This window comes from Equus caballus, chromosome 26 (assembly GCF_041296265.1).
Source record: "Equus caballus isolate H_3958 breed thoroughbred chromosome 26, TB-T2T, whole genome shotgun sequence".
In the NCBI taxonomy this organism is placed as follows: Eukaryota; Metazoa; Chordata; class Mammalia; order Perissodactyla; family Equidae; genus Equus; species Equus caballus.
This window is the reverse complement of record NC_091709.1, coordinates 6,008,575-6,076,343: the sequence shown is the minus strand read 5'-3', so window position 1 is coordinate 6,076,343 and position 67,769 is coordinate 6,008,575.

Sequence of the window (67,769 nt, the reverse complement as noted above, 5' to 3'; positions counted from 1 at the left end):
TCCGGCATGTGGTTGTGGCACCTCTGAGAGGTGGTTCCAGCATGCCCGGCAGCTGATTCCGGAGTGTCCGACAAGTGGTTGTGGCGTAGCCGGCTGGTGATTCTGGCGTGTCCGGCAGGTGGTTCTGGCAAGTCAAGCAGGTGGTCCCGGCGTGTCCGGCAGCTGGTTCCGGTCTGTCCTGGAGGTGGTTCCGGAGTGTCAGCCGAGTGTTTCTGGCGTAGCCGGCAGGTGATTTTGGCGTGTCCAGCAGGTGGTTCTGGGGAGTGGAGCAGGTGGTTCCGGCATACTCGGCAGGTGGTTCCGGCGTGTCCGGCACATGGTTCTGGCACGTCTGAGAGGTGTTTCTGGCATGCCCGGCAGCTGATCCCGGAGAGTCCTGCAAGTGGTTCTGGCGTACCCCGCAGGTGTTTCTGGTGTGTCCGGCAGGTGGCTCTGGTGAGTCGAGCAGGTGGTTCCGGCGTGCTCGGCAGGTGGTTCCGGCAGGTCCGGCAGGTGTTTGCCGTCTGTCCATGACGTGGTTCCGGCATGCCCGCAAGGTGATTCTGGAGTGTCCACCCAGTGGTTTTGGCGTAGCCGGCATATGATTTTGGCCTGTGAGGCAGGTGGTTCCGGCATGTCCAGCAGGTGGTTCCGGAGAGCTCGGCAGGTGCTTCCGGTCTCTCGGGCACGTGGTTGTGGCACGTCTGAGAGAAGGTTCCGGCATGCCCGGCAGGTGATTCCAGAGTCTCCGGCATGTGGTTCTGGCACCTTTGAGAGGTGGTTCCGGCATGCCCGGCAGGTGATTCCGGAGTCTCCGGCATGTGGTTCTGGCACCTCTGAGAGGTGGTTCCGGAATGCCTGGCATGTGATTCCGGAGTGTCTGCCGTGTGGTTCTGGCACAGCCGGCAGTTGATTTTGGCGTGTCCAGTAGGTGGTTCTGGGGAGTGGATCAGCTGGTTCCGGCATACTCGGCAGGTGGTACCGGCGTGTCCAGAACATGGTTCTGGCAAGTCTGAGAGGTGGTTCCGGCATGCCCGGCAGGTGATTCCGGAGTCTCCGGCATGTGGTTCTGGCACCTCTGAGAGGTGGTTCCGGCATGACCGGCAGGTGATTCCGGAGTGTCTGCCGAGTGGTTCTGGCGTAGCCGGCAGGTGATTTTGGCGTGTCCAGCAGGTGGTTTTGGCGAGTCGAACAGGTGGTTCTGGCGTGCTCGGCAGGTGCTTCCGGTGTCATTGGCATGTGGTTCCGGCATGTCTGAGAGGTGGTTCCGCCATTCACGGCATGTGGTTCCGGAGTGTTCGCCAAGTGGTTCTGGCGTAGCCGGCAGGTGATTTTGCATGTCCAGCGGTGGTTCCGGCGAGTCGAGCCGGTGGTTCCGGCGTGTCCGGAAGGTGGTTCCGGTTTGTCCAGCAGGTGGTTCTGGGGTGTCCGGCCCGAGGCTCTGGCACGTCTGAGAGGTTGTGTCGGCAAGCACTTCACGTGATTCCGGCCTGTCCGACAAGTGGTTCTGGTGTAGCGGGCAGGTGATTTTGGCGTGTCCGGCAGGTGGTTCCGGTCTGACCTGTAGGTGGTTCCGGAGTGTCTGCCGAGTTGTTCTGGCGTAGCCGACAGCTGATTTTGGCGTGTCCAGCAGGTGGCTCAGGGGAGTGAAGCAGGTGGTTCCGGCATACTTGGCAGGTGGTTCCGGCGTGTCCGGCACATGGTTCTGGCACGTCTGAGAGGTGGTTCCGGCATGCCCTGCAGGTGATCCCGGAGAGTCCTCCAAGTGGTTGTGGCGTGCCCCGCAGGTGTTTCTGGTGAGTCGAGCAGGTGGTTCCGGCGTGCTCGTCAGGTGGTTCCGTCAGGTCCGGCAGTTGTTTGCCGTCTATCCATGACGTGGTTCCGGCATGCCCGCAAGGTGATTCTGGAGTGTCCACCAAGTGGTTTTGGCGTAGCCGGCATATGATTTTGGCCTGTGAGGCAAGTGGTTCCGGCATGTCCAGCAGGTGGTTCCGGCGAGCTCGGAAGGTGCTTCCGGTCTCTCCGGCACGTGGTTGTGGCACGTCTGAGAGATGGTTCCGGCATGCCCGGCAGGTGATTCCGGAGTCTCCGGCTTGTGGTTCTGGCACCTCTGACAGGGGGTTCCGGCATGCCCGGCAGGTGATTCCGGTGTCTCCGGCATGTGGTTCTGGCACCTCTGAGAGGTGGTTCCGGAATGCCCGACAGGTGTTTCCAGAGTGTCCGCCTAGTGGTTCTGGCGTAGCTGGCAGGTGCTGTTGGCGTGACCGGCAGGTGGTTCCTGAAAGCCCAGCAGGTGATTCCGGAGTGTCTGCCGAGTGGTTCTGGCGTAGCCGGCAGGTGATTTTGGCGTGACCGGCAGGTGGTTCCAGCAAGCCCGGCAGGTGGTTCCGGAGTGTCTGCCGAGTGGTTCTGGCGTAGCCGGCAGTTGATTTTGGTGTCTCTGGCAGGTGTTTCTTGCAAGTCGAGCATGTGGCTCAGGCATGCTCAGCTGGTGCTTCCGGCGTGTCCGGCATGTGGTTCTGGTGTGTCTGAGAGCTGGTTCTGGCATGTCCGGCAGATGATTCCGGAGTGTCCCACAAGTGGTTCTGGCATACCTGGCAGGTGATTTTGGAGTGTCAGGAAGGTGGTTACGGCTACTTGAGCAGGCGGATCAGGAGTGCTCGCCAGGGGGTTCAGGCGGGTCTGGCAGGTTGTTTCGGTCTGTTCGGGGTGTGGTTCCGGCATCTCAGGCCCATGGTTCTGGCACGTCTGAGAGGTGGTTCCGGCCGGCCCGACTGGTGCTTCCTGAGTGTCCGCCAAGTGGTTCTGGCGTAGCTGGCAGGTGATGTTGGCGTGACCGGCAGGTGGTTCCAGCCAGCCCGGCAGGTGATTCTGAAGTGTTCACCAAATGGTTGTGGCGTAGCCAGCAGGTGATTTTGGCTTGTCCAGCAGGTGGTTTTGGCGAGTCGAGCAGGTGGTTCTGGCGTGCTCGGCAGGTGCTTCTGGTGTCATTGGCATGTGGTTCCGGCATGTCTGAGACGTGGTTCCGCCATGCCCGGTACGTGATTCCGGAGTGTTCGCCAAGTGGTTCTGTCGTAGCCGGCACTTGATTTTGCATGTCCAGCAATGGTTCCGGCGAGTCGAGCCGGTGGTTCCGGCGTGTCCGGCAGGTGATCCCGGAGAGTCCTCCACGTGGTTCTGGCATACCCCGCAGGTGTTTCTGGTGTGTCCGTCTGGTGGCTCTGGTGAGTCGAGCAGGTGGTTCCGGCGTGCTCGGCAGGTGGTTCAGGCAGGTCCGGCAGGTGTTTGCCGTCTGTCCATGACGTGGTTCCGGCATGCCCGCAAGGTGATTCTGGAGTGTCCACCCAGTGGTTTTGGCGTAGCCGGCATATGATTTTGGCCTGTCAGGCGGGTGGTTCTGGCGAGTCGAGCAGGTGGATCCGGCGTGCTCGGCAGGTGCTTCCGGTGTCATTGGCATGTGGTTTTGGCATGTCTGAGAGGTTTTTCCGGATGCCCGGCAGGTGATTCCGGTGTGTTCACCAAGTGTTTCTGGCGTAGCCGGCAGGTGATTCTGCATGTCCGCCGGTGGTTCCGGCGAGTCGAGGCTGTTGTCCCGGCGTTTCCGTCAGGTGGTTCCGGTCTGTCCAGCAGGTGGTTCTGGGGTGTCCGGCACGACGTTCAGGCACGTATGAGAGGTTGTGTCGGCATGCCCTTCACGTGATTTCGAATTCTTCGCCAAGTAATTCTGGTGTAGAGGGCAGGGTATTTTGGCGTGTCCGACAGGTCGGACCGTGAGTCAAGCAGGTGGTTCCGCCGAGTGTTTCCTGTGGTTGTGGTCTGTCTGGGAGATGGTTCCGTCCTGTCCGACACGTGCTTCTGCCACTTCTGATAGGTTGTGCTGACATGCCCGGCAGGTGATTCTGGAGTGTCCGCCAAGTGGTTCTGGCATAGCCGGCAGGTGATTTTGGTGTGTCCAGCAGGTGGTTCTGTGGAGTGGATCAGGAACTTACGGCATTGTCGGCAGGTGCTTCCGCCGTCTCCGGCATGTGGTTGTGGCACCTCTGAGAGGTGGTTCCAACATGCCCGGCAGGTGATTCCGGAGTGTCTGCCGAGTGGTTCTGGCGTAGCCGGCGGATGATTTTGGTGTGTCCGGCAGGTGGTTCTGGGGAGTGGATCCGGTGCTTCCGGCATACTCGGCAGGTGGTACCGGCGTGTCCAGAACATGGTCCTGGCAAGTCTGAGAGGTGGTTCCGGCATGCCCGACAGGTGATTCTGGAGTGTCCGGCAAGTGGTTCTGGCGTACCCGGCAGGAGATTTTGGCACGTCCGGGTGGTGGCTCTGGCGAGTCAAGCAGGTGGTCCCGGTGTGTTTGTCGGTGGTTCCGGTCTGTCCTGGAGGTGGTTCCGGAGTGTCTGCTGAGTGGTTCTGGCACAGCCGGCAGGTTATTTTGGCGTGTCCAGCATGTGGTTCTAGGGAGTGGATCAGGTGCTTCCAGCATATTCGGCAAGTGGTTCCGGCGTGTCCGGCACATGGTTCCGGCAAGTCTGAGAAGTGTTTCCGGCATTCCCGACAGGTGATTCCGAAGTGTCCGCCAAGTGGTTCTGGCGTAGCCGGCCGGTGATTTTGGCATGACCGGCAGGTGTTTCTTGTGAGTCGAGCATGTGGCTCAGCCATGCTCAGCAGGTGCTTCCAGCGTCTGCGGCACGTGGTTCTGGTGTGTTTGAAAGCTGGTTCTGGCATGTCTGGCAGATGATTCCGGAGTGTCCAAAAGTGGTTCTGGCATAACCGGCAGCTGATTCTGGCGTGTCTGGCAGGGGTTTCTTGCGAGTCAAGCAGGTGGTTCTGGAGTGCTCGGCAGGTGGTTCTGGCGAGTCAAGCAGGTGGTCCCGGCGTGTCCGGCAGGTGATTCCGGTCTGTCCTGTGGGTGGTTCCGGAGTGTCTGCCGAGTGGATCTGGCGTAGCCGGCAGGTGATTTTGGCGTGTCCGGCAGGTGGTTCTGGCAAGTCGAGCAGTTGGTTCCGGCGTGCTCGGCAGGTGCTTCCGGTGTCATTGGCATGTGGTTCTGGCATGTCTGAGAGGTGGTTCCGGCATGCCCAGCAGGTGATTCCGGAGTGTTCGCCAAGTGTTTCTGGCGTAGCCGGCAGGTGATTCAGCATGTCCAGCGGTGGTTCCGGCGAGTCGAGCTGGTGGTTCCGGCGTGTCCGTCAGGTGGTTCCGGTCTGTCCGGCAGGTGGTTCTGGGGTGTCCGGCACGAGGTTCTGGCACGTATGAGAGGTTGTTTCGGCATGCACTTCCCGTGATTCCGACTTCTTCGCCTAGTAATTCTGGTGTAGTTGGCAGGTGATTTTGGCGTGTCCGACAGGTCGCACCGGTGAGTCAAGCAGGTGGTTCCGGCGAGTGTTTCCTGTGGTTCCGGTCTGTCCGGGAGATGGTTCCCGCCTGTCCGGCACATGCTTCTGGCACTTCTGAGATGTTGTGTTGGCATGCCCGGCAGGTGATTCTGGAGTGTCCGCCAAGTGGTTCTGGCGTAGCCGGCAGGTGATTTTGGCGTGTCCATCAGGTGGTTCTTTGGAGTGGATCAGGAACTTACGGCATTCTCGGCAGGTGCTTCCGGAGTGTCCGCAAAGTGGTTCTGGTGTAGTTGGCAGGTGATTTTGGCATGACCGGCAGGTGGTTCCAGCAAGCCCGGCAGGTGATTCCTGAGTGTTCGCCAAGTGGTTCTGGCATAGCCGGCAGGTGATTTTGCATGTTCGGCAGTCGTTCCGGCGGGTCTAGCCGGTAGTTCTGGCGTGTCCGGCACGTGCTTCTGACACGTCTGCCACGTGGTTCCGGCAGCACGGCAGCTGATTCCGGAGTGTCCGCCAAGTGGTTCTGGCATACCAGGCAGGTGATTTTGGCGTGTCAGGGAGGTGGTTCTGGTGAGTCGAGCAGGTGGTTCCGGCGTGCTTGGCAGGTGGTTCAGGCAGGTCTGGCAGGTGGTATCCGTCTGTTTGGGTTGTGGCTCCGGCATCTCATGCACATGGTTGTGGCACGTCTGAGATCTGGTTCCGGCCGACCCGACAGGTGTTTGCGCAGTGTCCGCCAAGCGGTTCTGGCGTGGTTGGCAGGTGATTTTGGCATGACCGGCAGGTGGTTTCAGCAAGCCCGGCCCGTGATTCCGAAGTGTTCACCAACTGGTTGTTGCGCAGCCGGCACGTGATTTTTGCGTGTCCGGCAGGTGGTTCTGGCGAGTCGAGCAGGTGGTTCCGGCGTGCTCGGCAGGTGCTTCCGGGGTCATAGGCACGTGGTTCTGGCATGTCTGAAATGTGGTTCCAGCATGCCCGGCCAGTGATTCCGGAGTGTTCGCCAAGTGGTTCTGGCGCACCCAGCACGTGATTTTGGCTTGACCGGCAGCTGTTTTTGGCATGTCGAGCATGTGGGTCCGGCATGCTTGGCAGGTGCTTCCGTTGTCTCCGGCACGTGGTTGTGGTGTGTCTGAGAGCTGGTTCCGGCATGTCCGGCAGATGATTCCTGAGTGTCCGCCAAGTGGTTCTGGCATACCCGGCAGGAGATTTTGACGTGTCTGGTAGGTGGTTCTGGCGAGTCGAGCAGGTGTTTCCGGCATGCTCGGCAGGTGCTTCAGGCGGGTCTGGCAGGTGGTTTCCTTCTGTTTGGGGTGTGGTTCCGGCATCTCATGCACATGGTTCTGACACGTCTGAGATGTGGTTCCGGCCGGCCCGACTGGTGTTTCCGCAGTGTCCGCGAAGTGGTTCTGGCGTAGTTGGCAGGTGATTTTGGCATGACCGGAAGGTGGTTCCGGCATCCCCGGCAGGTGATTCCGGAGTGTTCGGCAAGTGGTTCTGGCGTAGCCGGCAGTTGATTTTGCATGTCCGGCGGTGGTTCCGGCGGGTCGAGCCGGTGCTTCCGGCGTGTACAGCAGGTGGTTGCGGTCTGTCCGGCAGGTGGTTCTGGGGTGTCCGGCACGTGGTTCCGTCACGTCTGAGAGGTGGTCCTATCATGCCCGGCAGGTGATTCCAGAGAGTCCACCAAGTGGTTTTGGCGTAGCCGGCAGGTGATTTTGGCGTGTCCGGCTGCTGGGACCGGTGAGTCAAGCAGGTGGTTCCGGCGAGTGTTTCCTGTGTTTCCGGTCTGTCCGGGAGATGGTTCCGGCCTGTCCGTCACGTGCTTCTGGCACTTCTGAGAGGTTGTGCTGGCATGCCCAGCAGGTGATTCTGGAGTGTCCGCCAAGTTGTTCTGGCGTAGCCGGCAGGTGATTTTGGAGTGTCCGGCAGGTGGTTTTGGCGAGTCGAGCAGGTGGTTCTGGCGTGCTCGGCAGGTGCTTCCGGTGTCATTGGCATGTGGTTCCGGCATGTCTGAGAGGTGGTTCCGCCATGCCCGGCAGGTGATTCCGGAGTGTTCGCCAAGTGGTTCTGGCGTAGCCGGCTGGTGATTTTGCATGTCCGGCAATGGTTCCGGCGAGTCGAGCCGGTGGTTCTGGCCTGTCCGGCAGGTGGTTCCGGTCTGTCCAGCAGGTGGTTCTGGGGTGTCCGGCACGAGGTTCTGGCACGTCTGAGAGGTTGTGTCGGCATGCCCTTCACGTGATTCCGGCTTGTCCACCAAGTGGTTCTGGTGTAGCGGGCAGGTGATTTTGGCGTGTCCGGCTGGTGGGACCGGTGAGTCAAGCAGGTGGTTCCGGCGAGTGTTTCCTGTGTTTCCGGTCTGTCCGGGAGATGGTTCCGGCCTGTCCGGCACGTGCTTCTGGCACTTCTGAGAGGTTGTGCTGGCATGCCCGGCAGGTGATTCTGGAGTGTCCGCCAAGTGGTTCTGTCGTAGCCGGCAGGTGATTTTGGCGTGTCCGGCAGGTGGTTCTGGGCAGTGGATCAGGAACTTCCGGCATTCTCGGCAGGTGCTTCCGCCGTCTCCGGCATGTGGTTGTGGCACCTCTGAGAGGTGGTTCCAGCATGCCCGGCAGCTGATTCCGGAGTGTCCGACAAGTGGTTGTGGCGTAGCCGGCTGGTGATTCTGGCGTGTCCGGCAGGTGGTTCTGGCAAGTCAAGCAGGTGGTCCCGGCGTGTCCGGCAGCTGGTTCCGGTCTGTCCTGGAGGTGGTTCCGGAGTGTCTGCCGAGTGTTTCTGGCGTAGCCGGCAGGTGATTTTGGCGTGTCCAGCAGGTGGTTCTGGGGAGTGGAGCAGGTGGTTCCGGCATACTCGGCAGGTTGTTCCGGCGTGTCCGGCACATGGTTCTGGCACGTCTGAGAGGTGTTTCTGGCATGCCCGGCAGCTGATCCCGGAGAGTCCTGCAAGTGGTTCTGGCGTACCCCGCAGGTGTTTCTGGTGTGTCCGGCAGGTGGCTCTGGTGAGTCGAGCAGGTGGTTCCGGCGTGCTCGGCAGGCGGTTCCGGCAGGTCCGGCAGGTGTTTGCCGTCTGTCCATGACGTGGTTCCGGCATGCCCGCAAGGTGATTCTGGAGTGTCCACCCAGTGGTTTTGGCGTAGCCGGCATATGATTTTGGCCTGTGAGGCAGGTGGTTCCGGCATGTCCAGCAGGTGGTTCCGGAGAGCTCGGCAGGTGCTTCCGGTCTTTTGGGCACGTGGTTGTGGCACGTCTGAGAGAAGGTTCCGGCATGCCCGGCAGGTGATTCCAGAGTCTCCGGCATGTGGTTCTGGCACCTTTGATAGGTGGTTCCGGCATGCCCGGCAGGTGATTCCGGAGTCTCCGGCATGTGGTTCTGGCACCTCTGAGAGGTGGTTCCGGAATGCCTGGCATGTGATTCCGGAGTGTCTGCCGTGTGGTTCTGGCACAGCCGGCAGTTGATTTTGGCATGTCCAGTAGGTGGTTCTGGGGTGTGGATCAGCTGGTTCTGGCATACTCGGCAGGTGGTACCGGCGTGTCCAGAACATGGTTCTGGCAAGTCTGAGAGGTGGTTCCGGCATGCCCGACAGGTGATTCCGGAGTGTCCGCCAAGTGTTTCTGGCGTACCCGGCAGGTGATTTTGGCATGTCCGACAGGTGTTTCTTGGGAGTCTTGCAGGTGGCTCAGGCATGCTCAGCTGGTGCTTCCGGCGTCTCTGGCACGTGGTTCTGGTGTGTCTGAGAGCTGGTTCTTGCATGTCCGGCAGATGATTCCAGAGTGTCCACCAAGTGGTTCTGGTATACCTGGCAGGTGATTTTGGCGTGTCAGGAAGGTGGTTCCGGCTAGTTGAACAGGTGGATCAGGCGTGCTCGCCAGGGGGTTCAGGCGGGTCTGGCAGGTGGTTTCGGTCTGTTTGGGCTGTGGTTCCGGCATCTCAGGCACATGGTTCTGGCACGTCTGAGAGGTGGTTCCGGCCTGCCCGACAGGTGTTTCCGGAGTGTCCGCCAAGTGGTTCTGGCGTAGCTGGCAGGTGATGTTGGCGGGACCGGCAGGTGTTTCCAGCAAGCCCGCCAGGTGATTCTGGAGTGTCCGCCAAGTGGTTCTGGCGTAGCCGTCAGGTGATTTTGGCGTGTCCAGCAGGTGGTTCCGGCGAGCTCGGCAGGTGGTACCAGCGTGTCCGGAACATGGTTCTGGCAAGCCTGATAGGTGGTTCCGGCATGCCCGGCAGCTGATTCGGGAGTGTTCACCAAGTGGTTCTGGCGTAGCCGGCAGGTGATTTTGCATGTCCGGCGGTGGTTCCGGCGAGTCGAGCTGGTGGTTCCGGCGTGTCCGGCAGGTGGTTCCGGTCTGTCCGGCAGGTGGTTCTGGCGTGTCTGGCACGAGGTTCTGGCACGTCTGAGAGGTGGTTCCGGCATGCCCGACATGTGATTCCGGAGTGTCCGCCACGTGGTTCTGGCGTACCCGGCAGGTGATTTTGGTGTGTCAGGTAGGTGGTTCCGCCGAGTCGAGTAGGTGTTTCCGGCGTGCTCGGCAGGTGGTTCAGGCGGGTCTGGCAGGTGGTTTCGGTCTGTTTGGGGTGTGGTTCCGGCATCTCAGGCACATGGTTCTGGCACGTCTGAGAGGTGGTTCCAGCCGGCCCGACAGGTGTTTCCATGGTGTCCGACAAGTGGTTCTGGCATAGCTGGCAGGTGATGATGGCGTGACCGGCAGCTGGTTCCAGCCAGCCCGGCAGGTGATTCCGAAGTGTTCACCAAATTGTTGTGGCGTAGCCGGCAGGTGATTTTGGCCTGTCCAGCAGGTGGTTTTGGCGAGTCGAGCAGGTGGTTCTGGCGTGCTCGGCAGGTGCTTCCGGTGTCATTGGCATGTGGTTCCGGCATGTCTGAGAGGTGGTTCCGCCATGCCCGGCAGGTGATTCCGGAGTGTTCGCCAAGTGGTTCTGGCGTAGCTGGCTGGTGATTTTGCATGTCCGGCAATGGTTCCGGCGAGTCGAGCCGGTGGTTCTGGCGTGTCCGGCAGGTGGTTCCGGTCTGTCCAGCAGGTGGTTCTGGGGTGTCCGGCACGAGGTTCTGGCACGTCTGAGAGGTTGTGTCGGCATGCCCTTCACGTGATTCCGGCTTGTCCACCAAGTGGTTCTGGTGTAGCGGGCAGGTGATTTTGGCGTGTCCGGCTGGTGGGACCGGTGAGTCAAGCAGGTGGTTCCGGCGAGTGTTTCCTGTGTTTCCGGTCTGTCCGGGAGATGGTTCCGGCCTGTCCGGCACGTGCTTCTGGCACTTCTGAGAGGTTGTGCAGGCATGCCCGGCAGGTGATTCTGGAGTGTCCGCCAAGTGGTTCTGTCGTAGCCGGCAGGTGATTTTGGCGTGTCCGGCAGGTGGTTCTGGGCAGTGGATCAGGAACTTCCGGCATTCTCGGCAGGTGCTTCCGCCGTCTCCGGCATGTGGTTGTGGCACCTCTGAGAGGTGGTTCCAGCATGCCCGGCAGCTGATTCCGGAGTGTCCGACTAGTGGTTGTGGCGTAGCCGGCTGGTGATTCTGGCGTGTCCAGCAGGTGGTTCTGGCAAGTCAAGTAGGTGGTCCCGGCGTGTCCGGCAGCTGGTTCCGGTCTGTCCTGGAGGTGGTTCCGGAGTGTCTGCCGAGTGGTTCTGGCGTAGCCGGCAGGTGATTTTGGCGTGTCCAGCAGGTGGTTCTGGGGAGTGGAGCAGGTGGTTCCGGCATACTCGGCAGGTGGTTCCGGCGTGTCCGGCACATGGTTCTGGCACGTCTGAGAGGTGTTTCTGGCATGCCCGGCAGCTGATCCCGGAGAGTCCTGCAAGTGGTTCTGGCGTACCCCGCAGGTGTTTCTGGTGTGTCCGGCAGGTGGCTCTGGTGAGTCGAGCAGGTGGTTCCGGCGTGCTCGGCAGGTGGTTCCGGCAGGTCCGGCAGGTGTTTGCCGTCTGTCCATGACGTGGTTCCGGCATGCCCGCAAGGTGATTCTGGAGTGTCCACCCAGTGGTTTTGGCGTAGCCGGCATATGATTTTGGCCTGTGAGGCAGGTGGTTCCGGCATGTCCAGCAGGTGGTTCCGGAGAGCTCGGCAGGTGCTTCCGGTCTTTCGGGCACGTGGTTGTGGCACGTCTGAGAGAAGGTTCCGGCATGCCCGGCAGGTGATTCCAGAGTCTCCGGCATGTGGTTCTGGCACCTTTGATAGGTGGTTCCGGCATGCCCGGCAGGTGATTCCGGAGTCTCCGGCATGTGGTTCTGGCACCGCTGAGAGGTGGTTCCGGAATGCCTGGCATGTGATTCCGGAGTGTCTGCCGTGTGGTTCTGGCACAGCCGGCAGTTGATTTTGGCATGTCCAGTAGGTGGTTCTGGGGTGTGGATCAGCTGGTTCTGGCATACTCGGCAGGTGGTACCGGCGTGTCCAGAACATGGTTCTGGCAAGTCTGAGAGGTGGTTCCGGCATGCCCGACAGGTGATTCCGGAGTGTCCGCCAAGTGTTTCTGGCGTACCCGGCAGGTGATTTTGGCATGTCCGACAGGTGTTTCTTGCGAGTCTTGCAGGTGGCTCAGGCATGCTCAGCTGGTGCTTCCGGCGTCTCTGGCACGTGGTTCTGGTGTGTCTGAGAGCTGGTTCTTGCATGTCCGGCAGATGATTCCAGAGTGTCCACCAAGTGGTTCTGGTATACCTGGCAGGTGATTTTGGCGTGTCAGGAAGGTGGTTCCGGCTAGTTGAACAGGTGGATCAGGCGTGCTCGCCAGGGGGTTCAGGCGGGTCTGGCAGGTGGTTTCGGTCTGTTTGGGCTGTGGTTCCGGCATCTCAGGCACATGGTTCTGGCACGTCTGAGAGGTGGTTCCGGCCGGCCCGACAGGTGTTTCCGGAGTGTCCGCCAAGTGGTTCTGGCGTAGCTGGCAGGTGATGTTGGCGTGACCGGCAGGTGTTTCCAGCAAGCCCGCCAGGTGATTCTGGAGTGTCCGCCAAGTGGTTCTGGCGTAGCCGTCAGGTGATTTTGGCGTGTCCAGCAGGTGGTTCCGGGGAGCTCGGCAGGTGGTACCGGCGTGTCCGGAACATGGTTCTGGCAAGCCTGATAGGTGGTTCCGGCATGCCCGGCAGCTGATTCGGGAGTGTCCACCAAGTGGTTCTGGAGTAGCCGGCAGGTGATTTTGCATGTCCGGCGGTGGTTCCGGCGAGTCGAGCTGGTGGTTCCGGCGTGTCCGGCAGGTGGTTCCGGTCTGTCCGGCAGGTGGTTCTGGCGTGTCTGGCACGAGGTTCTGGCACGTCTGAGAGGTGGTTCCGGCATGCCCGACATGTGATTCCGGAGTGTCCGCCACGTGGTTCTGGCGTACCCGGCAGGTGATTTTGGTGTGTCAGGTAGGTGGTTCCGGCGAGTCGAGTAGGTGTTTCCGGCGTGCTCGGCAGGTGGTTCAGGCGGGTCTGGCAGGTGGTTTCGGTCTGTTTGGGGTGTGGTTCCGGCATCTCAGGCACATGGTTCTGGCACGTCTGAGAGGTGGTTCCAGCCGGCCCGACAGGTGTTTCCATGGTGTCCGACAAGTGGTTCTGGCATAGCTGGCAGGTGATGTTGGCGTGACCTGCAGGTGGTTCCAGCAAGCCCGGGAGGTGATTCCGAAGAGTTCACCAAATGGTTGTTGCGTAGCCGGCAGGTGATTTTGGCGTGTCCAGCAGGTGGTTTTGGCGAGTCGAGCAGGTGGTTCTGGCGTGCTCGGCAGGTGCTTCCGGTGTCATTGTCATGTGGTTCCGGCATGTCTGAGAGGTGGTTCCGCCATGCCCGGCAGGTGATTCCGGAGTGTTCGCCAAGTGGTTCTGGCGTAGCTGGCTGGTGATTTTGCATGTCCGGCAATGGTTCCGGCGAGTCGAGCCGGTGGTTCTGGCGTGTCCGGCAGGTGGTTCCGGTCTGTCCAGCAGGTGGTTCTGGGGTGTCCGGCACGAGGTTCTGGCACGTCTGAGAGGTTGTGTCGGCATGCCCTTCACGTGATTCCGGCTTGTCCACCAAGTGGTTCTGGTGTAGCGGGCAGGTGATTTTGGCGTGTCCGGCTGGTGGGACCGGTGAGTCAAGCAGGTGGTTCCGGCGAGTGTTTCCTGTGTTTCTGGTCTGTCCGGGAGATGGTTCCGGCCTGTCCGGCACGTGCTTCTGGCACTTCTGAGAGGTTGTGCTGGCATGCCCGGCAGGTGATTCTGGAGTGTCCGCCAAGTGGTTCTGTCGTAGCCGGCAGGTGATTTTGGCGTGTCCGGCAGGTGGTTCTGGGCAGTGGATCAGGAACTTCCGGCATTCTCGGCAGATGCTTCCGCCGTCTCCGGCATGTGGTTGTGGCACCTCTGAGAGGTGGTTCCAGCATGCCCGGCAGCTGATTCCGGAGTGTCCGACAAGTGGTTGTGGCGTAGCCGGCTGGTGATTCTGGCGTGTCCGGCAGGTGGTTCTGGCAAGTCAAGCAGGTGGTCCCGGCGTGTCCGGCAGCTGGTTCCGGTCTGTCCTGGAGGTGGTTCCGGAGTGTCTGCCGAGTGTTTCTGGCGTAGCCGGCAGGTGATTTTGGCGTGTCCAGCAGGTGGTTCTGGGGAGTGGAGCAGGTGGTTCCGGCATACTCGGCAGGTGGTTCCGGCGTGTCCGGCACATGGTTCTGGCACGTCTGAGAGGTGTTTCTGGCATGCCCGGCAGCTGATCCCGGAGAGTCCTGCAAGTGGTTCTGGCGTACCCCGCAGGTGTTTCTGGTGTGTCCGGCAGGTGGCTCTGGTGAGTCGAGCAGGTGGTTCCGGCGTGCTCGGCAGGTGGTTCCGGCAGGTCCGGCAGGTGTTTGCCGTCTGTCCATGACGTGGTTCCGGCATGCCCGCAAGGTGATTCTGGAGTGTCCACCCAGTGGTTTTGGCGTAGCCGGCATATGATTTTGGCCTGTGAGGCAGGTGGTTCCGGCATGTCCAGCAGGTGGTTCCGGAGAGCTCGGCAGGTGCTTCCAGTCTTTCGGGCACGTGGTTGTGGCATGTCTGAGAGAAGGTTCCGGCATGCCCGGCAGGTGATTCCAGAGTCTCCGGCATGTGGTTCTGGCACCTTTGATAGGTGGTTCCGGCATGCCCGGCAGGTGATTCCGGAGTCTCCGGCATGTGGTTCTGGCACCTCTGAGAGGTGGTTCCGGAATGCCTGGCATGTGATTCCGGAGTGTCTGCCGTGTGGTTCTGGCACAGCCGGCAGTTGATTTTGGCATGTCCAGTAGGTGGTTCTGGGGTGTGGATCAGCTGGTTCTGGCATACTCGGCAGGTGGTACCGGCGTTTCCAGAACATGGTTCTGGCAAGTCTGAGAGGTGGTTCCGGCATGCCCGACAGGTGATTCCGGAGTGTCCGCCAAGTGTTTCTGGCGTACCCGGCAGGTGATTTTGGCATGTCCGACAGGTGTTTCTTGGGAGTCTTGCAGGTGGCTCAGGCATGCTCAGCTGGTGCTTCCGGCGTCTCTGGCACGTGGTTCTGGTGTGTCTGAGAGCTGGTTCTGGCATGTCCGGCAGATGATTCCGGAGTGTCCACCAAGTGGTTCTGGTATACCTGGCAGGTGATTTTGGCGTGTCAGGAAGGTGGTTCCGGCTAGTTGAACAGGTGGATCAGGCGTGCTCGCCAGGGGGTTCAGGCGGGTCTGGCAGGTGGTTTCGGTCTGTTTGGGCTGTGGTTCCGGCATCTCAGGCACATGGTTCTGGCACGTCTGAGAGGTGGTTCCGGCCGGCCCGACAGGTGTTTCCGGAGTGTCCGCCAAGTGGTTCTGGCGTAGCTGGCAGGTGATGTTGGCGTGACCGGCAGGTGTTTCCAGCAAGCCCGCCAGGTGATTCTGGAGTGTCCGCCAAGTGGTTCTGGCGTAGCCGTCAGGTGATTTTGGCGTGTCCAGCAGGTGGTTCCGGCGAGCTCGGCAGGTGGTACCGGCGTGTCCGGAACATGGTTCTGGCAAGCCTGATAGGTGGTTCCGGCATGCCCGGCAGCTGATTCGGGAGTGTTCACCAAGTGGTTCTGGCGTAGCCGGCAGGTGATTTTGCATGTCCGGCGGTGGTTCCGGCGAGTCGAGCTGGTGGTTCCGGCGTGTCCGGCAGGTGGTTCCGGTCTGTCCGGCAGGTGGTTCTGGCGTGTCTGGCACGAGGTTCTGGCACGTCTGAGAGGTGGTTCCGGCATGCCCGACATGTGATTCCGGAGTGTCCGCCACGTGGTTCTGGCGTACCCGGCAGGTGATTTTGGTGTGTCAGGTAGGTGGTTCCGGCGAGTCGAGTAGGTGTTTCCGGCGTGCTCGGCAGGTGGTTCAGGCGGGTCTGGCAGGTGGTTTCGGTCTGTTTGGGGTGTGGTTCCGGCATCTCAGGCACATGGTTCTGGCAGGTCTGAGAGGTGGTTCCAGCCGGCCCGACAGGTGTTTCCATGGTGTCCGACAAGTGGTTCTGGCATAGCTGGCAGGTGATGATGGCGTGACCGGCAGCTGGTTCCAGCCAGCCCGGCAGGTGATTCTGAAGTGTTCACCAAATTGTTGTGGCGTAGCCGGCAGGTGATTTTGGCGTGTCCAGCAGGTGGTTTTGGCGAGTCGAGCAGGTGGTTCTGGCGTGCTCGGCAGGTGCTTCCGGTGTCATTGGCATGTGGTTCCGGCATGTCTGAGAGGTGGTTCCGCCATGCCCGGCAGGTGATTCCGGAGTGTTCGCCAAGTGGTTCTGGCGTAGCCGGCTGGTGATTTTGCATGTCCGGCAATGGTTCCGGCGAGTCGAGCCGGTGGTTCTGGCGTGTCCGGCAGGTGGTTCCGGTCTGTCCAGCAGGTGGTTCTGGGGTGTCCGGCACGAGGTTCTGGCACGTCTGAGAGGTTGTGTCGGCATGCCCTTCACGTGATTCCGGCTTGTCCACCAAGTGGTTCTGGTGTAGCGGGCAGGTGATTTTGGCGTGTCCGGCTGGTGGGACCGGTGAGTCAAGCAGGTGGTTCCGGCGAGTGTTTCCTGTGTTTCCGGTCTGTCTGGGAGATAGTTCCGGCCTGTCCGGCACGTGCTTCAGGCACTTCTGAGAGGTTGTGCTGGCATGCCCGACAGGTGATTCTGGAGTGTCCGCCAAGTGGTTCTGGCGTAGCCGGCAGGTGATTTTGGCGTGTCCGGCAGGTGGTTCTGGGCAGTGGATCAGGAACTTCCGGCATTCTCGGCAGGTGCTTCCGCCGTCTCCGGCATGTGGTTGTGGCACCTCTGAGAGGTGGTTCCAGCATGCCCGGCAGCTGATTCCGGAGTGTCCGACAAGTGGTTGTGGCGTAGCCGGCTGGTGATTCTGGCGTGTCCGGCAGGTGGTTCTGGCACCTCTGAGAGGTGGTTCCGGCATGCCCGGCAGGTGATTCCGGAGTCTCCGGCATGTGGTTCTGGCACCTCTGAGAGATGGTTCCGGAATGCCTGACATGTGATTCCGGAGTGTCTGCCGAGTGGTTCTTGCATAGCCGGGAGCTGATTTTGTCGTGTCAAGTAGGTGGTTCTGGGGAGTGGATCAGCTGGTCCCGGCATACTCGGCAGGTGGTACCGGCGTGTCCGGAACATGGTTCTGGCACGTGTGAGAGATGGTTCTGGCATGCCCGGCAGGTGGTTCCGGCGTGTCCGGCACATGGTTCTGGCAGGTCTGAGAGGTGGTTCCGGCATGCACGACAGGTGATTCCGGAGTGTTTGCCACGTGGTTCTGGCGTACCCGGCAGGTGATTTTGGCGTGTCTGGCAGGTGTTTCTTGCAAGTCGAGCATGTGGCTCAGGCATGCTCAGCAGGTGCTTCCGGCGTGTCCGGCATGTGGTTCTGGTGTGTCTGAGAGCTGGTTCTGGCATGTCCGGCAGATGATTCCGGAGTGTCCACCAAGTGGTTCTGGCATACCCGGAAGGTGATTTTGGCGTGTCACGTAGGTGGTTCCTGCGTGTCGAGTAGGTGGTTCTGGTGTGCTCGGCAGGTGGTTCATGAGGGTCTGGCAGGTGGTTTCGGACTGTTCGGGGTGTGGTTCCGGCATCTCAGGCACATGGTTCTGGCACGTCTGAGAGGTGGTTCCGGCCGGCCCGACAGGTGTTTCCGGAGCGTCCGCAAAGTGGTTCAGGCATAGCTGGCAGGTGATGTTGGCGTGACCGGCAGGTGGTTCCAGCAAGCCCGGCTGGTGATTCCGGAGTGTCCGGCTTGTGGTTCTGGCACCTCTGAGAGGTGGTTCCGGAATGCCTGACATGTGATTCCGGAGTGTCTGCCGAGTGGTTCTGCCGTAGCCGGCAGGTGATTTTGGCGTGTCCAGCAGGTGGTTCCGCCGAGCTCGGCAGGTGGTAGCGGCGTGTCCGGAACATGGTTCAGGCACGTCTGAGAGATAGTTCCGGCATGCCCGGCAGGTGATTCCGGAGTGTCCGGCATGTGCTTCTGGCACCTCTGAGCGGTGGTTCCGGCATGCCCGGCAGGTGGTTCCGGAGTGTCTGCCGAGTGGTTCTGGCGTAGCCGGCAGGTGATTTTGGCGTGTCCAGCAGGTGGTTCTGGGGAGTGGAGCAGGTGGTTCCGGCATACTCGGCAGGTGATTCCGGCGTGTCCAGCACATGGTTCTGGCATGTCTGAGAGGTGGTTCCGGCCGGCCCGACAGGTGTTTCCATGGTGTTCTCCAAGTGGTTCTGGCATAGCTGGCAGGTGATGTTGGCGTGACTGGCAGGTGGTTCCAGCCAGCCCGGCAGGTGATTCCGAAGTGTTCACCAAATGATTGTGGCGTAGCCGGCAGGTGATTTTGGCGTGTCCAGCAGGTGGTTTTGGCGAGTCGAGCTGCTGGTTCTGGCGTGCTCGGCAGGTGCTTCCGGTGTCATTGGCATGTGGTTCCGGCATTTCTGAGAGGTGGATCCGCCATGCCCGGCAGGTGATTCCCGAGTGTTCGCCAAGTGGTTCTGCCGTAGCCGGCAGGTGATTTTGTATGTCCGGCAACGGTTCCGGCGAGTCGAGCCGGTGGTTCCCGCGTGTCCGGCAGGTGGTTGCCGTCTGTCCAGCATGTGGTTCTGGGATGTCCGGCACGAGGTTCTGGCACGTCTGAGAGGTTGTGCCGGCATGCACTTCACGTGATTCCGGCTTGTCCGCCAAGTGGTTCTGGTGTAGCGGGCTGGTGATTTTGGCGTGTCCGGCAGGTGGGACCGGTGAGTCAAGCAGGTGGTTCCGGCGAGTGTTTCCTGTGTTTCCGATCTGTCCGGGAGATGGTTCCGGCCTGTCCGGCACGTGCTTCTGGCACTTCTGAGAGGTTGTGCTGGCATGCCCGGCAGGTGATTCTGGAGTGTCCGCCAAGTGGTTCTGGCGTAGCCGGCAAGTGATTTTGGCGTGTCCAGCAGGTGGTTCTGGGGAGTGGATCAGGTGGTTCCGGCATACTCTTCAGGTGGTACCGGCGTTTCCAGAGCATGGTTCTGGCACGTCTGAGAGATGGTTCCGGCATGCCCGGCAGGTGATTCCGGAGTCTCAGGCATGTGGTTCTGGCACCTCTGAGAGGTGGTTCCGGCATGCCCGGCAGGTGATTCCGGAGTGTTCGCCAAGTGGTTCTGGCGTAGCCGGCAGGTGATTTTGCATGTCCGGCGGTGGTTCCGGCGAGTCGAGCCGGTGGTTCCGGCGTGTCCGACAGGTTGTTCCGGTCTGTCCGGCAGGTGGTTCTGGCGTGTCCGGCACGAGGTTCCGGCACATCTGAGAGGTGGTTCCGGCATGCCCGACAGGTGATCCCGGAGTGTCCGCCACGTGGTTCTGGCGTACCCGGCAGGTGATTTTGGCGTGTCTGGCAGTTGTGTTTTGCAAGTCGAGCATGTGGCTCAGGCATGCTCAGCAGGTGCTTCCGGCGTGTCCTGCATGTGGTTCTGGTGTGTCTGAGAGTTGGTTCTGGCATGTCCGGCAGATGATTCCGGAGTGTCCGGCATGTGGTTCTGGCAGCTCTGAGAGGTGGTTCCGGCATGCCTGACATGTGATTCCGGAGTGTCTGCCGAGTGGTTCTGGCGTAGCCGGCAGGTGATTTTGGCATGTCTGGAAGGTGTTTCTTCCAAGTAGAGCATGTGGCTCAGGCATGCTCAGCACATGCTTCCGGCGTGTCCGGCACGTGGTTCTGGTGTGTCTGAGAGCAGGTTCTGGTATGTCCGGCAGATGATTCCGGAGTGTCCAACATGTGGTTCTGGCATACCCGGCAGGTGATTTTGGCGTGTCAGGTAGGTGGTTCCGGCGACTCGATTAGGTGGTTCCGGCGTGCTCAGCCGGTGGTTCAGGCAGGTCTGGCAGGTGGTTTCGGTCTTTTCGGGGTGTGGTTCCGGCATCTCAGGCACATGGTTCTGGCACGTCTGAGAGGTGGTTCCGGCCGGCCCGACAGGTGTTTCCATGGTGTCCGCCAAGTGGTTCTGGCATAGCTGGCCGGTGATGTTGGCGTGACCGGCAGGTGATTCCAGTCAGCCCGGCAGGTGATTCCGGAGTGTCTGCCGAGTGGTTCTGGCATAGCCGGCAGGTGATTTTGGCGTGTCCAGCAGGTGGTTCCGGCGAGCTCAGCAGGTGGTACCGGCGTGTCCGGAACATGGTTCTGGCACGTCTGAGAGATGGTTCCGGCATGCCCAGCTGGTGATTCCGGAGTGTCCGGCATGTTGTTCTGGCACCTCTGAGAGGTGGTTCCGGCATGCCCGGCAGGTGGTTTCGGAGCATCTGCCGAGTGGTTCTGGCGTAGCCGGCAGGTGATTCTGGCGTGTCCAGCCAGTGGTTCTGGGGAGTGGATCAGGTGGTTCTGGCATACTCGGCAGGTGGTACCGGCGTGTCCGGAACATGGTTCTGGCAAGTCTGAGACGTGGTTCCGGCATGCCCGGCAGGTGATTCCGGAGTGTTCGCCAAGTGGTTCAGGCGTAGCCGGCGGGTGATTTTGCGTGTCCGGCGGTGGTCGCGGCGAGTAGAGCCGGAGGATCTGGCGTGCTCGGCAGGTGCTTCCGGTGTAATTGGCATGTGGTTCCCGCATGTCTGAGAGGTGGTTCTGCCATGCCCGGCAGGTGATTCCGGAGTGTTCGCCAAGTGGTTCTGGCGTAGCCGGCAGGTGATTTTGCATGTCTGGCAATGGTTCCGGCGAGTCGAGCCGGTGGTTCCGGCGTGTCCGGCAGGTGGTTCCGGTCTGTCCAGCAGGTGGTTCTGGGGTGTCCAGCACGAGGTTCTGGCACGTCTGAGAGGTTGTGTCGGCATGCTCTTCAAGTGATTCCAGCTTGTCCGCCAAGTGGTTCTCGTGTAGCATGCAGGTGATTTTGGTGTCTCCGGCAGGTGGGACCAGTGAGTCAAGCTTGTGGTTCCGGCGAGTGTTTCCTGTGTTTCCGGTCTGTCCGGGAGATGGTTCCGGCCTGTCCGGCACGTGCTTCTGGCACTTCTGAGAGGTTGTGCTGGCATGCCCAGCAGGTGATTCTGGAGTGTCCGCCAAGTGGTTCTGGCGTAGCCGGCAGGTGATTTTGGCGTGTCCGGCAGGTGGTTCTGGGCAGTGGATCAGGAACTTCCGGCATTCTCGGCAGGTGCTTCCGCCGTCTCCGGCATGTGGTTGTGGCACCTCTGAGAGGTGGTTCCAGCATGCCCGGCAGCTGATTCCGGAGTGTCCGGCAAGTGGTTGCGGCGTAGCCGGCTGGTGATTCTGGCGTGTCCGGCAGGTGGTTCTGGCGAGTCAAGCAGGTGGTCCCGGCGTGTCCGGCAGGTGGTTCCGGTCTGTCCTGGAGGTGGTTCCGGAGTGTCTGCCGAGTGGTTCTGGCGTAGCCGGCAGGTGATTTTGGCGTGTCCAGCAGGTGGTTCTGGGGAGTGGAGCAGGTGGTTCTGCCATACTCGGCATGTGCTTCCGGCGTGTCCGGCACAAGGTTCTGGCACCTCTGAGAGGTTGTTCCGGCATGCCCAGCAAGTGATTCCGGAGTCTCCGGCATGTGGTTCTGGCACCTCTGAGAGGTGGTTCCTGAATGCCTGGCATGTGATTCCAGAGTGTCTGCCAAGTGGTTATGGCGTAGCCGGCAGTTGATTTTGGCGTGTCCAGTAGGTGGTTCTGGTGAGTGGATCAGCTGGTTCGGGCATCCTCGGCAGGTGGTACCAGCGTGCCCAGAACATGGTTCTGGCAAGTCTGAGAGGTGGTTCCGGCATGCCCGACAGGTGATTCCGGAGTGTCCGCCAAGTGTTTCTGGCATACCCGGCAGGTGATTTTGTCATGTCTGACAGTTGTTTCTTGCGAGTCGAGCAGGTGGCTCAGGCATGCTCAGCTGGTGCTTAGGGTGTCTCTGGCACGTGGTTCTGGTGTGTCTGAGAGCTGGTTCTGGCATGTCCGGCAGATGATTCCGGAGTGTCCACCAAGTGGTTCTGGTATACCTGGCAGGTGATTTTGGCGTGTCAGGAAGGTGGTCCCGGCTCGTTGAGCAGGTGGATCAGGCGTGCTCGGCAGGTGGTTCAGGCTGGTCTGGCAGGTGGTTTCGGTCTGTTCGGGGTGTGGTTCCGGCATCTCAGGCACATGGTTCTGGCACGTCTGAGAGGTGGTTCCGGCCGGCCCCACAGGTGTTTCCGGAGTGTCCGCCAAGTGGTTCTGGCGTAGCTGGCAGGTGATGTTGGCATGACCGGCAGGTGGTTCCACCAAGCCCGGCAGGTGATTCCGGAGTGTCTGCCGATTGGTTCTGGCGTAGCCGGCAGCTGATTTTGGCGTGTCCAGCAGGTGGTTCCGGCGAGCTCAGCAGGTGGTACCGGCGTGTCCGGAACATGGTTCTGGCACGTCTGAGAGATGGTTCCGGCATGCCCGGCTGGTGATTCTGGAGTGTCCGGCATGTGGTTCTGGCACCTCTGAGAGGTGGTTCCAGCATGCCCGGCAGGTGGTTCCGGAGTGTCTGCCGAGTGGTTCTGGTGTAGCCGGCAGGTGATTCTGGCGTGTCCAGCAGGTGGTTCTGGGGAGTGGATCAGGTGGTTCCGGCAGACTCGGCAGGTGGTAAAGGCGTGTCCGAAACATGGTTCTGGCAAGTCTGAGAGGTGGTTCCGGCATGCCCGGCAGGTGATTCCGGACTGTTCGCCAAGTGATTCCGTCGTAGCCGGCGGGTGATTTTGCATGTCTGGCGGTGGTCCCGGTGATTCGAGCCTGTGGTTCTGGCGTGCTCGGCAGGTGCTTCCGGTGTCATTGGCATGTGGTTCCGGCATGTCTGAGAGGTGGTTCCGCCATGCCCGGCAGGTGATTCCGGAGTGTTCGCCAAGTGGTTCTGGCGTAGCCGGCAGGTGATTTTGCATGTCTGGCAATGGTTCCGGCGAGTCGAGCCGGTGGTTCCGGCGTGTCCGGCAGGTGGTTCCGGTCTGTCCAGCAGGTGGTTCTGGGGTGTCCAGCACGAGGTTCTGGCACGTCTGAGAGGTTGTGTCGGCATGCTCTTCACGTGATTCCAGCTTGTCCGCCAAGTGGTTCTCGTGTAGCGTGCAGGTGATTTTGGCGTCTCCGGCAGGTGGGACCGGTGAGTCAAGCTTGTGGTTCCGGCGAGTGTTTCCTGTGTTTCCGGTCTGTCCGGGAGATGGTTCCAGCCTGTCCGGCACGTGCTTCTGGCACTTCTGAGAGGTTGTGCTGGCATGCCCGGCAGGTGATTCTGGAGTGTCTGCCAAGTGGTTCTGGCGTAGCAAGCAGGTGATTTTGGCGTGTCCGGCAGGTGGTTCTGGGCAGTGGATCAGGAACTTCCGGCATTCTCGGCAGGTGCTTCCGCCGTCTCCGGCATGTGGTTGTGGCACCTCTGAGAGGTGGTTCCAGCATGCCCGGCAGCTGATTCCGGAGTGTCCGACAAGTGGTTGTGGCGTAGCCGGCTGGTGATTCTGGCGTGTCCGGCAGGTGGTTCTGGCGAGTCAAGCAGGTTGTCCCGGCGTGTCCGGCAGGTGGTTCCGGTCTGTCCTGGAGGTGGTTCCGGAGTGTCTGCCGAGTGGTTCTGGCGTAGCCGGCAGGTGATTTTCGTGTGTCCAGCAGGTGGTTCTGGGGAGTGGAGCAGGTGGTTCTGGCATACTCGGCAGGTGCTTCCTCGTGTCCGGCACATGGTTCTGGCACATCTGAGAGGTGGTTCCGGCATGCCCAGCAGGTGATCCCGGAGAGTCCTCCAAGTGGTTCGGGCGTATCCCGCAGGTGTTTCTGGTGTGTCCGCCAGGTGGCTCTGGTGAGTCGAGCAGGTCATTGCGGCGTGCTCGGCAGGTGGTTCCGGCAGGTCCGGCAGGTGTTTGCCGTCTGTCCATGACGTGGTTCCGGCATGCCCGCAAGGTCATTCTGGAGTGTCCACCAAGTGGTTTTGGCGTAGCCGGCATACGCTTTTGGCCTGTGAGGCATGCAGTTCCGGCATGTCCAGCAGGTGGTCCCGGCGAGCTCAGCAGGTACTTCCGGTCTCTCCGGCACGTGGTTGTGGCACGTCTGAGAGATGGTTCCGGCATGCCCGGCAGGTGATTCCGGAGTGTCCGGCATGTGGTTCTGGCACCTCTGAGAGGTGGTTCCGGAATGCCTTGCATGTTAATCCGGAGTGTCTGCCAAGTGGTTATGGCGTAGCCGGCAGTTGATTTTGGCGTGTCTTTAGGTGGTTCTGGGGAGTGGATCAGCTGGTTCGGGCATACTCGGCAGGTGGTACCAGCGTGCCCAGAACATGGTTCTGGCAAGTCTGAGAGGTGGTTCCGGCATGCCCGACAGGTGATTCCGGAGTGTCCGCCAAGTGTTTCTGGCGTACCCGGCAGGTGATTTTGGCATGTCCGACAGGTGTTTCTTCCGAGTCGAGCAGGTGGCTCAGGCATGCTCAGCTGGTGCTTAGGGCGTCTCTGGCACGTGGTTCTGGTGTGTCTGAGAGCTGGTTCCAGCCAGCCCGGCAGGTGATTCCGAAGTGTTCACCAAATGGTTGTGGTGTAGCCGGCAGGTGATTTTGGCGTGTCCAGCAGGTGGTTTTGGAGAGTCGAGCATTTGGTTCTATCGTGCTGGGCAGGTGCTTCCGGTGTCATTGTCATGTGGTTCCGGCATGTCTGAGAGGTGATTCCGCCATGCCCGGCAGGTGATTCCGGAGTGTTCACCAAGTGGTTCTGGCGTAGCCGGCAGGTGATTTTGCATGTCCGGCAATGGTTCCGGGGAGTCGAGCCGGTGGTTCCGGCGTGTCCGGCAGGTGGTTGCGGTCTGTCCAGCAGGTGGTTCTAGGCTGTCCGGCACGAGGTTCTGGCACGTCTGAGAGGTTGTATCAGCATGCACTTCACGTGATTCCAGCTTGTCCACCAAGTGGTTCTGGTGTAGCGGGCAGGTGATTTTGGCGTGTCCGGCAGGTCGGACCGGTGAGTCAAGCAGGTGGTTCCGGCCAGTGTTTCCTGTGTTTCCGGTGTGTCCGGGATGTGGTTCCGGCCTGTCCGGCACGTGCTTCTGGCACTTCTGAGAGGTTGTGCTGGCATGCCCGGCAGGTGATTCTGGAGTGTCCGCCAAGTGGTTCTGGCGTAGCCGGCAGGTGATTTTGGCGTGTCCGGCAGGTGGTTCTGGGGAGTGGATCAGGAACTTCCGGCATTCTCGACAGGTGCTTCCGCCGTCTCCGGCGTGTGGTTGTGGCACATCTGAGAGGTGGTTCAAGCATGCCCGGCAGGTGATTCCAGAGTGTCTGACAAGTGGTTGCGGCATAGCCGGCTGGTGATTCTGGCGTGTCCGGCAGGTGGTTCTGGCGAGTCAAACAGGTGGTCCCGGCGTGTCCGGCAGGTGGTTCCGGTCTGTCCTGGAGGTGGTTCCGGAGTGTCTGTCGAGTGGCTCTGGCATAGCCGGCAGGTGATTTTGGCATGTCCACTAGGTGGTTCTGGTGAGTGGATCAGCTGGTTCAGGCATACTCGGCAGGTTGTACTGGCGTGTCCAGAACATGGTTCCGGCAAGTCTGAGAGGTGGTTCCGGCATGCCCGACAGGTGTTTCCGGAGTGTCTGCCGAGTGGTTCTGGCATAGCCGGATGGTGATTCTGGCGTGTCCAGCAGGTGGTTCAGGGGAGTGGATCAGGTGGTTCCGGCATACTCGGCAGGTGGTACTGGCGTGTCTGGAACATGGTTCTGGCAAGCCTGAGTGGTGGTTCAGGCATGCCAGGCAGGTGATTCCGGAGTGTTCGCCAAGTGGTTCTGGCGTAGCCGGCAGGTGATCTTGCATGTCCGGCGGTGGTTCAAGCGACTCGAGCCAGTGTTTCCGGCATGTCCGGCAGGTGGTTCCGGCCTGTCCGGCAGGTGGTTCTGGCGTGTCCGGCACGAGGTTCTGGCACGTCTGAGAGGTGGTTCCGGCATGCCCGACAGGTGATTCCGGAGTGTCCGCCACGTGGTTCAGGAGTACCCGGCTGGTGATTTTGGCGTGTCTGGCAGGTGTTTCTTGCAAGTCGAGCATGTGGCTCAGGCATGCTCAGCAGGTGCTTCTGGCGTGTCCGGCACGTGTTTCTGGTGTGTCTGAGAGCTGGTTCTGGCATGTCCGGCAGATGATTCCGGAGTGTCCACCAAGTGGTTCTGGCATACCCGGCAGGTGATTTTGGCGTGTCAGGTAGGTGGTTCCGGCGAGTCGAGTAGGTGGTTCCGGCGTGCTCGGCAGGTGGTTCAGGCGGGTCTGGCAGGTGGTTTCGGTCTGTTCGCGGTGTGGTTCCGGCATCTCAGGAACATGGTTCTGGCACGTCTGAGAGTTGGTTCCGGCCGGCCCGACAGGTGTTTCCATGGTGTTCGCCAAGTGGTTCAGGCATAGCTGGCAGGTGATGTTGGCGTGACCGGCAGGTGGTTCCAGCCAGCCCAACAGGTGATTCCGAAGTGTTCACCAAATGGTTGTGGCGTAGCCGGCCGGTGGTTTTGGCGTGTCCAGCATGTGGTTTTGGCGAGTCGAGCAGGTGGTTCTGGCGTGCTCGGCAGGTGCTTCCGGTGCCATTGGCATGTGGTTCCGGCATGTCTGAGAGGTGGTTCCGCCATGCCCGGCAGGTGATTCCGGAGTGTTCGCCAAGTGGTTCTGCCGTAGCCGGCAGGTGATTTTGCATGTCCGGCAATGGTTCCGGCGAGTCGAGCCGCTGGTTCCGGCGTGTCCGGCAGGTGGTTCCGGTCTGTCCAGCAGGTGGTTCTGGGGTGTCCGGCACGAGGTTCTGGCACGTCTGAGAGGTTGTGTCGGCATGCACTTCACGTGATTCCGGCTTGTCCACCAAGTGGTTCTGGTGCAGCGGGCAGGTGATTTTGGCGTGTCCGGCAGGTGGGACCAGTGAGTCAATCAGGTGGTTCCGGCGAGTGTTTCCTGTGTTTCCGGTCTGTCTGGGAGATGGTTCTGGCCTGTCCGGCACGTGCTTCTGGCACTTCGGAGAGGTTGTGCTGGCATGCCCGGCAGGTGATTCTGGATTGTCCGCCAAGTGGTTCTGGCATAGCCGGCAGGTGATTTTGGAGTGTCCGGCAGGTGGTTCTGGCGAGTGGATCAGAAACTTCCGGCATGCTCAGCAGGTGCTACCGCCGTCTCCTGCATGTGGCTGTGGCACCTCTGAGAGGTGGGTCCAGCATGCCCGGCAGGTGATTCAGGAGTGTCCGACAAGTGGTTGTGGCGTAGCCGGCTGGTGATTCTGGCGTGTCCGGCAGGTGGTTCTGTCGAGTCAATCAGGTGGTCCCGGCGTGTCCGGCAGGTGGTTCCGGTCTGTCCTGGAGGTGGTTCTGGAGTGTCTGCCGAGTGGTTCTGGCGTAGCCGGCAGGTGATTTTGGCGTGTCCAGCAGGTGGTTCTGGGGAGTGGAGCAGGTGGTTCCGGCGTGTCCGGCACATGGTTCTGGCATGTCTGAGAGGTGGTTCCGGCATGCCCGGCAGGTGATCCCGGAGAGTCCTCCAAGTGGTTCTGGCGTACCCCGCAGGTGTTTCTGATGTGTCTGGCTGGTGGCTCTGGTGAGTCGAGCAGGTGGTTCCGGCGTGCTCGGCATGTGGTTCCGGCAGGTCCGGCAGGTGTTTGCCGTCTGTCCATGACGTGGTTCCGACATGCCCGCAAGGTGATTCTGGAGTGTCCACCAAGTGGTTTTGGTGTAGCCGGCATATGATTTTGGCCTGTGAGGCAGGTGGTTCCGGCATGTCCAGCAGGTGGTTCCGGCGAGCACGGCAGGTGCTTCTGGTCTCTTCGGCACGTGGTTGTGGCACGTCTGAGAGATGGTTCCGACAAGCCCGGCAGGTGATTCCGGAGGGTCCGGCATGTGGTTCCGGCACCTCTGAGAGGTGGTTCCGGCATGCCTGGCAGGTGATTCCGGAGTCCCCGGCATGTGGTTCTGGCACCTCTGAGAGGTGGTTCCGGAATGCCTGACATGCGATTCCGAAGTGTCTGCCGAGTGGTTCTTGCATAGCCGGCAGTTGATTTTGGCATGTCTGACAGGTGTTTCTTGCAAGTCGAGCATGTGGCTCAGGCATGCTCAGCAGGTGCTTCCGGCGTGTCCGGCACGTGGTTCTGGTGTGTCTGAGAGCTGGTTCTGGCATGTCCGGGAGATGATTCCGGAGTGTCCACCAAGTGGTTCTGGCATACCCGGCAGGTGATTTTGGCGTGTCAGGTAGGTGGCTCCTGTGAGTCGAATAGGTGGTTCCGCTGTGCTCGGCAGGTGGTTCAGGCGGGTCTGGCAGGTGGTTTCGGTCTGTTCGGGGTGTGGTTCCGGCATCTCAGGCACATGGTTCTGGCACGTCTGAGAGGTGGTTCCCTCCGGCCCGACAGGTGTTTCCAGAGCGTCCGCAAAGTGGTTCTGGCATAGCTGGCAGGTGATGTTGGCGTGACCGGCAGGTGGTTCCAGCAAGCCCGGCAGGTGATTCCGGAGTGTCTGCCGAGTGGTTGTGGCGTAGCCGGCAGGTGATTTTGGCGTGTCCAGCAGGTGGTTCCGGCGAGCTCGGCAGGTGGTACCGGCGTGTCCGGAACATGGTTCTGGCACGTCTGAGAGATGGTTCCGGCATGCCCGGCAGGTGATTCCGGAGTGTCCGGAACATGGTTCTGGCACGTCTGAGAGATGGTTCCGGCATGCCCGGCAGGTGATTCCGGAGTGTCCGGAACATGATTCTGGCACGTCTGAGAGATGGTTCTGGCATGCCCAGCAGGTGGTTCCGGAGTGTCTGCCGAGTGGTTCTGGCGTAGCCGGCAGGTGATTCTGGCCTGTCCAGCAGGTGGTTATGGCGAGTGCATCAGGTGGTTCCGGCGAGCTCGGCAGGTGTTACCGCCGTGTCCGGAACATGGTTCTGGCAAATCTGAGAGGTGGTTCCGGCATGCCCGGCAGGTGATTCTGGAGGGTCTGCTGAGTGGTTCTGGCGTAGCCGGCAGCTGATTCTGGCGTGTCCAGCAGGTGGTTCTGGTATGTCTCTGAGGTGGTTGCGCATGCCCAACAGGTGATTCTGGACTGTCCGCCATGTGGTTCTGGCACCTCTGAGAGGTGTTTCCAGCATGCCCGGCAGGTGATTCCGGAGTGTCCTCCAAGTGGTTCTGGCGTAGCTTGCAGGTGATTTTGGCGTGTCCGGCAGGTGGTTCTGGTACGTCTCAGAGGTGGTTCCACATGCCTAAGAGGTGATTCCGGACTGTCTGCCACATGGTTCTGGCACGTCTGAGATGTGGTTCCAGCATGCCCGGCAGGTCACCCCTGAGAGTCCTCCAAGTGTTTCTGGAGTAGCCCACAGGTGATTTTGGAGTGTCCGGCAGGTGGTTCAGGCGTGGCCGGCAGGTGGTTCCAGTCTGTCCAGTACGTGTTTCCAGATTGTCCGGCACGTGGTTCTGGTACGTCTGAGAGGTGGTTCCGCCATGGCTGGCAGGTGATTCCGGACTGTCCCCCAGGTGGTTCTCGCAGAGCCAGATGTTGATTTTGGCATGTCAGGCAGGTGGTTCCGGTCTGTCCCGTAGGTCATTCCGGCATGTCCGGCACGTGCTTCTGGCACGTCTGAGAGGTGGTTCTGGCATCCCAGGCAGGTGATTCTGGAGTGTCGGTTAAGTGGTTCTGGTGTAGCCGGCAGTTCCTTTTGACATGTCCGGCATGATTGTCCTGCCAGTCGAGCAGGTGGTTCCGGCGAGCTCGGCAGGTGGTTCCAGTCTGTCTAGGATGTGCTTCCAGCGTGTCCGGAACGTGGTTCTGTTACGTCTGAGTGGTGGTTCCTGCATGCCAGGCAGGTGATTTTGGACTGTCCGCCAGGTGGTTCTAGCATAGCCAGCTGTTGATTTTGGCCTGTCTGGCAGGTGGTTCCAGCCTATCGAGCAGGCGGCTCTGGAGTGCTCGGCAGGTGGTTCCGGGATGTCTGGCAGGTGGTTCCGGTCTGTCCGGTAGGTGTTTCCGGCGTGTCCGGCACGTCCTTCTGGAACGTTAAGAGGTGGTTCTGGCATGCCCGGCAGGTTATTCCGGAGTGTCTGCCGAGTGGTTCTGGCGTAGCCAGCAGGTGATTTTGGCGTGTCCAGCAGGTGGTCCTCGGGAGTGGATCAGGTGGTTCCGGCATACTCGGCAGGTGGTACCGGCGTGTCCGGAACATGGTTCTGGCAAGTCTGAGAGGTGATTCCGGCATGCCCGACCTGTGATTCCGGAGTGTCCGCCAAGTGGTTCTGGCGTACTCGGCAGGTGATTTTGGCGTGTCCGGCAGGTGTTTCTTGCGAGTCGAGCAGGTGGCTCAGGCATGCTCAGCAGGTGCTTCCGGCGTGTCCGGCACGTGGTTCTGGTGTGTCTGAGAGCTGGTTCTGGCATGTCCGGCAGATGATTTCGGAGTGTCCGGCATGTGGTTCTGGCACCTCTGAGAGGTGGTTCCGGAATGCCTGACATGTGATTCCAGAGTGTCTGCCGAGTGGTTCTGGCATAGCCGGCAGGTGATTTTGGCGTGTCCAGCAGGTGTTTCTGGGGTGTCCGGCACGAGGTTCCGGCACATCTGAGAGGTGGTTCCGGCATGCCCGACAGGTGATTCCGGAGTGTCCGCCACGTGCTTATGGTGTACCCGGCAGGTGATTTTGGCGTGTCTGGCAGGTGTGTTTTGCAAGTCGAGCATGTGGCTCAGGCATGCTCAGCAGGTGCTTCCAGCGTGTCCTGCACATGGTTCTGGTGTGTCTGAGAGTTGGTACTGGCATGTCCGGCAGATGATTCCGGAGTGTCCACCACGTGGTTCTGGCGTAGCCGGCAGGTGATTTTGCATGTCCGGCGGTGGTTCCGGCGAGTCGAGCCAGTGGTCCCGGCGTGTCCGGCAGGTGGTTCCGGTCTGTCCGGCAGGTGGTTCTGGCGTGTCCGGCACGAGGTTCTGGCACGTCTGAGAGGTGGTTCCGGCATGCCCGACAGGTGATTCTGGAGTGTCCGCCACGTGGTTCCGGCGTACCCGGCAGGTGATTTTGGCGTGTCTGGCAGGTGTGTTTTGCAAGTCGAGAATGTGGCTCAGGCATGCTCAGCAGGTGCTTCCGGCGTGTCCGGCATGTGGTTCTGGTGTGTCTGAGAGCTGGTTCTGGCATGTCCGGCAGATGATTCCGGAGTGTCCACCAAGTGGTTCTGGCATACCCAGCAGGTGATTTTGGCGTGTCAGGTAGGTACTTCCTGCGAGTCGAGTAGGTGGTTCCGGTGTGTTCGGCAGGTGGTTCAGGCGGGTCTGGCAGGTGGTTTCGGTCTGTTCGGGGTGTGGTTCCGGCATCTCAGGCACATGGTTCTGGCACGTCTGAGAGGTGGTTCCGGCCGGCCCGACAGCTGTTTCCGTAGCGTCCGCAAAGTGGTTCTGGCGTAGCTGGCAGGTGATGGCGTGACCGGCAGGTGGTTCCAGCAAGCCCGGCAGGTGATTCCGGAGTGTCCGGCATGTGGTTCTGGCGTCTCTGAGAGGTGGTTCCGGAATGCCTGACATGTGATTCCGGAGTGTCTGCCGAGTGGTTCTGGCGTAGCCGTCAGGTGATTTTGGCGTGTCCAGCAGGTGGTTCCAGCGAGCTCAGCAGGTGGTACCGCCGTGTCCGGAACATGGTTCTGGCACGTCTGAGAGATGGTTCCGGCATGCCCGGCAGGTGATTCCGGAGTGTCCGGCATGTGGTTCTGGTACCTCTGAGAGGTGGTTCCGGCATGCCTGACATGTGATTCCGGAGTGTCTGCTGAGTGGTTCTGGCGTAGCCGGCAGGTGATTCTGGCGTGTCCAGCAGGTGGTTCTGGGGAGTGGATCAGGTGTTTCTGGCATACTCGGCAGGTGATACCGGCCTGTCCGGAACATGGTTCTGGCAAGTCTCAGAGGTGGTTCCGTCATGCCCGGCAGGTGATTCCGGAGTGTTCGCCAAGTGGTTCTGGCGTAGCCGGCAGGTGATTTTGCATGTCCGGCGGTGGTTCTGGCGAGTCGAGCCGGTGGTCCCGGCGTGTCCGGCAGGTGGTTCCAGTCTGTCCGGCAGGTGGTTCTGGTGTGTCCGGCACGAGGTTCCGGCACATCTGAGAGGTGGTTCCGGCATGCCCGACAGGTGATTCCGAGGGGTCCGCCACGTGGTTATGGCGTACCCGGCAGGTGATTTTGGCGTGTCTGGCAGGTGTGTTTTGCAAGTCGAGCATGTGGCTCAGGCATGCTCAGCAGGTGCTTCCGGCATGTCCTGCACGTGGTTCTGGTGTGTCTGAGAGTTGGTTCTGGCATGTCCGGCAGAAGATTCCGGAGTGTCCGGCATGTGGTTCTGGCACCTCTGAGAGGTGGTTCCGGAATGCCTGACATGTGATTCCAGAGTTTCTGCCGAGTGGTTCTGGCGTAGCCGGCAGGTGATTTTGGCGTGTCCAGCAGGTGGTTCCGACGAGCTCGGCAGTTGGTACCGGTGTGTCCGGAAAATGGTTTGGCACGTCTCAGAGATGGTTCTGGCATGCCCGGCACGTGATTCCATACTGTCCGGCATGTGGTTCTGGCACCTCTGAGAGGTGGTTCCGGAATGCCTGACATGTGATTCCAGAGTGTCTGCCGAGTGGTTCTGGCGTAGCCGGCAGGTGATTTTGGCGTGTCCAGCAGGTGGTTTTGGCGAGTCGAGCAGGTGGTTTTGGCGTGCTCGGCAGGTGCTTCCGGTGTCATTGGCATGTGGTTCCGGCATGTCTGAGAGGTGTTTAAGCCATGCCCGCCGGGTGATTCCCGAGTGTTCGCCAAGTGGTTCTGCCGTAGCCGGCAGGTGATTTTGCATGTCCGGCAATGGTTCCGGGGAGTCGAGCCGGTGGTTCCCGCGTGTCCGGCAGGTGGTTCCCGTCTGTCCAGCAGGTGGTTCTGGGGTGTCCGGCACGAGGTTCTGTCACATCTGAGAGGTTGTGTCGGCATGCACTTCCCGTGATTTCCGCTTGTCCGGCAAGTGGTTCTGGTGTAGCGGGCAGGTGATGTTGGCGTGACCGGCAGGTGGTTCCAGCAAGCCCGGCAGGTGATTCCGGAGTGTCTGCCGAGTGGTTCTGGCGTAACCGGCAGGTGATTTTGCGTGTCTGGCAGGTGTGTTTTGCAAGTCGAGCATGTGGCTCAGGCATGCTCAGCAGGTGCTTCCAGCATGTCCTGCACGTGGTTCTGGTGTGTCTGAGAGCTGGTTCTGGCATGTCCGGCAGATGATTCCGGAGTGTCCACCACGTGGTTCTGGCGTAGATGGCAGGTGATTTTGGCGTGTCCAGCAGGTGGTTCCGGCGAGCTCGGCAGGTGGTACCGGCATGTGCGGAACATGGTTCTGGCACGTCTGAGAGAAGGTTCTGGCATGCCTCGCAGGTGTTTCCGGAGTGTCCGGCATGTGGTTCTGGCACCTCTGAGAGGTGGTTCCGGAATGCCAGACAGGTGATTCCGGAGTGTCTGCCGAGTGGTTCTTGCGTAGCCGGCAGCTGATTTTGGCGTGTCAAGTAGGTGGTTCTGTGGAGTGCATCAGCTGGTTCCGGCATACTCAGCAGGTGGTACCGGCGTGTCCGGAACATGGTTCTGGCACGTCTGAGAGATGGTTCTGTCATGCCCGGCAGGTGATTCCGGAGTGTGCGGCATGTGGTTCTGGCACCTCTGAGAGGTGGTTCCGGAATGCCTGACATGTGATTCCGGAGTGTCTGCCGAGTGGTTCTGGCGTAGCCGGCAGGTGATTCTGGCGTGTCCGGCACGAGGTTCTGGCACATCTCAGAGGTGGTTCCGGCATGCCCGACAGGTGATTCCGGAGTATCCGCCACGTGGTTCTGGCGTACCCGGCAGGTGATTTTGGCGTGTCTGGCAGGTGTGTTTTGCAAGTCGAGCATTTTGCTCAGGCATGCTCAGCAGGTGCTTCCGGCGAGTCCGGCACGTGGTTCTGGTGTGTCTGAGAGCTGGTTCTGGCATGTCCGGCAGATGATTCTGGAGTGTCCACATCGTGGTTCTGGCATACCCGGCAGGTGATTTTGGCGTGTCAGGTAGGTGGATCCTGCGAGTCGAGTAGTTGGTTCCGGTGTGCTCGGCAGGTGGTTCAGGCGGGTCTGGCAGTTGGTTTCGGTCTGTTCGGGGTGTGGTCCCGGCATCTCAGGCACATGGTTCTGGCACGTCTGAGAGGTGGTTCCGGCCGGCCCGACAGGTGTTTCCATGGTGTCCGCCAAGTGGTTCTGGCGTACCCGGCAGGTGATGTTGGCGTGACCGGCAGGTGGTTGCAGCAAGCCCGGCAGGTGATTCCGGAGTGTCTGCCGTGTGGTTCTGGCGTAGCTGGCAGGTGATTTCGGCGTGTCCAGCAGGTGGTTCCGGAGAGCTCGGCCGGTGGTACCGGCGTGTCCAGAACACGGTTCTGGCACGTCTGAGAGATGGTTCTAGCATGCCCGGCAGGTGATTCCGGAGTGTCCGGCATGTGGTTCTGGCACCTCTGAGAGGTGGTTCCGGAATGCCTGACATGTGATTCTTGAGTGTCTGCCGAATGGTTCTGGTGTAGCCGGCAGGTGATTTTGGTGTGTCTAGCAGGTGGTTTCTGCGAGCTGGTCAGGTGGTACCGGCGTGTCCGGAACATGGTTCTGTTACGTCTGAGAGATGGTTCCGGCATTCCCGGCAGGTGATTCCGGAGTCTCCGGCATGTGGATCTGGCACCTCTGAGAGGTGGTTCCGGCATGCCCGGCAGGTGGTTCCGGAGTGTCGGCCGAGTGGTTCTGGCGTAGCCGGCAGGTGATTTTGGCGTGTCCAGCAGGTGGTTCTAGGGAGTGGAGCAGGTGGTTCTTGCATACTCTGAAGGTGCTTCCGGCATCTCCGGCACTTGGTTCTGGTGTGTCTGAGAGCTGGTTCCGGCATGTCCGGCAGATGATTCCGGAGAGTCCGCCAAGTGGTTCTGGCATACCCAGCAGGTGATTTTGGCGTGTCAGGGAGGTGGTTCCGCCGTGCTCGGCCGGTGGTTCAGGCATGGCCGTCACGTGGTTCCAGTCTGTCCAGGACGTGTTTCCAGCTTCTCCGGCAGGTGGTTCTGGTACGTCTGAGAGGTGGTTCCGCCATGGCTGGCAGGTGATTCCGGACTGTCTCCCAGGTGGTTCTGGCATAGCCAGCAGTTGATATTGGCCTGTCCGGCAGGTGGTTCCAGCGAGTCGAACACGTGGCTCCGGCGTGCTCGGCAGGAGGTTCCGGTCTGTCCGGTAGGTGATTCCGGCGTGTCCGGCACGTGCTTCCGGCACGTCTGAGAGGTGGTTCCGGCATGCGCGACAGGTGATTTCGGAGTGTCCGCCAGGTGGTTCTGGCGTACCCGGCAGGTGATTTTGGCGTGTCCGGCAGGTGTTTCTGGCGCGTCGAGCAGGTGGCTCCGGCATGCTCGACAGGTGCTTCCGGCGTGTCTGGCACGTGGTTCTGGTGTGTCTGAGAGCTGGTTCCGGCATGTCCGGCAGATGATTCCGGAGTGTCCGCCAAGTGGTTCTGGCACACCCGGCTGGTGATTTGGGCATGTCAGGTAGGTGGTTCCGGCGAGTCGAGCAGGTGGCTCCGGCATGCCCGGCAGGTGATTCCGGAGTGTTCGCCAAGTGTTTCCGGCGTGGCCGGCAGGTGATTTTGCATGTCCAGCGGTCATTCCGGCGGGTCGAGCCGGTGGTTCCGGCGTGTCCGGCAGGTGGTTCCGGTCTGTCCGGCAGGTGGTTCTTTTGTGTCCGGCACGAGCTTCAGTCTGAGATGCTGTGCCGGCATGCCCCTCACGTGATTCCGGCTTGTCCCCGAAGTGCTGCTGGTGTAGCGGGCAGGTGATTTTGGCGTGTCCGGCAGGTGGTTCAGGCGAGTTGAGCAGGTGGTTGCGACGTGCTCGGCAGGTGCTTCCGGCGTCTCCGGCACGTGTTTCTGGCACATCTGACTGGTGGTTCCGGCATGCCCAAAAGTTGATTCCGGTCTGTCCGGTAGGTGGTTCCGGCGTGCAGGGCACGTGGTTCTGGTACGTCTCAGAGGTGTTTGCGTATGCCCAACAGGTGATTCCGGACTGTCCACCACGTGCTTCTGGCACGAGTGAGAGGTGGTTCCAACAAGCCCGGCAGGTCATTTCGGAGAGTCGTCCAAGTGGTTCTGGCGTAGCCCGCAGGTGATTTTGGCGTGTCCGGCAGGTGGTTCCGCCGTGCTTGGCAGGTGGTTCAGGCATGGCCGTCACGTGGTTCCAGTCTGTCCAGGACGTGTTTCCAGCTTCTCCGGCAGGTGGTTCTGGTACGTATGAGAGGTGGTTCCGCCATGGCTGGCAGGTGATCCCGGACCGTCCCCCAGGTGGTTCTGGCATAGCCAGCAGTTGATATTGGCCTGTCCGGAAGGTGGTTCCAGCGAGTCGAACAGGTGGCTCCGGCGTGCTCGGCAGGTTGTTCAGACGGGTCTGGCAGGAGTTTTCCGTCTGTTCGGGGTGTGGTTCCAGCATCTCATGCACATGGTTCTGGCACGTCTGAGATGTGGTTCCGGCCGGCCCGACAGGTGTTTCCACAGTGTCCGCCAAGTGGTACTGGCGTAGTCGGCAGGTGATTTGGGCATGACCGGCAGGTGGTTCCAGCAAGCCCGGCAGGTGATTCCGAAGTGTACCCCAACTGGTTGTGGCGTAGCCGGCAGGTGATTTTTGCGTGTCCGGCAGGTGGTTCTGGCGAGTCAAGCAGGTGGTTCCGGCGTGCTCAGCAGGTGCTTCCGGGGTCATTGGCACGTGATTCTGGCATATCTGAGAGGTGGTTTCGGCACGCCCGGCAGGTGATTCCGGAGTGTTCGCCAAGTGTTTCCGGCGTAGCCGGCAGGTGATTTTGCATGTCCAGCGGTCGTTGCGGCGGGTCGAGCCGGTGGTTCCGGCGTGTCCGGCAGGTGGTTCGGGTCTGTCCGGCAGGTGGTTCTGTGGTGTCCGGCACGAGGTTCAGTCTGAGAGGCTGTGCCGGCATGCCCCTCACGTGATTCCGGCTTGTCCCCGAAGTGGTGCTGGTGTAGCGGGCAGGTGATTTTGGCGTGTCCGGCAGGTGGTTCAGGCGAGTTGAGCAGGTGGTTGCGACGTGCTCGGCATGTGCTTCCGGCGTCTCCGGCACGTGTTTCTGGCACATCTGACTGGTGGTTCCGGCATGCCCAAAAGTTGATTCCGGTCTGTCCGGTAGGTGGTTCCGGCGTGCACGGCATGTGGTGCTGGTACGTCTCAGAGGTGGTTGCGTATGCCCAACAGGTGATTCCGGACTGTCTGCCACATCCTTCCGGCACGTCTGAGAGGTGGTTCCGGCATGTGCGGCAGGTGATTCCGTAGTGTCAGCCAGGTGGTTCTGGCATGCCCGGCAGGTGATTTTGGCGTGTCTGGCAGGTGTTTCTGGCGAGTCGATCATGTGGCTCCGGCATGCTCGGCAGGTGCTTCCGGCGTCTCCGGCACTTGGTTCTGGTGTGTCTGAGAGGTGGTTCCGGCATGTCCGGCAGATGATTCCGGAGTGTCCGCCAAGTGGTTCTGGCATACCCGGCTGCTGATTTGGGCATGTCAGGTAGGTGGCTCCGGCGTGCTCGGCAGGTTGTTCAGACGGGTCTGGCAGGTGTTTTCCGTCTGTTCGGTGTGTGGTTCCAACACCTCATGCACATGGTTCTGGCACGTCTGAGATGTGGTTCCGGCCGGCCCGACAGGTGTTTCCACACTGTCTGCCAAGTGGTACTGGCGTAGTTGGCAGGTGATTTTGGCATGACCGGCAGGTGGTTCCAGCAAGCCCGGCAGGTGATTCCGAAGTGTTCCCCAACTGGTTGTGGCGTAGCCGGCAGGTGATTTTTGCGTGATCGGCAGGTGGTTCTGGCGAGTCGAGCAGGTGGTTCCGGCGTGCTCGGCAGGTGCTTCCGGGGTCATTGGCACGTGGTTCTGGCATATCTGAGAGGTGGTTCCGGCATGCCCGGCAGGTGATTACGGAGTGTTCGCCAAGTGTTTCTGGCGTGGCCGGCAGGTGATTTTGCATGTCCAGCGGTCGTTCCGGCGGGTCGAGCCGGTGGTTCCGGCGTGTCCGGCAGGTGGTTCCGGTCTGTCCGGCAGGTGGTTCTGTGGTGTCCGGCACGAGGTTCAGTCTGAGAGGCTGTGCCGGCATGCCCCTCACGTGATTCCGGCTTGTCCCCGAAGTGGTGCTGGTGTAGCGGGCAGGTGATTTTGGCGTGTCCGGCAGGTGGTTCAGGCGAGTTGAGCAGGTGGTTCCAACGTGCTTGGCAGGTGCTTCCGGCGTCTCCGGCACGTGTTTCTGGCACATCTGACAGGTGGTTCCGGCATGCCCGAAAGGTGATTCCGGTCTGTCCGGTAGGTGGTTCCAGCCTGCACGGCATGTGGTTCTGGTACGTCTCAGAGGTGGTTGCGCATGCCCAACAGGTGATTCCGGACTGTCCGCCACATGGTTCTGGCACGTCTGAGAGGTGGTTCCGGCATGCCCGGCAGGTCATCCCGGAGAGTCCTCCAAGTGGTTCTGGCATAACACGCAGGTGATTTTGGCGTGTCTGGCAGGTTGTTCCGTTGTGCTTGGCAGGTGGTTCAGGCTTGGCCGGCAGGTGGTTCCAGACTGTCCAGGACGTGTTTCCAGCTTCTCCGGCAGGTGGTTCTGGTACGTCTGAGAGGTGGTTCCGCCATGGCTGGCAGGTGATTCCGGACCGTCCCCCAGGTGGTTTTGGCATAGCCAGCAGTTGATATTGGCCTGTCCGGCAGGTGGTTCCAGCGAGTCGAACAGGTGGCTCCGGCGTGCTCGGCAGGTGGTTCCGGTCTGTCCGGTGGTGATTCCGGCGTGTCCGGCACGTGCTTCCGGCACGTCTGAGAGGTGGTTCCGGCATGCGCGACAGGTGATTTCGGAGTGTCCGCCAGGTGGTTCTGGCGTACCCGGCAGGTGATTTTGGCGTGTCCGGCAGGTGTTTCTGGCGAGTCGAGCAGGTGGCTCCGGCATGCTCGGCAGGTGCTTCCGGCGTCTCCGGCACGTGGTTCTGGTGTGTCTGAGAGCTAGTTCCGGCATGTCCGACAGATGATTCCGGAGTGTCCGCCAAGTGCTTCTGGCATACCCGGCTGGTGATTTGGGCATGTCAGGTAGGTGGTTCCGGCGAGTCGAGCAGGTGGCTCCGGCGTGCTCGGCAGGTTGCTCAGACGGGTCTGGCAGGTCTTTTCCGTCTGTTCGGGGTGTGGTTCCAGCATCTCATGCACATGGTTCTGGCACGTCTGAGATGTGGTTCCGGCCGGCCCGACAGGTGTTTCCACAGTGTCCGCCAAGTGGTACTGGCGTAGTTGGCAGGTGATTTTGGCATGGCCGGAAGGTGGTTCCAGCAAGCCCGGCAGGTGATTCCGAAGTGTTCCCCAACTGGTTGTGGCGTAGCCGGCAGGTGATTTTTGCGTGTCCGGCAGGTGGTTCCGGCGTGCTCGGCAGGTGCTTCCGGGGTCATTGGCACGTGGTTCTGGCATATCTGAGAGGTGGTTCCGGCATGCCCGGCAGGTGATTCTGGAGTGTTCGCCAAGTGCTTCCGGCGTAGCCGGCAGGTGATTTTGCATGTCCAGCGGTCGTTCCGGCGGGTCGAGCCGGTGGATCCGGCGTGTCCGGCAGGTGGTTCCGGTCTGTCCGGCAGGTGGTTCTGTGGTGTCCGGCACGAGGTTCAGTCTGAGAGGCTGTGCCGGCATGCCCCTCACGTGATTCCGGCTTGTCCCCGAAGTGGTGCTGGTGTAGCGGGCAGGTGATTTTGGCGTGTCCGGCAGGTGGTTCAGGCGAGTTGAGCAGGTGGTTGCGACGTGCTCGGCAGGTGCTTCCGGCGTCTCCGGCACGTGTTTCTGGCACATCTGACAGGTGGTTCCGGCGTGCCCAAAAGTTGATTCCGGTCTGTCCTGTAGGTGGTTCCGGCGTGCACGGCACGTGGTTCTGGTACGTCTCAGAGGTGGTTGCGTATGCCCAACAGGTGATTCCGGACTGTCCACCACGTGCTTCTGGCACGTCTGAGAGGTGGTTCCAACATGCCCGGCAGGTCATTTCGGAGAGTCGTGCAAGTGGTTCTGGCGTAGCCCGCAGGTGATTTTGGCGTGTCCGGCAGGTGGTTCCGCCGTGCTCGGCAGGTGGTTCAGGCATGGCCGTCACGTGGTTCCAGTCTGTCCAGGACGTGTTTCCAGCTTCTCCGGCAGGTGGTTCTGGTACGTCTGAGAGGTGGTTCCTGCATGCCCGGCAAGTGATTCCGGAGTGTTCGCCAAGTGGTTCTGGCATAGTCGGCAGGTGATTTTGGCATGTCCGGCAGGTGGTTCAGGCGAGTTGAGCAGGTGGTTCCAACGTGCTTGGCAGGTGCTTCCGGCGTCTCCGGCACGTGTTTCTGGCACATCTGACAGGTGGTTCCGGCATGCCCGAAAGGTGATTCCGGTCTGTCCGGTAGGTGGTTCCAGCCTGCACGGCATGTGGTTCTGGTACGTCTCAGAGGTGGTTGCGCATGCCCAACAGGTGATTCCGGACTGTCCGCCACATGGTTCTGGCACGTCTGAGAGGTGGTTCCGGCATGCCCGGCAGGTCATCCCAGATTGTCCTCCAAGTGGTTCTGGCATAACACGCAGGTGATTTTGGCGTGTCTGGCAGGTTGTTCCGTTGTGCTTGGCAGGTGGTTCAGGCTTGGCCGGCAGGTGGTTCCAGACTGTCCAGGACGTGTTTCCAGCTTCTCCGGCAGGTGGTTCTGGTACGTGTGAGAGGTGGTTCCGCCATGGCTGGCAGGTGATTCCGGACCATCCCCCAGGTGGTTCTGGCATAGCCAGCAGTTGATATTGGCCTGTCCGGCAGGTGGTTCCAGCGAGTCGAACAGGTGGCTCCGGCGTGCTCGGCAGGTGGTTCCGGTCTGTCCGGTAGGTGATTCCGGCGTGTCTGGCACGTGCTTCCTGCACGTCTGAGAGGTGGTTCTGGCATGCGCGACAGGCGATTTCGGAGTGTCCGCCAGGAGGTTCTGGCGTACCCGGCAGGTGATTTTGGCGTGTCCGGCAGGTGTTTCTGGCGAGTCGAGCAGGTGGCTCCGGCATGCTCGGCAGATGCTTCCGGCGTCTCCGGCACGTGTTTCTGGCACATCTGACTGGTGGTTCCGGCATGCCCAAAAGTTGATTCCGGTCTGTCCGGTAGGTGGTTCCGGCGTGCACGGCACGTGGTTCTGGTACGTCTCACAGGTGGTTGCGTATGCCCAACAGGTGATTCCGGACTGTCCGCCACGTCCTTCCGGCACATCTGAGAGGTGGTTCCGGCATGCACGGCAGGTGATTCCGTAGTGTCCGCCAGGTGGTTCTGGCATACCCGGCAGGTGATTTTGGCGTGTCCGGCAATTGTTTCTGGCGAGTCGATCAGCTGGCTCCGGCATGCTCGGCAGGTGCTTCCGGCGTCTCTGGCACTTGGTTCTGGTGTGTCTGTGAGCTGGTTCCGGCATGTCCGGCAGATGATTCCGGAGTGTCCGCCAAGTGGTTCTGGCATACCCAGCAGGTGATTTTGGCGTGTCAGTGAGGTGGTACCGGTGAGTCGAGCAGGTGGTTCCGGCGTGCTCAGCAGGTGGTTCAGGCGCTTCTGGCAGGTGGTATCCGTCTGTTCGGGGTGTGGTTCCAGCATCTCATGAACACGTTTCTGGCACGTCTGAGATGTGGTTCCAGCCGGCCCGACAGGTCTTTCGGCAGTGTCCGCCAAGCGGTTCTGGCATAGTTGTCAGGTGATTTTGGCATGAGCGTCAGGTGGTTCCAGCAAGCCTGGCAGGTGATTCCAAAGTGTTCACCAACTGGTTGTGGCGTAGCCGGCAGGTGATTTTTGCGTGATCGGCAGGTGGTTCTGGCGAGTCGAGCAGGTGGTTCCGGCGTGCTCGGCTGGTGCTTCCGGGGTCATTGGCACGGGGTTCTGGCATGTCTGATAGGTGGTTCCTGCATGCCCGGCAGGTGATTCCGGAGTGTTCGCCAAGTGTTTCCGGCGCAGCCGGCAGGTGATTTTGCATGTCCAGCGGTCGTTGCGGCGGGTCGAGCCGGTGTTTCCGGCGTGTCCGGCAGGTGGTTCCGGTCTGTCCGGCAGGTGGTTCTGTGGTGTCCGGCACGAGGTTCAGTCTGAGAGGCTGTGCCGGCATGCCCCTCACGTGATTCCGGCTTGTCCCCGAAGTGGTGCTGGTGTAGCGGGCAGGTGATTTTGGCGTGTCCGGCAGGTGGTTCAGGCGAGTTGAGCAGGTGGTGGCGACGTGCTCGGCATGTGCTTCCGGCGTCTCCGGCACGTGTTTCTGGCATATCTGACTGGTGGTTCCGGCATGCCCGAAAGGTGACTCTGGACTGTCCGGTAGGTGGTTCCAGCCTGCACGGCATGTGGTTCTGGTACGTCTCAGAGGTGGTTGCGCATGCCCAACAGGTGATTCCGGACTGTCCGCCACATGGTTCTGGCACGTCTGAGAGGTGGTTCCGGCATGCCCGGCAGGTCATCCCAGAGAGTCCTCCAAGTGGTTCTGGCATAACACGCAGGTGATTTTGGCGTGTCTGGCAGGTTGTTCCGTTGTGCTTGGCAGGTGGTTCAGGCTTGGCCGGCAGGTGGTTCCAGACTGTCCAGGACGTGTTTCCAGCTTCTCCGGCAGGTGGTTCTGGTACGTCTGAGAGGTGGTTCCGCCATGGCTGGCAGGTGATTCCGGACCGTCCCCCAGGTGGTTCTGGCATAGCCAGCAGTTGATATTGGCCTGTCCGGCAGGTGGTTCCAGCGAGTCGAACAGGTGGCTCCGGCGTGCTCGGCAGGTGGTTCCGGTCTGTCCGGTAGGTGATTCCGGCGTGTCCGGCACGTGCTTCCGGCACGTCTGAGAGGTGGTTCCGGCATGCGCGACAGGTGGTTTCGGAGTGTCCGCCAGGTGGTTCTGGCGTACCCGGCAGGTGATTTTGGCGTGTCCGGCAGGTGTTTCTGGCGAGTCGAGCAGGTGGCTCCGGCATGCTCGGCAGGTGCTTCCCGCGTCTCCGGCACGTGGTTCTGGTGTGTGTGAGAGCTGGTTCCGGCATGTCCGGCAGATGATTCCGGAGTGTCCGCCAAGTGGTTCTGGCATACCCGGCTGGTGATTTTGGCATGTCTGGTAGGTGGTTCCGGCGAGTCGAGCAGGTGGCTCCAGCGTGCTCGGCAGGTTGTTCAGACGGGTCTGGCAGGTGTTTTCCTTCTGTTCGGAGTGTGGTTCCAGCATCTCATGCACATGGTTCTGGCACGTCTGAGATGTGGTTCCGGCCGGCCCGACAGGTGTTTCCACAGTGTCCGCCAAGTGGTACTGGCGTAGTTGGCAGGTGATTTTGGCATGACCGGCAGGTGGTTCCAGCAAGCCCCGCAGGTGATTCCGAAGTGTTCCCCAACTGGTTGTGGCGTAGCCGGCAGGTGATTTTTGCGTGTCCGGCAGGTGGTTCTGGCGAGTCGAGCAGGTGGTTCCGGCGTGCTCAGCAGGTGCTTCCGGGGTCATTGTCACGTGGTTGTGGCATATCTGAGAGGTGGTTCCGGCATGCCGGCAGGTGATTCCGGAGTGTTCGCCAAGTGTTTCCGGCGTAGCCGGCAGGTGATTTTGCATGTCCAGCGGTCGTTCCGGCGGGTCGAGCCGGTGGTTCCGGCGTGTCCGGCAGGTGGTTCCGGTCTGTCCGGCAGGTGGTTCTGTGGTGTCCGGCACGAGGTTCAGTCTGAGAGGCTGTGCCGGCATGCCCCTCACGTGATTCCGGCTTGTCCCCGAAGTGGTGCTGGTGTAGCGGGCAGGTGATTTTGGCGTGTCCGGCAGGTGGTTCAGGCGAGTTGAGCAGGTGGTGGCGACGTGCTCGGCATGTGCTTCCGGCGTCTCCGGCACGTGTTTCTGGCATATCTGACTGGTGGTTCCGGCATGCCCGAAAGGTGACTCTGGACTGTCCGGTAGGTGGTTCCAGCCTGCACGGCATGTGGTTCTGGTACGTCTCAGAGGTGGTTGCGCATGCCCAACAGGTGATTCCGGACTGTCCGCCACATGGTTCTGGCACGTCTGAGAGGTGGTTCCGGCATGCCCGGCAGGTCATCCCAGAGAGTCCTCCAAGTGGTTCTGGCATAACACGCAGGTGATTTTGGCGTGTCTGGCAGGTTGTTCCGTTGTGCTTGGCAGGTGGTTCAGGCTTGGCCGGCAGGTGGTTCCAGACTGTCCAGGACGTGTTTCCAGCTTCTCCGGCAGGTGGTTCTGGTACGTCTGAGAGGTGGTTCCGCCATGGCTGGCAGGTGATTCCGGACCGTCCCCCAGGTGGTTCTGGCATAGCCAGCAGTTGATATTGGCCTGTCCGGCAGGTGGTTCCAGCGAGTCGAACAGGTGGCTCCGGCGTGCTCGGCAGGTGGTTCCGGTCTGTCCGGTAGGTGATTCCGGCGTGTCCGGCACGTGCTTCCGGCACGTCTGAGAGGTGGTTCCGGCATGCGCGACAGGTGGTTTCGGAGTGTCCGCCAGGTGGTTCTGGCGTACCCGGCAGGTGATTTTGGCGTGTCCGGCAGGTGTTTCTGGCGAGTCGAGCAGGTGGCTCCGGCATGCTCGGCAGGTGCTTCCGGCGTCTCCGGCACGTGGTTCTGGTGTGTGTGAGAGCTGGTTCCGGCATGTCCGGCAGATGATTCCGGAGTGTCCGCCAAGTGGTTCTGGCATACCCGGCTGGTGATTTTGGCATGTCTGGTAGGTGGTTCCGGCGAGTCGAGCAGGTGGCTCCAGCGTGCTCGGCAGGTTGTTCACACGGGTCTGGCAGGTGTTTTCCTTCTGTTCGGAGTGTGGTTCCAGCATCTCATGCACATGGTTCTGGCACGTCTGAGATGTGGTTCCGGCCGGCCCGACAGGTGTTTCCACAGTGTCCGCCAAGTGGTACTGGCGTAGTTGGCAGGTGATTTTGGCATGACCGGCAGGTGGTTCCAGCAAGCCCCGCAGGTGATTCCGAAGTGTTCCCCAACTGGTTGTGGCGTAGCCGGCAGGTGATTTTTGCGTGTCCGGCAGGTGGTTCTGGCGAGTCGAGCAGGTGGTTCCGGCGTGCTCGGCAGGTGCTTCCGGGGTCATTGGCACGTGGTTCTGGCATATCTGAGAGGTGGTTCCGGCATGCCGGCAGGTGATTCCGGAGTGTTCGCCAAGTGTTTCCGGCGTAGCCGGCAGGTGATTTTGCATGTCCAGCGGTCGTTCCGGCGGGTCGAGCCGGTGGTTCCGGCGTGTCCGGCAGGTGGTTCCGGTCTGTCCGGCAGGTGGTTCTGTGGTGTCCGGCACGAGGTTCAGTCTGAGAGGCTGTGCCGGCATGCCCCTCACGTGATTCCGGCTTGTCCCCGAAGTGGTGCTGGTGTAGCGGGCAGGTGATTTTGGCGTGTCCGGCAGGTGGTTCAGGCGAGTTGAGCAGGTGGTGGCGACGTGCTCGGCATGTGCTTCCGGCGTCTCCGGCACGTGTTTCTGGCATATCTGACTGGTGGTTCCGGCATGCCCGAAAGGTGACTCTGGACTGTCCGGTAGGTGGTTCCAGCCTGCACGGCATGTGGTTCTGGTACGTCTCAGAGGTGGTTGCGCATGCCCAACAGGTGATTCCGGACTGTCCGCCACATGGTTCTGGCACGTCTGAGAGGTGGTTCCGGCATGCCCGGCAGGTCATCCCAGAGAGTCCTCCAAGTGGTTCTGGCATAACACGCAGGTGATTTTGGCGTGTCTGGCAGGTTGTTCCGTTGTGCTTGGCAGGTGGTTCAGGCTTGGCCGGCAGGTGGTTCCAGACTGTCCAGGACGTGTTTCCAGCTTCTCCGGCAGGTGGTTCTGGTACGTCTGAGAGGTGGTTCCGCCATGGCTGGCAGGTGATTCCGGACCGTCCCCCAGGTGGTTCTGGCATAGCCAGCAGTTGATATTGGCCTGTCCGGCAGGTGGTTCCAGCGAGTCGAACAGGTGGCTCCGGCGTGCTCGGCAGGTGGTTCCGGTCTGTCCGGTAGGTGATTCCGGCGTGTCCGGCACGTGCTTCCGGCACGTCTGAGAGGTGGTTCCGGCATGCGCGACAGGTGGTTTCGGAGTGTCCGCCAGGTGGTTCTGGCGTACCCGGCAGGTGATTTTGGCGTGTCCGGCAGGTGTTTCTGGCGAGTCGAGCAGGTGGCTCCGGCATGCTCGGCAGGTGCTTCCCGCGTCTCCGGCACGTGGTTCTGGTGTGTGTGAGAGCTGGTTCCGGCATGTCCGGCAGATGATTCCGGAGTGTCCGCCAAGTGGTTCTGGCATACCCGGCTGGTGATTTTGGCATGTCTGGTAGGTGGTTCCGGCGAGTCGAGCAGGTGGCTCCAGCGTGCTCGGCAGGTTGTTCACACGGGTCTGGCAGGTGTTTTCCTTCTGTTCGGAGTGTGGTTCCAGCATCTCATGCACATGGTTCTGGCACGTCTGAGATGTGGTTCCGGCCGGCCCGACAGGTGTTTCCACAGTGTCCGCCAAGTGGTACTGGCGTAGTTGGCAGGTGATTTTGGCATGACCGGCAGGTGGTTCCAGCAAGCCCCGCAGGTGATTCCGAAGTGTTCCCCAACTGGTTGTGGCGTAGCCGGCAGGTGATTTTTGCGTGTCCGGCAGGTGGTTCTGGCGAGTCGAGCAGGTGGTTCCGGCGTGCTCGGCAGGTGCTTCCGGGGTCATTGGCACGTGGTTCTGGCATATCTGAGAGGTGGTTCCGGCATGCCGGCAGGTGATTCCGGAGTGTTCGCCAAGTGTTTCCGGCGTAGCCGGCAGGTGATTTTGCATGTCCAGCGGTCGTTCCGGCGGGTCGAGCCGGTGGTTCCGGCGTGTCCGGCAGGTGGTTCCGGTCTGTCCGGCAGGTGGTTCTGTGGTGTCCGGCACGAGGTTCAGTCTGAGAGGCTGTGCCGGCATGCCCCTCACGTGATTCCGGCTTGTCCCCGAAGTGGTGCTGGTGTAGCGGGCAGGTGATTTTGGCGTGTCCGGCAGGTGGTTCAGGCGAGTTGAGCAGGTGGTGGCGACGTGCTCGGCATGTGCTTCCGGCGTCTCCGGCACGTGTTTCTGGCATATCTGACTGGTGGTTCCGGCATGCCCGAAAGGTGACTCTGGACTGTCCGGTAGGTGGTTCCAGCCTGCACGGCATGTGGTTCTGGTACGTCTCAGAGGTGGTTGCGCATGCCCAACAGGTGATTCCGGACTGTCCGCCACATGGTTCTGGCACATCTGAGAGGTGGTTCCGGCATGCCCGGCAGGTCATCCCAGAGAGTCCTCCAAGTGGTTCTGGCATAACACGCAGGTGATTTTGGCGTGTCTGGCAGGTTGTTCCGTTGTGCTTGGCAGGTGGTTCAGGCTTGGCCGGCAGGTGGTTCCAGACTGTCCAGGACGTGTTTCCAGCTTCTCCGGCAGGTGGTTCTGGTACGTCTGAGAGGTGGTTCCGCCATGGCTGGCAGGTGATTCCGGACCGTCCCCCAGGTGGTTCTGGCATAGCCAGCAGTTGATATTGGCCTGTCCGGCAGGTGGTTCCAGCGAGTCGAACAGGTGGCTCTGGCGTGCTCGGCAGGTGGTTCCGGTCTGTCCGGTAGGTGATTCCGGCGTGTCCGGCACGTGCTTCCGGCACGTCTGAGATGTGGTTCCGGCATGCGCGACAGGTGGTTTCGGAGTGTCCGCCAGGTGGTTCTGGCGTACCCGGCAGGTGATTTTGGCGTGTCCGGCAGGTGTTTCTGGCGAGTCGAGCAGGTGGCTCCGGCATGCTCGGCAGGTGCTTCCCGCGTCTCCGGCACGTGGTTCTGGTGTGTGTGAGAGCTGGTTCCGGCATGTCCGGCAGATGATTCCGGAGTGTCCGCCAAGTGGTTCTGGCATACCCGGCTGGTGATTTTGGCATGTCTGGTAGGTGGTTCCGGCGAGTCGAGCAGGTGGCTCCAGCGTGCTCGGCAGGTTGTTCACACGGGTCTGGCAGGTGTTTTCCTTCTGTTCGGAGTGTGGTTCCAGCATCTCATGCACATGGTTCTGGCACGTCTGAGATGTGGTTCCGGCCGGCCCGACAGGTGTTTCCACAGTGTCCGCCAAGTGGTACTGGCGTAGTTGGCAGGTGATTTTGGCATGACCGGCAGGTGGTTCCAGCAAGCCCCGCAGGTGATTCCGAAGTGTTCCCCAACTGGTTGTGGCGTAGCCGGCAGGTGATTTTTGCGTGTCCGGCAGGTGGTTCTGGCGAGTCGAGCAGGTGGTTCCGGCGTGCTCGGCAGGTGCTTCCGGGGTCATTGGCACGTGGTTCTGGCATATCTGAGAGGTGGTTCCGGCATGCCGGCAGGTGATTCCGGAGTGTTCGCCAAGTGTTTCCGGCGTAGCCGGCAGGTGATTTTGCATGTCCAGCGGTCGTTCCGGCGGGTCGAGCCGGTGGTTCCGGCGTTTCCGGCAGGTGGTTCCGGTCTGTCCGGCAGGTGGTTCTGTGGTGTCCGGCACGAGGTTCAGTCTGAGAGGCTGTGCCGGCATGCCCCTCACGTGATTCCGGCTTGTCCCCGAAGTGGTGCTGGTGTAGCGGGTAGGTGATTTTGGCGTGTCCGGCAGGTGGTTCAGGCGAGTTGAGCAGGTGGTGGCGACGTGCTCGGCATGTGCTTCCGGCGTCTCCGGCACGTGTTTCTGGCATATCTGACTGGTGGTTCCGGCATGCCCGAAAGGTGACTCTGGACTGTCCGGTAGGTGGTTCCAGCCTGCACGGCATGTGGTTCTGGTACGTCTCAGAGGTGGTTGCGCATGCCCAACAGGTGATTCCGGACTGTCCGCCACATGGTTCTGGCACGTCTGAGAGGTGGTTCCGGCATGCCCGGCAGGTCATCCCAGAGAGTCCTCCAAGTGGTTCTGGCATAACACGCAGGTGATTTTGGCGTGTCTGGCAGGTTGTTCCGTTGTGCTTGGCAGGTGGTTCAGGCTTGGCCGGCAGGTGGTTCCAGACTGTCCAGGACGTGTTTCCAGCTTCTCCGGCAGGTGGTTCTGGTACGTCTGAGAGGTGGTTCCGCCATGGCTGGCAGGTGATTCCGGACCGTCCCCCAGGTGGTTCTGGCATAGCCAGCAGTTGATATTGGCCTGTCCGGCAGGTGGTTCCAGCGAGTCGAACAGGTGGCTCCGGCGTGCTCGGCAGGTGGTTCCGGTCTGTCCGGTAGGTGATTCCGGCGTGTCCGGCACGTGCTTCCGGCACGTCTGAGAGGTGGTTCCGGCATGCGCGACAGGTGGTTTCGGAGTGTCCGCCAGGTGGTTCTGGCGTACCCGGCGGGTGATTTTGGCGTGTCCGGCAGGTGTTTCTGGCGAGTCGAGCAGGTGGCTCCGGCATGCTCGGCAGGTGCTTCCCGCGTCTCCGGCACGTGGTTCTGGTGTGTGTGAGAGCTGGTTCCGGCATGTCCGGCAGATGATTCCGGAGTGTCCGCCAAGTGGTTCTGGCATACCCGGCTGGTGATTTTGGCATGTCTGGTAGGTGGTTCCGGCGAGTCGAGCAGGTGGCTCCAGCGTGCTCGGCAGGTTGTTCAGACGGGTCTGGCAGGTGTTTTCCTTCTGTTCGGAGTGTGGTTCCAGCATCTCATGCACATGGTTCTGGCACGTCTGAGATGTGGTTCCGGCCGGCCCGACAGGTGTTTCCACAGTGTCCGCCAAGTGGTACTGGCGTAGTTGGCAGGTGATTTTGGCATGACCGGCAGGTGGTTCCAGCAAGCCCCGCAGGTGATTCCGAAGTGTTCCCCAACTGGTTGTGGCGTAGCCGGCAGGTGATTTTTGCGTGTCCGGCAGGTGGTTCTGGCGAGTCGAGCAGGTGGTTCCGGCGTGCTCGGCAGGTGCTTCCGGGGTCATTGGCACGTGGTTCTGGCATATCTGAGAGGTGGTTCCGGCATGCCGGCAGGTGATTCCGGAGTGTTCGCCAAGTGTTTCCGGCGTAGCCGGCAGGTGATTTTGCATGTCCAGCGGTCGTTCCGGCGGGTCGAGCCGGTGGTTCCGGCGTGTCCGGCAGGTGGTTCCGGTCTGTCCGGCAGGTGGTTCTGTGGTGTCCGGCACGAGGTTCAGTCTGAGAGGCTGTGCCGGCATGCCCCTCACGTGATTCCGGCTTGTCCCCGAAGTGGTGCTGGTGTAGCGGGCAGGTGATTTTGGCGTGTCCGGCAGGTGGTTCAGGCGAGTTGAGCAGGTGGTTGCGACGTGCTCGGCAGGTGCTTCCGGCGTCCCCGGCACGTGTTTCTGGCACATCTGACTGGTGGTTCCGGCATGCCCAAAAGTTGATTCCGGTCTGTCCGGTAGGTGGTTCCGGCGTGCACGGCACGTGGTTCTGGTACGTGTCAGAGGTGGTTGCGTATGCCCAACAGGTGATTCCGGACTGTCCGCCACGTGCTTCTGGCACGTCTGAGAGGTGGTTCCAACATGCCCGGCAGGTCATTTCGGAGAGTCGTGCAAGTGGTTCTGGCGTAGCCCGCAGGTGATTTTGGCGTGTCCGGCAGGTGGTTCCGCCGTGCTCGGCAGGTGGTTCAGGCATGGCCGTCACGTGGTTCCAGTCTGTCCAGGACGTGTTTCAAGCTTCTCCGGCAGGTGGTTCTGGTAGGTCTGAGAGGGGGTTCCGCCATGGCTGGCAGGTGATCCCGGACCGTCCCCCAGTTGGTTCTGGCATACCCGGCAGGTGATTTTGGCGTGTCCGGCAGGTGTTTCTGGCGAGTCGAGCAGGTGGCTCCGGCATGCTCGGCAGGTGCTTCCGGCGTCTCCGACACTTGGTTCTGGTGTGTCTGAGAGCTGGTTGCGGCATGTCCGGCAGATGATTCCGGAGTGTCCGCCAAGTGGTTCTGGCATACCCAGCAGGTGATTTTGGCATGTCAGGGAGGTGGTACCGGTGAGTCGAGCAGGTGGTTCCGGCGTGCTCAGCAGGTGGTTCAGGCGGTTCTGGCAGGTGGTATCCGTCTGTTCGGGGTGTGGTTCCAGCATCTCATGAACACGTTTCTGGCGCGTCTGAGATGTGGTTCCAGCCGGCCCGACAGGTGTTTCCGCAGTGTCCGCCAAGCGGTTCTGGCGTAGTTGGCAGGCGATTTTGGCATGACCGACAGGTGGTTCCAGCAAGCCTGGCAGGTGATTCCAAAGTGTTCACCAACTGGTTGTGGCGTAGCCGGCAGGTGATTTTTGCGTGATCGGCAGGTGGTTCTGGCGAGTCGAGCAGGTGGTTCCGGCGTGCTCGGCTGGTGCTTCCGGGGTCATTGGCACGGGGTTCTGGCATGTCTGAGAGGTGGTTCCTGCATGCCCGGCAAGTGATTCCGGAGTGTTCGCCAAGTGGTTCTGGCATAGTCGGCAGGTGATTTTCCATGTCCGGCAGGTGGTTTAGGCGAGTTGAGCAGGTGGTTCCAACGTGCTTGGCAGGTGCTTCCGGCGTCTCCGGCACGTGTTTCTGGCACATCTGACAGGTGGTTCCGGCATGCCCGAAAGGTGATTCCGGTCTGTCCGGTAGGTGGTTCCAGCCTGCACGGCATGTGGTTCTGGTACGTCTCAGAGGTGGTTGCGCATGCCCAACAGGTGATTCCGGACTGTCCGCCACATGGTTCTGACACGTCTGAGAGGTGGTTCCGGCATGCCCGGAAGGTCATCCCAGAGAGTCCACCAAGTGGTTCTGGCATAGCACGCAGGTGATTTTGGCGTGTCTGGCAGGTTGTTCCGTTGTGCTTGGCAGGTGGTTCAGGCTTGGCCGGCAGGTGGTTCCAGACTGTCCAGGACGTATTTCCAGCTTCTCCGGCAGGTGGTTCTGGTACGTCTGAGAGGTGGTTCCGCCATGGCTGGCAGGTGATTCCGGACCGTCCCCCAGGTGGTTCTGGCATAGCCAGCAGTTGATATTGGCCTGTCCGGCAGGTGGTTCCAGCGAGTCGAACAGGTGGCTCCGGCGTGCTCGGCAGGTGGTTCCGGTCTGTCCGGTAGGTGATTCCGGCGTGTCCGGCACTTGCTTCCGGCATGTCTGAGAGGTGGATCCGGCATGCACGACAGGTGGTTTCGGAGTGTCCGCCAGGTGGTTCTGGCGTACCCGGCAGGTGATTTTGGCGTGTCCGGCAGGTGTTTCTGGCGAGTCGAGCATGTGGCTCCGGCATGCTCGGCAGGAGCTTCCGGCGTCTTCGGCACGTGGTTCTTGTGTGTCTGAGAGCTGGTTCCGGCATGTCCGGCAGATGATTCCGGAGTGTCCGCCAAGTGGTTCTGGCATACCCGGCTGGTGATTTTGGCATGTCTGGTAGGTGGTTCCGGCGAGTCGAGCAGGTGGCTCCGGCGTGCTCGGCAGGTTGTTCAGACGGGTCTGGCAGGTGTTTTCCGTCTGTTCGGGGTGTGGTTCCAGCATCTCATGCACATGGTTCTGGCACGTCTGAGATGTGGTTCCGGCCGGCCCGACAGGTGTTTCCACAGTGTCCGCCAAGTGGTACTGGCGTAGTAGGCAGGTGATTTTGGCATGACCGGCAGGTGGTTCCAGCAAGCCCGGCAGGTGATTCCGAAGTGTTCCCCAACTGGTTGTGGCGTAGCCGGCAGGTGATTTTTGCGTGTCCGGCAGGTGGTTCTGGCGAGTCGAGCAGGTGGTTCCGGCGTGCTCGGCTGGTGATTTCGGGGTCATTGGCACGTGGTTCTGGCATATCTGAGAGGTGGTTCCGGCATGCCCGGCAGGTGATTCCGGAGTGTTCGCCAAGTGTTTCCGGCGTAGCCGGCAGGTGATTTTGCATGTCCAGCGGTCGTTCCGGCGGGTCGAGCCGGTGGTTCCGGCGTGTCCGGCAGGTGGTTCCGGTCTGTCCGGCAGGTGGTTCTGTGGTGTCCGGCACGAGGTTCAGTCTGAGAGGCTGTGCCGGCATGCCCCTCACGCGATTCCGGCTTGTCCCCGAAGTGGTGCTGCTGTACCGGGCAGGTGATTTTGGCATGTCCGGCAGGTGGTTCAGGCGAGTTGAGCAGGTGGTTGCGACGTGCTCGGCAGGTGCTTCCGGCGTCTCCGGCACGTGTTTCTGGCACATCTGACTGGTGGTTCCGGCATGCCCAAAAGTTGATTCCGGTCTGTCTGGTAGGTGGTTCCGGCGTGCACGCCACGTGGTTCTGGTACGTGTCAGAGGTGGTTGCGTATGCCCAACAGGTGATTCCGGACTGTCCGCCACGTGCTTCTGGCACGTCTGAGAGGTGGTTCCAACATGCCCGGCAGGTCATTTCGGAGAGTCGTCCAAGTGGTTCTGGCGTAGCCCGCAGGTGATTTTGGCGTGTCCGGCAGGTGGTTCCGCCGTGCTCGGCAGGTGGTTCAGGCATGGCCGTCACGTGGTTCCAGGCTGTCCAGGACGTGTTTCCAGCTTCTCCGGCAGGTGGTTCTGGTACGTCTGAGAGGGGGTTCCGCCATGGCTGGCAGGTGATCCCGGACTGTCCCCCAGGTGGTTCTGGCATAGCCAGCAGTTGATATTGGCCTGTCCGGCAGGTGGTTCCTGCGAGTCGATCAGGTGGCTCCGGCGTTCTTGGCAGGTGGTTCCGGTCTGTCCGGTAGGTGTTTCCGGCGTGTCTGGCATGTGCTTCCGGTACGTCTGAGAGGTGGTTCCGGCATGCGCGGCAGGTGATTCCGTAGTGTCCGCCAGGTGGTTCTGGCATACCCGGCAGGTGATTTTGGCGTGTCCGGCAGGTGTTTCTGGCGAGTCCAGCAGGTGGCTCCGGCATGCTCGGCAGGTGCTTCCGGCGTCTCCGGCACTTGGTTCTCGTGTGTCTGAGAGCTGGTTCCGGCATGTCCGGCAGATGATTCCGGAGTGTCCGCCAAGTGGTTCTGGCATACCCAGCAGGTGATTTTGGCATGCCAGGGAGGTGGTACCGGTGAGTCGAGCAGGTGGTTCCGGCGTCCTCAGCAGGTGGTTCAGGTGCTTCTGGCAGGTGGTATCCGTCTGTTCGGGGTGTGGTTCCAGCATCTCATGAACACGTTTCTGGCACGTCTGAGATGTGGTTCCAGCCGGCCCGACAGGTGTTTCCGCAGTGTCCGCCAAGCGGTTCTGGCGTAGTTGGCAGGTGATTTTGGCATGACCGGCAGGTGGTTCCAGCAAGCCTGGCAGGTGATTCCAAAGTGTTCACCTACTGGTTGTGGCGTAGCCGGCAGGTGATTTTTGCGTGATCGGCCGGTGGTTCTGGCGAGTCGAGCAGGTGGTTCCGGCGTGCTCGGCTGGTGCTTCCGGGGTCATTGGCACGGGGTTCTGGCATGTCTGAGAGATGGTTCCTGCATGCCCGGCAAGTGATTCCGGAGTGTTCGCCAAGTGGTTCTGGCATAGTCGGCAGGTGATTTTGGCATGTCCGGCAGGTGGTTCAGGCGAGTTGAGCAGGTGGTTCCAACGTGCTTGGCAGGTGCTTCCGGCGTCTCCGGCACGTGTTTCTGGCACATCTGACAGGTGGTTCCGGCATGCCCGAAAGGTGATTCCGGTCTGTCCGGTAGGTGGTTCCAGCCTGCACGGCATGTGGTTCTGGTACGTCTCAGAGGTGGTTGCGCGTGCCCAACAGGTGATTCCGGACAGTCCGCCACATGGTTCTGGCACGTCTGAGAGGTGGTTCCGGCATGCCCGGCAGGTCATCCCAGAGAGTCCTCCAAGTGGTTCTGGCATAACACGCAGGTGATTTTGGCGTGTCTGGCAGGCTGTTCCGTTGTGCTTGGCAGGTGGTTCAGGCTTGGCCGGCAGGTGGTTCCAGACTGTCCAGGACGTGTTTCCAGCTTCTCCGGCAGGTGGTTCTGGTACGTCTGAGAGGTGGTTCCGCCATGGCTGGCAGGTGATTCCGGACCGTCCCCCAGGTGGTTCTGGCATAGCCAGCAGTTGATATTGGCCTGTCCGGCAGGTGGTTCCAGCGAGTCGAACAGGTGGCTCCGGCGTGCTCGGCAGGTGGTTCCGGTCTGTCTGGTAGGTGATTCCGTCGTGTCCGGCATGTTCTTCCGGCACGTCTGAGAGGTGGTTCCGGCATGCGCGACAGATGGTTTCGGAGTGTCCGCCAGGTGGTTCTGGCGTACCCGGCAGGTGATTTTGGCGTGTCCGGCAGATGTTTCTGGCGAGTTGAGCAGGTGGCTCCGGAATGCTCGGCAGGTGCTTCCGGCGTCTCCGGCACGTTGTTCTGGTGTGTCTGAGAGCTGGTTCCGGCATGTCCGGCAGATGATTCCGGAGTGTCCGCCAAGTGGTTCTGGCATACCCGGCTGGTGATTTGGGCACGTCAGGTAGGTGGTTCCGGCGAGTCGAGCAGGTGGCTCCGGCGTGCTCGGCAGGTTGTTCAGACGGGTCTGGCAGGTGTTTTCCGTCTGTTCGGGGTGTGGTTCCAGCATCTCATGAACACGTTTCTGGCACGTCTGTGATGTGTTTCCAGCCGGCCCGACAGGTGTTTCCGCAGTGTCCGCCAAGCGGTTCTGGCGTAGTTGGCAGGTGATTTTGGCATGACTGGCAGGTGGTTCCAGCAAGCCTGGCAGGTGATTCCAAAGTGTTCACCAACTGGTTGTGGCGTAGCCGGCAGGTGATTTTTGCGTGATCGGCAGGTGGTTCTGGCGAGTCGAGCAGGTGGTTCCGGCGTGCTCGGCTGGTGCTTCCGGGGTCATTGGCACGGGGTTCTGGCACGTCTGAGAGGTGGTTCCTGCATGCCCAGCAAGTGATTCCGGAGTGTTCGCCAAGTGGTTCTGGCATAGTCGGCAGGTGATTTTGGCATGTCCGGCAGGTGGTTCAGGCGAGTTGAGCAGGTGGTTCCAACGTGCTTGGCAGGTGCTTCCGGCGTCTCCGGCACGTGTTTCTGGCACATCTGACAGGTGGTTAGGGCATACCCGAAAGGTGATTCCGGTCTGTCCGGTAGGTGGTTCCAGCCTGCACGGCATGTGGTTCTGGTACGTTTCAGAGGTGGTTGCGCATGCCCAACAGGTGATTCCGGACTGTCCGCCACATGGTTCTGGCACGTCTGAGAGGTGGTTCCGGCATGCCCGGCAGGTCATCCCAGAGAGTCCTCCAAGTGGTTGTGGCATAATACGCAGGTGATTTTGGCGTGTCTGGCAGGCTGTTCCTTTGTGCTTGGCAGGTGGTTCAGGCTTGGCCGGCAGGTGGTTCCAGACTGTCCAGGACGTGTTTCCAGCTTCTCCGGCAGGTGGTTCTGGTACGTCTGAGAGGTGGTTCCGCCATGGCTGGCAGGTGATTCCGGACCGTCCCCTAGGTGGTTCTGGCATAGCCAGCAGTTGATATTGGCCTGTCCGGCAAGTGGTTCCAGCGAGTCGAACAGGTGGCTCCGGCGTGCTCGGCAGGTGGTTCCGGTCTGTCCGGTAGGTGATTCCGGCGTGTCCGGCACGTGCTTCCGGCACGTCTGAGAGGTGGTTCCGGCATGCGCGACAGGTGGTTTCGGAGTGTCCGCCAGGTGGTTCTGGCGTACCCGGCAGGTGATTTTGGCGTGTCCGGCAGGTGTTTCTGGCGAGTCGAGCAGGTGGCTCCGGCATGCTCGGCAGGTGCTTCCGGCGTCTCCGGCACGTGGTTCTGGTGTGTCTGAGAGCTGGTTCCGGCATGTCCGGCAGATGATTCCGGAGTGTCCGCCAAGTGGTTCTGGCATACCCGGCTGGTGATTTGGGCAAGTCAGGTAGGTGGTTCCGGCGAGACGAGCAGGTGGCTCCGGCGTGCTCGGCAGGTTGTTCAGACGTGTCTGGCAGGTGTTTTCCGTCTGTTCGGGCTGTGGTTCCAGCATCTCATGCACATGGTTCTGGCACGTCTGAGATGTGGTTCCGGCCGGCCCGACAGTTGTTTCCACAGTGTCCGCCAAGCTGTACTGGCGTAGTTGGCAGGAGATTGTGGCATGACCGGAAGGTGGTTCCAGCAAGCCCGGCAGGTGATTCCGAAGTGTTCCCCAACTGGTTGCGGCGTAGCCGGCAGGTGATTTCTGCGTGTCCGGCAGGTGGTTCTGGCGAGTCGAGCAGGTGGTTCCGGCGTGCTCGGCAGGTGCTTCCGGGGTCATTGGCACGTGGTTCTGGCATATCTGAGAGGTGGTTCCGGCATGCCCGGCAGGTGATTCCGGAGTGTTCGCCAAGTGTTTCCGGCGTAGCCGGCAGGTGATTTTGCATGTCCAGCGGTCGTTCCGGCGGGTCGAGCCGGTGGTTCCGGCGTGTCCGGCAGGTGGTTATGGTCTGTCTGGCAGGTGGTTCTGTGGTGTCCGGCACGAGGTTCAGTCTGAGAGGCTGTGCCGGCATGCCCCTCACGAGATTCCGGCTTGTCCCCGAAGTGGTGCTGCTGTACCGGGCAGGTGATTTTGGCGTGTCCGGCAGGTGGTTCAGGCGAGTTGAGCAGGTGGTTGCGACGTGCTCGGCAGGTGCTTCCGGCGTCTCCGGCACGCGTTTCTGGCACATCTGACTGGTGGTTCCGGCATGCCCAAAAGTTGATTCCGGTCTGTCCGGTAGGTGGTTCTGGCGTGCACGGCACATGGTTCTGGTACGTGTCAGAGGTGGTTGCGTATGCCCAACAGGTGATTCCGGACTGTCCGCCACGAGCTTCTGGCACGTCTGAGAGGTGGTTCCAACATGCCCGGCAGGTAATTTCGGAGAGTCGTCCAAGTGGTTCTGGCGTAGCCCGCAGGTGATTTTGGCGTGTCCGGCAGGTGGTTCTGCCGTGCTCGGCAGGTGGTTCAGGCATGGCCGTCACGTGGTTCCAGTCTGTCCAGGACGTGTTTCCAGCTTCTCCGGCAGGTGGTTCTGGTACGTCTGAGAGGGGGTTCCGCCATGGCTGGCAGGTGATCCCGGACTGTCCCCCAGGTGGTTCTGGCATAGCCAGCAGTTGATATTGGCCTGTCCGGCAGGTGGTTCCTGCGAGTCGATCAGGTGGCTCCGGCGTTCTTGGCAGGTGGTTCCGGTCTGTCCGGTAGGTGTTTCCGGCGTGTCTGGCATGTGCTTCCGGTACGTCTGAGAGGTGGTTCCGGCATGCGCGGCAGGTGATTCCGTAGTGTCAGCCAGGTGGTTCTGGCATAACCGGCAGGTGATTTTGGCGTGTCCGGCAGGTGTTTCTGGCGAGTCCAGCAGGTGGCTCCGGCATGCTCGGCAGGTGCTTCCGGCGTCTCCGGCACTTGGTTCTCGTGTGTCTGAGAGCTGGTTCCGGCATGTCCGGCAGATGATTCCGGAGTGTCCGCCAAGTTGTTCTGGCATACCCAGCAGGTGATTTTGGCATGCCAGGGAGGTGGTACCGGTGAGTCGAGCAGGTGGTTCCGGCGTCCTCAGCAGGTGGTTCAGGTGCTTCTGGCAGGTGGTATCCGTCTGTTCGGGGTGTGGTTCCAGCATCTCATGAACACGTTTCTGGCACGTCTGAGATGTGGTTCCAGCCGGCCCAACAGGTGTTTCCGCAGTGTCCGCCAAGCGGTTCTGGCGTAGTTGGCAGGTGATTTTGGCATGACCGGCAGGTGGTTCCAGCAAGCCTGGCAGGTGATTCCAAAGTGTTCACCTACTGGTTGTGGCGTAGCCGGCAGGTGATTTTTGCGTGATCGGCCGGTGGTTCTGGCGAGTCGAGCAGGTGGTTCCGGCGTGCTCGGCTGGTGCTTCCGGGGTCATTGGCACGGGGTTCTGGCATGTCTGAGAGATGGTTCCTGCATGCCCGGCAAGTGATTCCGGAGTGTTCGCCAAGTGGTTCTGGCATAGTCGGCAGGTGATTTTGGCATGTCCGGCAGGTGGTTCAGGCGAGTTGAGCAGGTGGTTCCAACGTGCTTGGCAGGTGCTTCCGGCGTCTCCGGCACGTGTTTCTGGCACATCTGACAGGTGGTTCCGGCATGCCCGAAAGGTGATTCCGGTCTGTCCGGTAGGTGGTTCCAGCCTGCACGGCATGTGGTTCTGGTACGTCTCAGAGGTGGTTGCGCGTGCCCAACAGGTGATTCCGGACAGTCCGCCACATGGTTCTGGCACGTCTGAGAGGTGGTTCCGGCATGCCCGGCAGGTCATCCCAGAGAGTCCTCCAAGTGGTTCTGGCATAACACGCAGGTGATTTTGGCGTGTCTGGCAGGCTGTTCCGTTGTGCTTGGCAGGTGGTTCAGGCTTGGCCGGCAGGTGGTTCCAGACTGTCCAGGACGTGTTTCCAGCTTCTCCGGCAGGTGGTTCTGGTACGTCTGAGAGGTGGTTCCGCCATGGCTGGCAGGTGATTCCGGACCGTCCCCCAGGTGGTTCTGGCATAGCCAGCAGTTGATATTGGCCTGTCCGGCAGGTGGTTCCAGCGAGTCGAACAGGTGGCTCCGGCGTGCTCGGCAGGTGGTTCCGGTCTGTCTGGTAGGTGATTCCGTCGTGTCCGGCATGTTCTTCCGGCACGTCTGAGAGGTGGTTCCGGCATGCGCGACAGATGGTTTCGGAGTGTCCGCCAGGTGGTTCTGGCGTACCCGGCAGGTGATTTTGGCGTGTCCGGCAGATGTTTCTGGCGAGTTGAGCAGGTGGCTCCGGAATGCTCGGCAGGTGCTTCCGGCGTCTCCGGCACGTTGTTCTGGTGTGTCTGAGAGCTGGTTCCGGCATGTCCGGCAGATGATTCCGGAGTGTCCGCCAAGTGGTTCTGGCATACCCGGCTGGTGATTTGGGCACGTCAGGTAGGTGGTTCCGGCGAGTCGAGCAGGTGGCTCCGGCGTGCTCGGCAGGTTGTTCAGACGGGTCTGGCAGGTGTTTTCCGTCTGTTCGGGGTGTGGTTCCAGCATCTCATGAACACGTTTCTGGCACGTCTGTGATGTGTTTCCAGCCGGCCCGACAGGTGTTTCCGCAGTGTCCGCCAAGCGGTTCTGGCGTAGTTGGCAGGTGATTTTGGCATGACTGGCAGGTGGTTCCAGCAAGCCAGGCAGGTGATTCCAAAGTGTTCACCAACTGGTTGTGGCGTAGCCGGCAGGTGATTTTTGCGTGATCGGCAGGTGGTTCTGGCGAGTCGAGCAGGTGGTTCCGGCGTGCTCGGCTGGTGCATCCGGGGTCATTGGCACGGGGTTCTGGCACGTCTGAGAGGTGGTTCCTGCATGCCCAGCAAGTGATTCCGGAGTGTTCGCCAAGTGGTTCTGGCATAGTCGGCAGGTGATTTTGGCATGTCCGGCAGGTGGTTCAGGCGAGTTGAGCAGGTGGTTCCAACGTGCTTGGCAGGTGCTTCCGGCGTCTCCGGCACGTGTTTCTGGCACATCTGACAGGTGGTTAGGGCATACCCGAAAGGTGATTCCGGTCTGTCCGGTAGGTGGTTCCAGCCTGCACGGCATATGGTTCTGGTACGTCTCAGAGGTGGTTGCGCATGCCCAACAGGTGATTCCGGACTGTCCGCCACATGGTTCTGGCACGTCTGAGAGGTGGTTCCGGCATGCCCGGCAGGTCATCCCAGAGAGTCCTCCAAGTGGTTGTGGCATAATACGCAGGTGATTTTGGCGTGTCTGGCAGGCTGTTCCTTTGTGCTTGGCAGGTGGTTCAGGCTTGGCCGGCAGGTGGTTCCAGACTGTCCAGGACGTGTTTCCAGCTTCTCCGGCAGGTGGTTCTGGTACGTCTGAGAGGTGGTTCCGCCATGGCTGGCAGGTGATTCCGGACCGTCCCCTAGGTGGTTCTGGCATAGCGAGCAGTTGATATTGGCCTGTCCGGCAGGTGGTTCCAGCGAGTCGAACAGGTGGCTCCGGCGTGCTCGGCAGGTGGTTCCGGTCTGTCCGGTAGGTGATTCCGGCGTGTCCGGCACGTGCTTCCGGCACGTCTGAGAGGTGGTTCCGGCATGCGCGACAGGTGGTTTCGGAGTGTCCGCCAGGTGGTTCTGGCGTACCCGGCAGGTGATTTTGGCGTGTCCGGCAGGTGTTTCTGGCGAGTCGAGCAGGTGGCTCCGGCATGCTCGGCAGGTGCTTCCGGCGTCTCCGGCACGTGGTTCTGGTGTGTCTGAGAGCTGGTTCCGGCATGTCCGGCAGATGATTCCGGAGTGTCCGCCAAGTGGTTCTGGCATACCCGGCTGGTGATTTGGGCAAGTCAGGTAGGTGGTTCCGGCGAGACGAGCAGGTGGCTCCGGCGTGCTCGGCAGGTTGTTCAGACGTGTCTGGCAGGTGTTTTCCGTCTGTTCGGGCTGTGGTTCCAGCATCTCATGCACATGGTTCTGGCACGTCTGAGATGTGGTTCCGGCCGGCCCGACAGTTGTTTCCACAGTGTCCGCCAAGCTGTACTGGCGTAGTTGGCAGGAGATTGTGGCATGACCGGAAGGTGGTTCCAGCAAGCCCGGCAGGTGATTCCGAAGTGTTCCCCAACTGGTTGCGGCGTAGCCGGCAGGTGATTTCTGCGTGTCCGGCAGGTGGTTCTGGCGAGTCGAGCAGGTGGTTCCGGCGTGCTCGGCAGGTGCTTCCGGGGTCATTGGCACGTGGTTCTGGCATATCTGAGAGGTGGTTCCGGCATGCCCGGCAGGTGATTCCGGAGTGTTCGCCAAGTGTTTCCGGCGTAGCCGGCAGGTGATTTTGCATGTCCAGCGGTCGTTCCGGCGGGTCGAGCCGGTGGTTCCGGCGTGTCCGGCAGGTGGTTATGGTCTGTCTGGCAGGTGGTTCTGTGGTGTCCGGCACGAGGTTCAGTCTGAGAGGCTGTGCCGGCATGCCCCTCACGAGATTCCGGCTTGTCCCCGAAGTGGTGCTGCTGTACCGGGCAGGTGATTTTGGCGTGTCCGGCAGGTGGTTCAGGCGAGTTGAGCAGGTGGTTGCGACGTGCTCGGCAGGTGCTTCCGGCGTCTCCGGCACGCGTTTCTGGCACATCTGACTGGTGGTTCCGGCATGCCCAAAAGTTGATTCCGGTCTGTCCGGTAGGTGGTTCTGGCGTGCACGGCACATGGTTCTGGTACGTGTCAGAGGTGGTTGCGTATGCCCAACAGGTGATTCCGGACTGTCCGCCACGAGCTTCTGGCACGTCTGAGAGGTGGTTCCAACATGCCCGGCAGGTAATTTCGGAGAGTCGTCCAAGTGGTTCTGGCGTAGCCCGCAGGTGATTTTGGCGTGTCCGGCAGGTGGTTCTGCCGTGCTCGGCAGGTGGTTCAGGCATGGCCGTCACGTGGTTCCAGTCTGTCCAGGACGTGTTTCCAGCTTCTCCGGCAGGTGGTTCTGGTACGTCTGAGAGGTGGTTCCGCCATGGCTGGTAGGTGATCCCGGACTGTCCCCGAGGTGGTTCTGGCATAGCCAGCAGTTGATATTGGCCTGTCCGGCAGGTGGTTCCAGCGAGTCGAACAGGTGGCTCCGGCGTTCTTGGCAGGTGGTTCCGGTCTGTCCGGTAGGTGTTTCCGGCGTGTCTGGCATGTGCTTCCGGTACGTCTGAGAGGTGGTTCCGGCATGCGCGGCAGGTGATTCCGTAGTGTCCGCCAGGTGGTTCTGGCATACCCGGCAGGTGATTTTGGCGTGTCCGGCAGGTGTTTCTGGCGAGTCCAGCAGGTGGCTCCGGCATGCTCGGCAGGTGCTTCCGGCGTCTCCGGCACGTGGTTCTGGTGTGTCTGAGAGCTGGTTCCGGCATGTCCGGCAGATGATTCCGGAGTGTCCGCCAAGTGGTTCTGGCATACCCTGCTGGTATTTGGGCACGTCAGGTAGGTGGTTCCGGTGAGTCGAGCAGGTGGCTCCGGCATGCTCGGCAGGTTGTTCAGACGGGTCTGGCAGGTGTTTTCCGTCAGTTCGGGGTGTGGTTCCAGCATCTCATGCACATGGTTCTGGCACGTCTGAGATGTGGTTCCGGCCGGCCCGACAGGTGTTTCCACAGTGTCCGCCAAGTGGTACTGGCGTAGTTGGCAGGTGATTTTGGCATGACCGGCAGGTGGTTCCAGCAAGCCCGAAAGGTCATTTCGGAGAGTGGTCAAGGTGGTTCTGGCGTAGCCCGCAGGTGATTTTGGCGTGTCTGGCAGGTTGTTCCGTTGTGCTTGGCAGGTGTTTCAGGCTTGGCCGGCAGGTGGTTCCAGACTGTCCAGGACGTGTTTCCAGCTTCTCCGGCAGGTGGTTCTGGTACGTCTGAGAGGTGGTTCCGCCATGGCTGGCAGGTGATTCCGGACCGTCCCCCAGGTGGTTCTGGCATAGCCAGCAGTTGATATTGGCCTGTCCGGCAGGTGGTTCCAGCGAGTCGAACAGGTGGCTCCGGCGTGCTCGGCAGGTGGTTCCGGTCTGTCCGGTAGGTGATTCCGGCGTGTCCGGCACGTGCTTCCGGCACGTCTGAGAGCTGGTTCCGGCATGCGCGACAGGTGGTTTCGGAGTGTCCGCCAGGTGGTTCTGGCGTACCCGGCAGGTGATTTTGGCGTGTCCGGCAGGTGTTTCTGGCGAGTCGAGCAGGTGGCTCCGGCATGCTCGGCAGGTGCTTCCGGCGTCTCCGGCACGTGGTTCTGGTGTGTCTGAGAGCTGGTTCCGGCATGTCCGGCAGATGATTCCGGAGTGTCCGCCTAGTGGTTCTGGCATACCCTGCTGGTATTTGGGCACGTCAGGTAGGTGGTTCCGGCGAGTCGAGCAGGTGGCTCCGGCGTGCTCGGCAGGTTGTTCAGACGGGTCTGGCAGGTGTTTTCCGTCAGTTCGGGGTGTGGTTCCAGCATCTCATGCACATGGTTCTGGCACGTCTGAGATGTGGTTCCGGCCGGCCCGACAGGTGTTTCCACAGTGTCCGCCAAGTGGTACTGGCGTAGTTGGCAGGTGATTTTGGCATGACCGGCAGGTGGTTCCAGCAAGCCCCGCAGGTGATTCCGAAGTGTTCCCCAACTGGTTGTGGCGTAGCCGGCAGGTGATTTTTGCGTGTCCGGCAGGTGGTTCTGGCGAGTCGAGCAGGTGGTTCCGGCGTGCTCGGCAGGTGCTTCCGGGGTCATTGGCACGTGGTTCTGGCATATCTGAGAGGTGGTTCCGGCATGCCCGGCAGGTGATTCCGGAGTGTTCGCCAAGTGTTTCCGGCATAGCCGGCAGGTGATTTTGCATGTCCAGCGGTCGTTCCGGCGGGTCGAGCCGGTGGTTCCGGCGTGTCCGGCAGGTGGTTCCGGTCTGTCCGGCAGGTGGTTCTGTGGTGTCCGGCACGAGGTTCAGTCTGAGAGGCTGTGCCGGCATGCTCCTCACGTGATTCCTGCTTGTCCCCGAAGTGGTGCTGGTGTAGCGGGCAGGTGATTTTGGCGTGTCCGGCAGGTGGTTCAGGCGAGTTGAGCAGGTGGTTGCGACGTGCTCGGCAGGTGCTTCCGGCGTCTCTGGCACGTGTTTCTGGCACATCTGACTGGTGGTTCCGGCATGCCCGAAAGGTGACTCTGGACTGTCCGGTAGGTGGTTCCAGCCTGCACGGCATGTGGTTCTGGTACGTCTCAGAGGTGGTTGCGCATGCCCAACAGGTGATTCCGGACTGTCCGCCACATGGTTCTGGCACGTCTGAGAGGTGGTTCCGGCATGCCCGGCAGGTCATCCCAGAGAGTCCTCCAAGTGGTTCTGGCATAACACGCAGGTGATTTTGGCATGTCTGGCAGGTTGTTCCGTTGTGCTTGGCAGGTGGTTCAGGCTTGGCCGGCAGGTGGTTCCAGACTGTCCAGGACGTGTTTCCAGCTTCTCCGGCAGGTGGTTCTGGTACGTCTGAGAGGTGGTTCCGCCATGGCTGGCAGGTGATTCCGGACCGTCCCCCAGGTGGTTCTGGCATAGCCAGCAGTTGATATTGGCCTGTCCGGCAGGTGGTTCCAGCGAGTCGAACAGGTGGCTCCGGCGTGCTCGGCAGGTGGTTCCGGTCTGTCCGGTAGGTGATTCCGGCGTGTCCGGCACATGCTTCCGGCACGTCTGAGAGGTGGTTCCGGCATGCGCGACAGGTGATTTCGGAGTGTCCGCCAGGTGGTTCTGGCGTACCCGGCTAGTGATTTTGGCGTGTCCGGCAGGTGTTTCTGGTGAGTCGAGCAGGTGGCTAGGGCATGCTCGGCAGGTGCTTCCGGCGTCTCCGGCACGTGGTTCTGGTGTGTCTGAGAGCTGGTTCCGGCATGTCCGGCAGATGATTCTGGAGTGTCCGCCAAGTGGTTCTGGCATACCCAGCAGGTGATTTTGGCGTGTCAGGGAGGTGGTACCGGTGAGTCGAGCAGGTGGTTCCGGCATGCTCAGCAGGTGGTTCAGGCGGTTCTGGCAGGTGGTATCCGTCTGTTCGGGGTGTGGTTCCAGCATCTCATGAACACGTTTCTGGCACTTCTGAGATGTGGTTCCGGCCGGCCCGACAGGTGTTTCCGCAGTGTCCGCCAAGCGGTTCTGGCGTAGTTGGCAGGTGATTTTGGCATGACTGGCAGGTGGTTCCAGCAAGCCTGGCAGGTGATTCCAAAGTGTTCACCAACTGGTTGTGGCGTAGCCGGCAGGTGATTTTTGCGTGATCGGCAGGTGGTTCTGGCGAGTCGAGCAGGTGGTTCTGGCGTGCTCGGCTGGTGCTTCCGGGGTCATTGGCACGGGGTTCTGGCATGTCTGAGAGATGGTTCCTGCATGCCCGGCAAGTGATTCCGGTATGTTCGCCAAGTGGTTCTGGCATAGTCGGCAGGTGATTTTGGCATGTCCGGCAGGTGGTTCAGGCGAGTTGAGCAGGTGGTTCCAACGTGCTTGGCAGGTGCTTCCGGCGTCTCCGGCACGTGTTTCTGCCACATCTGACAGGTGGTTCCGGCATGCCCGAAAGGTGATTCCGGAGTGTTCGCCAAGTGGTTCTGGCATAGTCGGCAGGTGATTTTGGCGTGTCAGGTAGGTGGTTCCGGCGAGTCGAGCAGGTGGCTCCGGCGTGCTCGGCAGGTTGTTCAGACGGGCCTGGCAGGTGTTTTCCGTCTGTTCGGGGTGGGCTTCCAGCATCTCATGCACATGGTTCTGGCACGTCTGAGATGTGGTTCCGGCCGTCCCGACAGGTGTTTCCACAGTGTCCGCCAAGTGGTACTGGCGTAGTTGGCAGGTGATTTTGGCATGGCCGGAAGGTGGTTCCAGCAAGCCCGGCAGGTGATTCCGAAGTGTTCCCCAACTGGTTGTGGCGTAGCCGGCAGGTGATTTTTGCGTGTCCGGCAGGTGGTTCTGGCGAGTCGAGCAGGTGGTTCCGGCGTGCTCGGCAGGTGCTTCCGGGGTCATTGGCACGTGGTTCTGGCATATCTGAGAGGTGGTTCCTGCATGCCCGGCAGGTGATTCCGGAGTGTTCGCCAAGTGTTTCCGGCGCAGCCGGCAGGTGATTTTGCATGTCCAGCGGTCGTTGCGGCGGGTCGAGCCGGTGTTTCCGGCGTGTCCGGCAGGTGGTTCCGGTCTGTCCGGCAGGTGGTTCTGTGGTGTCCGGCACGAGGTTCAGTCTGAGAGGCTGTGCCGGCATGCCCCTCACGTGATTCCGGCTTGTCCCCGAAGTGGTGCTGGTGTAGCGGGCAGGTGATTTTGGCTTGTCCGGCAGGTGGTTCAGGCGAGTTGAGCAGGTGGTTGCGACGTGCTCGGCAGGTGCTTCCGGCGTCTCCGGCACGTGTTTCTGGCACATCTGACTGGTGGTTCCGGCATGCCCGAAAGGTGATTATGGACTGTCCGGTAGGTGGTTCCAGCCTGCACGGCATGTGGTTCTGGTACGTCTCAGAGGTGGCTGCGCATGCCCAACAGGTGATTCCGGACTGTCCGCCACATGGTTCTGGCACGTCTGAGAGGTGGTTCCGGCATGCCCGGCAGGTCATCCCAGAGAGTCCTCCAAGTGGTTCTGGCATAACACGCAGGTGATTTTGGCGTGTCTGGCAGGTTGTTCCGTTGTGCTTGGCAGGTGGTTCAGGCTTGGCCGGCAGGTGGTTCCAGACTGTCCAGGACGTGTTTCCAGCTTCTCCGGCAGGTGGTTCTGGTACGTCTGAGAGGTGGTTCCGCCATGGCTGGCAGGTGATTCCGGACCGTCCCCCAGGTGGTTCTGGCATAGCCAGCAGTTGATATTGGCCTGTCCGGCAGGTGGTTCCAGCGAGTCGAACAGGTGGCTCCGGCGTGCTCGGCAGGTGGTTCCGGTCTGTCCGGTAGGTGATTCCGGCGTGTCCGGCACGTGCTTCCGGCACGTCTGAGAGGTGGTTCCGGCATGCGCGACAGGTGGTTTCGGAGTGTCCGCCAGGTGGTTCTGGCGTACCCGGCGGGTGAGTTTGGCGTGTCCGGCAGGTGTTTCTGGTGAGTCGAGCAGGTGGCTCCGGCATGCTCGGCAGGTGCTTCCGGCGTCTCCGGCACGTGGTTCTGGTGTGTCTGAGAGCTGGTTCCGGCATGTCCGGCAGATGATTCCGGAGTGTCCGCCAAGTCGTTCTGGCATACCCGGCTGGTGATTTTGTCATGTCAGGTAGGTGGTTCCGGCGAGTCGAGCAGGTGGCTCCGGCGTGCTCGGCAGATTGTTCAGACGGGTCTGGCAGGTGTTTTCCGTCTGTTCGGGGTGTGGTTCCAGCATCTCATGCACATGGTTCTGGCACGTCTGAGATGTGGTTCCGGCCGGCCCGACAGGTGTTTCCACAGTGTCCGCCAAGCGGTTCTGGCGTAGTTGGCAGGTGATTTTGGCATGACTGGCAGGTGGTTCCAGCAAGACTGGCAGGTGATTCCAAAGTGTTCACCAACTGGTTGTGGCGTAGCCGGCAGGTGATTTTTGCGTGATCGGCCGGTGGTTCTGGCCAGTCGAGCAGGTGGTTCTGGCGTGCTCGGCTGGTGCTTCCGGGGTCATTGGCACGGGGTTCTGGCATGTCTGAGAGATGGTTCCTGCATGCCCGGCAAGTGATTCCGGAATGTTCGCCAAGTGGTTCTGGCATAGTCGGCAGGTGATTTTGGCATGTCCGGCAGGTGGTTCAGGCGAGTTGAGCAGGTGGTTCCAACGTGCTTGGCAGGTGCTTCCGGCGTTTCCGGCACGTGTTTCTGCCACATCTGACAGGTGGTTCCGGCATGCCCGAAAGGTGATTCCGGAGTGTTCGCCAAGTGGTTCTGGCATAGTCGGCAGGTGATTTTGGCGTGTCAGGTAGGTGGTTCCGGCGAGTCGAGCAGGTGGCTCCGGCGTGCTCGGCAGGTTCTTCAGACGGGCCTGGCAGGTGTTTTCCGTCTGTTCGGGGTGTGCTTCCAGCATCTCATGCACATGGTTCTGGCACGTCTGAGATGTGGTTCCGGCCGTCCCGACAGGTGTTTCCACAGTGTCCGCCAAGTGGTACTGGCGTAGTTGGCAGGTGATTTTGGCATGGCCGGAAGGTGGTTCCAGCAAGCCCGGCAGGTGATTCCGAAGTGTTCCCCAACTGGTTGTGGCGTAGCCGGCAGGTGATTTTTGCGTGTCCGGCAGGTGGTTCTGGCGAGTCGAGCAGGTGGTTCCGGCGTGCTCGGCAGGTGCTTCCGGGGTCATTGGCACGTGGTTCTGGCATATCTGAGAGGTGGTTCCTGCATGCCCGGCAGGTGATTCCGGAGTGTTCGCCAAGTGTTTCCGGCGCAGCCGGCAGGTGATTTTGCATGTCCAGCGGTCGTTGCGGCGGGTCGAGCCGGTGTTTCCGGCGTGTCCGGCAGGTGGTTCCGGTCTGTCCGGCAGGTGGTT